This window comes from Pogoniulus pusillus, chromosome 30, assembly GCF_015220805.1.
Source record: "Pogoniulus pusillus isolate bPogPus1 chromosome 30, bPogPus1.pri, whole genome shotgun sequence".
Lineage (NCBI taxonomy): Eukaryota > Metazoa > Chordata > Aves > Piciformes > Lybiidae > Pogoniulus > Pogoniulus pusillus.
Window position 1 is genome coordinate 17526351 of NC_087293.1, and position 70755 is coordinate 17597105.

A 70755-nucleotide genomic window follows, 5' to 3' on the forward strand; every position below is an offset into this window, starting at 1 on the left:
GGAGACACAGCTGCTGGCTTTGCAGCTGTCTCAGCACCAAACATTCTCAGAACCACAGAGTTAACCAAGTTGGAAAAGCAAAAATCAAAGGACTAAGGAGCAGGGAAGGAACTGACACAATGCTAGCAGGGAGTGCCATGGCCCTCTACAGCTACCTTCTCACTTTGGAATGAGAGACAGTGGTCCCTAATTTGTAAGGCTGGGCAATTAATTAGCACTCTAGGTGTCAGCAAAGCAATTACTGGGTCAAAGCAACATAGCTGATGCCTGAGCTTTCAGTCTATACTCCATAACAAAGCTGCCACAAACTCGGTCACAAGAGTGCTGAAGATCCTCTTGCATGGCTTTGCTCCCTTGATAAAGAGAAATTGGCACTTAGGGGCTGGCAGAGTTATCCTTCAGCTCCTGTTCTCAGAAGTGCTTATGGCAAGGGTTTGTGTTTGGTGCTGCATGCCCCACAGTGCCCTACACCAGTGCCTAGCCAGACTTCTAACATCAATGAAAAATGATTTGTCTCTTTAGCTTGAAGCCAACAATGATTGGGGCCAAGATATAATTAGTGTGGTCCTGGGTCAATACTGGAATTAATTCGGTTACACTCCACACAGACCAAGTTTGCAAAGCAGCTGCTGACACCTCCCAGTGGCACCAGGAGGACACAGGACAAGCTAAACCTTCTTGTGTAAGCCTCAGGTCCCTCCCAGGCAGTGCTCATTTCACAAAGGTTTATATTATCTTTTTTTCTATCAGTTTCTTTGTTCTTCAGGCTCTTTGTTCTCACAACTACGGAGTCATTTCCCTGTCCCCATTTGCTTTCAGATGTCCAGGAGTTGGGCACCATTCTGCCCTTCCTTGGAAACGGCAGCTTCTAAATCCATGTTCCAAAGCAGGGAGTATTTTTGCTTTCCACCACTAGATTTTCCATTAAAAAACCTGTCAAAGTCACATTAAAAATGCACAGAAGCAAGAGAATTGTCTAAAGGACAAACTGGAGCCTGGGAAAGGCAGATTCAGCTAATGACATTGAAGCAGATGGGCAGAGTGTCTGTTCTGTGGCTGAAAAGTTCAAGCCCAGAATCTACCTTTAGCAAGACAAACTTTGCCATTTGAAGGAATTCCACTGCCACCAGTGGAGAGCGTGCAGACACAAGGTGAGTTCTAGGCTCTGGTACTGTGAACAGAAATGGTGCAGTGAGGAAGGATGAGCTCACGCTTACTCCAGCTTGCTGTTCTCCCAGGTACTTTAAGGTATGTGGGTGCAGCACAGACACAGCTACTCAAGCCTTAGCGTGGGCACTAGAGCTCCAGGGGAATTCCTCACAGCTTCCCTTGGCAGGTGGCAGGAGGCAGAGTGCTTCAGGAGGTACACAGGTGCACAGCCTGTTGTGTTAATAGTGATAAGCTCAGGTGCTGATGCTGGCTGACAACTTGCAGTTTATTCCATCCTCCAAGCTTCCAGCGCAGGCCTGCCACACACATTCCATGAGAAAATGCCAGGAATGGCCAAGCAAAAGCTGGGGCTGCCTTGCATTCTCCTCTCTCCCAGTGAAGCATTGCCCTCTGTTGTTAAATCTCTGATACTGTGTTTTAAGTGCAACAGCTCTGATCACTGCTCTCTTCCTACCATGTAATAACCCTGCGGATGCAGGACAGAGACCTGCAGCTAGGACACGAGATCACCACACAAATGTAAGTGAACTTAGCAGCCCTCCTCAGCACAGCCCTTCCCTGGGCAGTATCTGGCCCCAGGAACACCAGCTTTAAACTCTTCTCCAGCCCAGTGCTTTGAACCAAGGAGCCCAAGATCAACGGCCGAGGCCCTGCAGCTTTCCTCCCAAGTGCCAGTCAGCCCCAGTGACTCAGATATGTATCATTACTTTGATCCTCATTTTTGCAGCTAATTTTTTTTGCTGTCATCCTTAATTTTGCCAATTAAGAAAGTGGCCTGGGTAGGAGCTGAGCCACTTCACAATGGCAGCTGCTGATGAGCACAGTGATCAATTGCACCTGAAGAGCTCAGCCTGATGCTGTGCCCTCATTCACCCCAGACATTCTGGTGAAAACCAACCATGTCATTGCAGATGTAGTCCAAGTTAAGCTGCAGCCCTTCTCCCCCCTGCCCAGCATGCCAGGGCATGAGCTTTTTCAGTTACAGATTAGGAGTAAAACTAGACTCTGAGTTCAAAGCACAGTGTTCTCCTGGCCATCAGTGATGATCATCTGTGGTTCTGGGTGCTACAGAGCAGTCCAAAGTGGTTAACCTGCAGGGCTTGGTCTGAAAATGTTGTGGCAGCTCTTGGCTGGAAGCTCTTACTTGTTTAAAGTCTGTGACTGGCTTACAGCTACTTGGGCAACTTTACATTTTAGTTTGTGCAGTTCATTTGAAAGAATTTTGCAAATCTAACTCAAGCCCCCTAAAAGCAGCTGTGCCCCTCTGTCTGACCTGCCAGGATAAGCTGGGAACCACCTGAGCTGGACCTGTATTGTGCTGTGCAGGGCAAGCCTGGCATATGGAGGCTCTCCACTACCCACAGCCAAAGGTGGGGAAGCAGCAGGTGCTCACTGCTGACCCTGCCAAAGCATGAGGATGCCCAGGACAGGAATCTCCTGGGTTTTGTCTGAGAGCCTTTCACAGCACAGCTGTGACAGGGACAGAGTTCCCTGAGCACTGACAGAGAGTCACTTTGGTCCATCAACCTGCCTTTGAACGTGAAACTGCCAAGCTGAGGTGGCATTTGCCTGTTCATCCAGACATCAGCACTTTGCTCAGTTCTGCACAGCACCAGGCCATGTTCTCTGGCATTCTGCACCAGCAGAGCACTCCTCCAAGCTGCAGGCAAGCTCCAGGTACTCTGCCATCTCCAGCACCCAACTTTCAGGCCAAGACAAGAACTTGTTGCTAGGGACATCCTGTGATGAACATCCCTAGGAAACTGAGAATTAGTTTTTCAAAGTTCCTCAGTCCTGGGGAGGAAAAGAAGTGACAGGGCCTGATTGACCAGGAGGTCATCTGAAGGCTGCTCAGCCTGCCAGGATCTCTCTTGTGTTGTCTGTCTTTAGCCCAACGACTCCACAGTTTCTCCTTATTTTGGCATGGCAAAGAGGGATCTGGGCAATCCTCACTGAAGTCTTTGGTGTTTGTCACCCACCGCTGGCACCCAGACCCCCAGCGAAGCTGCACTCTCTTCCTTCCATCGTATCATGCAGAAATGCCATCACTCTGGGGACACTAATCACTTCAAAATGTACAAATACTTTAATACATACAAGTCTTCATAGTCCATTAAATATATGGATTCCACGGTCTTTAAAACATCACTGGGTGAACTGTCAGGGAAAGCCTTGCCCTGGCAGCTGTGTGGTAGTGGTTTGATCTCTGCAAAACCCTGCACACTGCCAGGATTCTGCGGGAGAGCAGCAGGCCTGCTAGAACCCACAGCACTGTGCATTAGATCCAGATGCAGAAGAGACACAGTCACAAGAGGACGAATTGAGAGTGGTTAGGGCTCAGGAGCCCACAGCGGTGCGGCGCAGCACACAGAGACTACAAAGGCTTCCTGCTTAGGGCACTCGCTGCAGGTCCGGGGTCCTGCTGCAGGCGGCGCCGAGATGCTCCGCGGAGCAGCGCCCCTGGGTGCATCTGCAGCAGGGGCGAGGGCCTGGTGCGGCTTGGCCACAGCGACCAGCGTCTTCTCCTCGCACTTGGCTCCCCAGGCAGCCAGACCAGATGGTAGGAAGATCTATCACTTTTTGCTTGGAAGTGTTTTATCTCTTTGCCGTGTCTCCAGCTGGTAGCAAACTTAGCACATGGAGACAATCAGACTGGTTTAGCTGATAGCCCACACAGCTGTGACTATTCTCCTTCAGGAACTGGCAGCTCACACTCACACAGCATGAATTCTATTCCTCAACGAAATCCTCAGAAGAAAGATTTACAGCACTGCAGAGCCCACAGATGGACTTGAAAGAAAGCTAAATGGCAGCTCAGCTTTCTGATGCTTTGGACTTCCAACCGTGTGCCTGGAGGGTTTCTAGTGCAGCCCACAGCAAGAGACAACACATTAACACCAGCCCCGCAGCAAAGAGCTCCTAATAACTGTGGGCAGAGATTACTCCTGTCCTAGCAAGATGGGAACTGATCAGTAAGAAATACATATATATATATATATATATATACACATGTACAGATGGCTTTTAAATACAGATATGATCTACTCAGTGCAGTAGGGCATGTGTACATATAATAGGTGTGCTTTGTAGAAAACCCTTCTCCTTCGGGCACAAATACACAGTAAAGCACGAAGAGGGCACCTGCTGCAGCTAACCTCAAACAGAGAATCAACTGCAAGCAGAATTCTTACTGAGATCACCCAGCCATGCACTCCCTGACTGCAGAAGGTGAGCAGTGCAGACTGGTGGTGCCCCACCGATCTCTGGCCAACAGAGCACAAGGAAAAGCGAGGAAAGAGGGGACAAAGATCGAATGGAAAGTCAGGTGAAGTGTCACTTGTACCTCTATATACAAAAAATCTTTACTTAAAATCTCATCTTGCAGGGAGCAAACCTGATTTTTTCATTTGAATTGGTGCCTCAGTTGCAGTGTCAAATTATCCTAGCCAAAGGAGAGAGCAATTTGAATTATCAGAAGAAGAAGGGTTGAAAAATCAACCCTAAAAGGCAGTTCACAAACTCTGGTATGAAATGTGGCTCATTCAGCCTTGTTCTGCACCCAGAATATGAAGTGTATCACCAGCAGAGAGAAAGCTGAGTGGAGATTCTGAACCTCTGCCAGCCCTTGGCTGATTCCAAGTCTAAACGGAAATTCTCTCTTGAAATCTCAGTGGCCTGCATCTTTGGGTTGTTGAAAGCATGATCACAAAGTCACCAAGTGAATCATCTTGATTTTTAACAAAGGTAGCAATGGAGACACCAGATGGCCTAACGCTGTAAATCTACCAGGCACTGGCTTTGCTTGACAGAGCAGCAGGCAGGGGCTATGCAAAGTAGGCATGGCAGAACACTGCCACGGTCAGCAGGATGATGCCATTGATGTTCACAACGTTTCTCCAAAGTGGCACTTCACTTGTGTCAGTCAGTTTCCTCTTCAGTGCTTCCTCTTCCTCCTTGCTCAGTTTGGGCCCTTTTTGCTGCTCCAAGCCACAGAACCAGTTGTAGGCTTTCCTGCAGCAGCCTGGTTTCTCCTCGCTTTCCTCATTAACTGGAAGGAATAACAGACTGGTCATGGAGTGCCAGCAGAGAGCTGCACCTGCACCAGGAGGCCTTGGTGACTGAGGGCATTCCTCTACTTCACACAGCACCTCTGACGTGTGTGCTACAGTATGAGGCAGGACAAAGCTCAAGGTTGCATTGTGCTTGCACAGCTCAGCTGGAAAGGAAGGCATTTTCTACAGGTGGGAGAAGACATTTGGGCCTCTTGTGGCCTAGAGAGTGGGGTGGCACTGCAGAAGCAAGCCATGCTTCAAAGCTCAGTCCCCACTTCTGCAGTACTTTCTACACTTGCAGTTGGAAGACAAACAAACGAATCTGAGGATCCTTATGGAAAGGAACTTGACAGCAGAACCAGAAACCCAGCAAAGAGAGCAGGTGGCTTTGCCCAGTGGGTGTCTGGCAATGCAGTGTCACAGTGCCTTGCTCCTTCAGTCCTGGCTATGGCCCACTCTTTCCAAGGGAGCCCTCCTCTTTCTGTCCAAACACTAGAGTCCTGTGCAGGTCTGCCACTGCACACCACCCTAACCCAAAGCATCCCCAGGGCTTTTCTCCTAGAACTGGCACTAGCTGCCTGGAGAACAAGATCTTCTCCCTTCACATCCACTTCCCTTCTGGTTTACACTGAGCTGGATGGAATGAAACAGTCACTCAAACACGCTGATGGCATTTACAGAGAGTACAACAGGAGCTGTTGAGCAGATACCTGATTCCTCATCCTTCTCAGCAGCTGGCTCTGGCTCCTCCCCTGCATCGAGGTCAATGCGTTCCTCCTGGCTGTTCCGCAGAGACCAGCACAGGCGATAGAGCTGCCGAGAAACAGAGGGGCTATAACTGCACAGCTCTGCTTACAGGCAAGCCACTGCTCACAGGCAAAAAGCTCTGCTCACAGGCAAACAGCTCTGCTCACAGACAAGCCACTGCTCACAGGCAAAAAGCTCTGCTCACAGGCAAACAGCTCTGCTCACAGGCAAGCAGCTCTGCTCATAGGCAAACAGCTCTACTACCAGGCAAACAGCTCTGCTCAGTGGGTACAGTTAGGAAGAGTCACTGAAGGCTGTGGGTAGACAGGAGACTATTTCCTCTGCTTCATTGCAAGCACTGTGTGGTAGGTGAAGTGTCAGGAAGCAGTACACACCAAGGAGCAGTGGTTAAAAACAGTGGTTTCTTTGAGTTCCTTTCTTGAGGACAGGGCTGCAATAATACTCACATGTATGTCAGGAATGGGCTCAGTCATGAAGGAGACTGCAAGGATGACAATGATGGAGACCCCAAAAAGAATCAGTGCAAAGTAGAGGTAGTGAATCCCACAGATGATGAAGGGGCATTTGGAAGGGAGCACACAACTGCCAGTTCCATAGGCAAACTCTGCAATCATTCTAGAGAGTCCACACAGCAGCCCCACCATCAGGCCCCAGAAGGCACCCTGCAGACAAGGACAGAAATTATCCAAATTAGTGATTTCAGGTGTGGAAATAAGTTTTGAGCCCTGAGTAGCTTCTGAAGGAAACGTGGAGGAGTTCTGTGTTATATTGCTTTGGCACATGGGTTTTAGCCCAGATACTTTGAGTGACTGAAAGTGGCAGCAATCAGCAGCTCAGAGACAGAATACAAGCACCTGATCCAGCTCATTTCTGAGTCCATCCTTCTCCACACAAGGGCCTCCTGATACAGGGCACAGAGATTTCATCCACTCGTGAGGCTTCGCCATATTAAGATAGGATTTGGAGCCCCCCATGTATGTCAAACAGGCTTCCCTTGGGTATGCAAACAAATAACCACTCACAGGTCTCCAGAGAAAGCAGTGAGAAGCAATCTGAGCTCTATTCAAAGCCCTTCTCTCTCCAGGCCTTCTCACTGAACTCGTTCTTCTTGGAGCAGTGCCAAGCAACAGGCCAATAGGATTTATTCCTAATATTACAGGAACTGCATTCCTTCAGAATGTCTGAGACCCCAGTTGCCAGGGCTGGCCTATGGCCTCATCACAGCACGTGACAGGCAGCATGTCACCGACAAAGCTTTCAGTTCACAACATCAGCGATTCCCAGAGCGTGCCCTGAAAGCAGCAGGGACCCAGTGTGAAACAGCAGCATGTTTGCCTCAGAGACTTGGACAAAAACCTGCAGTAGCCAGGAGGAAGGTGAATGTTTGGTAAAGCAGTTTGGTGACCAATATCCTAAAAGATTGCTCTCAGACATGCCTCCATAAGTTGTCCAGTTTGACACACCTGTTGGCACAGCAGCAGAAATGCCAAGTTCCAGAGCTGCCTAGGAATTCTGAGGTCATTGGTTAAGCATCAGATTAGCAAAGAACTTCTGCAAACTCATCCCTGAAACCTCAGGCCCTGGGGCACAGGAACAGTCTGTAGCAGAATTAAACTGGGTGAAGTTGCTCAAGTAAGACTCCAGGACAAAAAGCAGCTGCCCCAGTGCCTGAAGGACCCCTGCTCTCCACCCTGTACCTACCTGCTCATTGACCCTCTTGCAGAAGATACCAAGCAGGAAGACAGCACCAATGGGAGGGCCCAGGTAGCTTGTAACTGACTGGATGTAATCGAAAAGCTGCCCACTTTGGGCTGACTGCACCACAGGAACCCAGGCAATGCTGATGCCAATTAAAGCTACCATAAATGCCCTGTAAACATAGCCAGAAATTCAATTAACCACCTGCTTAGAAGCATCAATCACTAAAAAGAAAAAAGCAATTCATCAATAATTTAAATGTTCATTTTGTATCTCAACCAGCAGAATCAATGATAATGGCCAATTACCAGTGAGCAAACACAAGAAATGCAGGTTGGGCACGGTGTCTGTCCAATACTGGTCAACACACAGCTAAATAGGCCACCAAGACATTGCAAAGCACTTCTCCCCTCTATGTCTACAGACACACAAGTGCCAGTGGCCCAGGGAACCAGCTCCCTGCTGCTGCAGCTGCCCCCCACCCAAGCCCATGAAGATATTTGACAACAGCTCTCTTTGGACAGCAGTGGGAAGTGCTGAGAGTTAGCTCAGCTGCTCCATGCAGCCCTGTGCATCAAACTAGAAGACAGGCTGCCAGGTTTTCCCACGGGCAAGAGTGCCCTGGGCATCCTGGCTGGCCACAGGAGGCCACTGCCATCCTGCCCACACAGCTTCTACCCGGGCCCTTGGTGCAGCCTATGGAGCCGCCCCGTGGCGGCGCTCACCTGCCAGCCAACATCAGCTCTTTCTCGGATGGCTGTGATCGAATCTTGGTGTAGATGTCCATAGTGAACAAAGTGCTGGCACTGTTGAAAATGGAGGTCAGGGAGCTCATGAGGGAGGCCAGCATGACAGACAGCATCAGCCCCCGCAGACCTGGAACACAGAGACAGGTGAGCTGGGACCAGCCTCCAGTGAAGGCCTCGGTATGTGGCACAGCCTTTGTCTGACCCAGCCTAGTCAGCCAGCCCCGTGTGTGACTGGCACATTGATGTGCTGCTGCCTGCCTGCCCTTCTCCTGCAAACAACCTGGGATGCCTGCTGGGCTCTGGAAAAGCTGCTTGCAGCAGAGGTGAGGCCACTCCTGAGTGTTCAGGACAGAGCTGCTGCTTTTGTGAGTGTTCCCTGATTCAGTGCTGCAATCAAATCAGACTTCTCACTCCTGTTTGCAGCTGAGTGCTTGCTGCCTTGTGGTGTACCTGTGAGCCAGCTGTTCTGCCAAAGACTTTTCTTTTGGTGCTTGAAAATCAGAGCAAGCCTCTTTTGCAGACAGGACCTGGTCGGTGCAGCACAGGGCAGTGCTGTAGCACTTTGCTACGGCTGTGTATGACAGGTAGAATACAATGGGCAAGTGCTACAGGTGTTAGGCAAGGGGCATGGCCTGGGTCACAATCTGCCTTTCTAGCCTTAGGAAACAGCTCCATGGCTTCCTGCGGGAGCTGATCTGCTCTGTGTGCAGCACCCTCCCCAGAGCAGTGTCCAATTCTCTCATGGAACAGGTGTCCCAAGGGACAATGTGGGCACAGATCTCCTCCCTCCTGCCTCAGTGCTTTAGCAGGACTCAGGCATGTGCCTGCCCTCAGAAATCCTGGCAGACAGGCTTCTGTGTCCCTGGCAAAGCGGATTCTTTGTGCCTTCACAGGAGGGCAGCTCAGTCACCATTTCACCCCAGTATGTGCCAGCTGAGTGCCAGCATTGGCAGCCTGTAGCTGTTGTGCACCCACAGGTACTGCACCTATGGCTACACAGAGCACAGAGCTCCTCTCTGTTTAGCACTGCATAGCCCTAGCAAGAATGTTCAAACTCACACTGGGACTTGGGCTCTTTTTTCACCCGTTTTTGCAGTCTGGCAGCCTCACCTCTCTCAGAACAACCAAGCCAACGAGCAGACACACACAGCCAGGCTCTTACCGTTTGGCATCAACTCCACCACCATTTTGGGGTAAGCAATGTTTGTACAGCCAACGGCAGCGCCGCAGTGCTGCTCGCAGATCTCAGGCACAACACAGGCCACCACATCTGAGGAGAGGATAATGAGACTGGGTTAGATGAACAACAGGTTGCTCCCAAATGAGTAGGGCTTCTGAAGTTTATCTCTGTGTCAAAGCACTGGACCAACAGGCTTGCTATCAGCCTTGGTCTGCTGGCAGGCAGGAAGGTGCCTCTAAGCCTCTACCCTTCCTTTCCTCTCCAAAAGAATGCAGAAAAGTGCTGCAGGTCCAAGAAACAGAACGAAACAAATAGCACTAATTTGTCCGACCAGGACTGAGCAGCACAAGGAGAGCAAGCAGAAGAGCAAGCAGAGGAATACAAAGACCCCTCCCTCCAACCTGACCACCTCTCCTCTGCCTGCTGTTAAAGACAGTGATGGGCAGAGGAGGAACATTGACGTTGCCCCTGCACTGTACTCAGGACCATCCACGACCCAGAATACTGCTGCCTGTGGCTGGGCACCGTCTGCCCCCCTTACAGCAGAGTACCAGCCCCAGGCAGCATTTTCCACTCATTCAGCCAGAGTGGGGCTGGGAAAACAGACAGCAAGGGAGGGACTCTGTGGAATTTCTTTCCCTTAAAGTGGACAGCAAGAGCATTAGCAGAAACCTGGGATCCAGGAAAAGAGGGAGGCACAGAGAACAGGAACTGGAGGGAGCCTGGCAGTGCAGGAAGACGTTTGCAGCTCTGCCTGCATGTGCATACCTGGGTACAAAATCCTGCTGATCATTCCAGGCATCACTATAATAAACATGGGCAGAAGCTTCAGGTACCCACAGAGGACACAACCAGCCTTCACATGGGACATGTTCTTGCCAGATAGACACCTCTGGACAATAACCTGTCAATGAGAGGTGGCAAGCAAGGTGACTGAACTGAGAACAGCATTGCCAGGAACACCATACACAGGGTACCCCTTCACTCCTGTGAGAGTGGAAGAGCCTGATTCCCACTTCTGACCCTAGCAAGAACGAAAGCTACATGGACAGCAAAAGAAAGGAAAATATTCTTCAGCCAATGTATGTTTAAGAGCTGGGACTATTCATCATAAGGTGTTCCTAAAGCAGACGGACAAGCCCCAAAGGAATGAAGTATTGACATAAGCAATGGTTAGAGGGACACTGAGGGGGGGTCACTGTTTACAAGCTGTGAAGATGGTCCCGCACCTCATAATGTAGATGGAGCACTTGATGGATACTTTCTCCTGTTGCAGGAGCACACTTTTCTCTGCCTGTGTCACTATGACCTCTTGGGGAAACTGGGCAGGGCATTTTAGGGAGAAGGGAGGAGGCAAGAGTCTTCAGACTGGAAGACCCAATATATAAAAACATCCACCCAAAACTGTGCCTGCAGTGCTGAAAGGCACACAAGGAGGAAGCAGGCTCAGCTTACTGGGTGGGGCACCCAGTCTAGACACAGTCAACCAAGGCTCATCTGATACACAGTTTCCTAGTGTCCACACTGCGACCTGTCTGTGCTAGACTTGGTCACACACAAAGCATGAGAGCAGTTATCCAGTGGCTGCTGGGCACGGCCTCTAAGGAGAACTGAACACCCCTGCCATTGCTCAACGGTCACCCCAGTCCTAAAGCAGCTGCCATTTCTGTCAGCCAGCATGGCAACAACACCCCTGGGTCACACCAGGCTGTGGAGGTTTGTCTTTGGCACTGCCAAGGCATATGGCTCCTACATTACCTGGTCTGTGCACCAGTACCACAGGGCAAGGATGCTCAAACCAAGGACGAGCCCTGGCCACGGCAGGTCCCCGGTGACAGGGTCCCGGAAGATGTGGAAGGAGTCCTCCCGCGGGGCGTAGCACTCGGGGCTGATGGTGCTGTTGCCGTAGGTGATGTTGGATGGGATTGCCTCCATGTACTTCCTCATGAATGCTTCATACCCTCCCACTTCAGCAAAGGCTGGGGAAGAGAAAGCAAAAACAGTGATTGAGCCTTTGATGGTGACACCTCCAACAGGGCCAGAGAAGTGAGGAGAAAAACCTCCTCAAGATGGATGCCAACCAAGGCCAGCCAGGGCATGCTTTCAGCAGCCAGCACACAGTGTTTGAGGGCTTCACACCACCTAGGAACCAGAAGGACCTTTCTTTGTAGGTTCCTGCATTGCTGGCAAACATTGGGTTAGGCTCCACTGTCTCAAGACCTCTTCCACACCCCTTGCAGAGCAGCAGCAGGCAGCCCACTCTTAGGCAGGACCTGTGGCAGGGTATCATCACTTCAGGCAGCCTGAAGGTATTTCTGTGCACCAAAGAGTGCAATCATTTCACTTCCATGGAAGACCTATCCAGAGGAGCAGCAAGTGCTGACTAGCTAGGACAGAGAAAGCACACCACGAGTTCATGGAATCTTAGCACTGCTCGACTGCTTTTCTCCTTATGATGCCTTCCTATGAATTCTCTCAGAGGGTGATTTCTGTTTTGAATGCAGACAAATTTCTGCACCACACTATCCTGCTCATAAACCTCCAGCCCATATCTGCTGTCCAGCTGGCATTCAGAGACCATCTACAAGGATTACTTAAAATGTTCTTGTCTTTGGGGTGTCTTCACATAAACTAGCAGCTAGAGTCAGAGTGAAATCATGCAACATGATCATCAGCTCTGCACCCTGAAGCAGCCTTAGCATCTGAGTATCTCTGAAATGAATCACCTTAAAACAAGGCACTCGCTGAACAGCTCTAGAGGATCAGCACCACCTGCAAACAGCTCTGCTGTCACCTATGAGCCATCAGAAGCTCTGTTCTGTGGTACTGGCTCTCACATTCACCTTGCTTTGGAGATGCAGTGCTCCCCGGGGCTTGGCAGAATTCCTGTTTTCTTCCTTGACAGATAGGTAAATGAGCCAAAATCTGCTGCTCAAGAGAACAGGGCTCCAGATTGAGGACCTATTTCTGTAGCCACCCTGGGATTTGTGGCTGAGCACTCCAGGTGAATTAATCTGATTTACTTACCAAATCCCATGAGAACAAAGGATCCCACTACCATGATCAGCGTTTGCAAGGTGTCCGTGTAAATCACAGCTGCAAGGCCACCTAATGTCAAAGCCAGCAAGACAAACAGGTTACCCCCTGGGCAGTGCCTCAGTGGAGATCCTGCTCTTTTACTTTCTTCACCACCCCTCTCTTTCACACAAAATCTGTTCAGGTTTGCATTTCTCCCTTATTGTCCACCAAGCCTTTTTTCTGGCTTCTCTGACTTCTGTTTGATGAGGCAGATTGCTTTGCAAGCTCACCTGTGATGGTGTAAAGAGCAGTAATGGCAAGCAGGATAATTATGGCCACATAAAGATTCAGCCCTATGGCCAGCTGTATAAACACAGCCCCAGAGAAGATGTCTGCCTAGAAAAGGAAAAAGGGCAGATTAAGCAGTGCTTCAATTCCTGACGATGGCAGATTGCAAGTGATGATGAGGGTGCCACATACACAACTGCCCCTCACAGCACTGCACACAAAACCCAAGGTCTAGGGGTCTGGGCTGATGCAAAGGTCCACATGAGCCTGCAGTGTAAGTGCATCCCAGACAGCAACCCTGTGCTGGGCTGCAGCAAGAGCAGTGTGGGCAGCAGGGCAAGGGAGGGGATTCTGCCCCTTGGCTCTGCTCTCCTCAGACCCCACCTGCAGTCCTGGGGGCAGTTCTGGAGCCCCCAGCACAAGCAGCACATGGAAGTGTTTGAGCCAGTCCAGAGGAGGCCACAAAGGTGCTGAGAGGGCTGCAGCAGCTCTGCTCTGAGGACAGGCTAAGAGTTGGGGCTCTGCAGCCTGAAGAAGAGAAGGCTTGGAGGAGACCTTGGAGTGGCCTTCCAGAATCTGAAGGGGGCTACAGGAGGGCCAGGGAGGGACTATTGACAAGGCCTTGTAATGCCAGGACAAGGAAGAATGAGTTTAAACTGGCAGAGGGGAGATTGAAACTGGATGTTAGGAAAGGGTGGTGAGACACTGGCACAGGTTGCCCAGGGAGGTTGTGGCTGCTCCCTCCCTGGAGCTGTTCAAGGGCAGGTTGGATGAGGCCCTGAGTGACCTGCTTTAGTGGGAGATGTCCCTGCCTTTGGCAGGGGTTGGAACTGGATGACCCTTGAGGTCCCTTCCAACCTAACCCATTCTGTGATTCTGTGAATAGAAAGGAAGATAGAGGCCATTTCAGCACAAGCTGCCAGGCCCCTCTGTGCCAGGCCTGAGCTGGAGTATTCAGGACTTTTTCAAAGGATGACTTCAGTTGGACACAGTCAGCTCACTGCTCTGCCCTTACAGACTGAAACAGATTAGCAGCCGGAGTCTCTGCCACCTCCCAGACATGGCAGGGCTCAGGGCTGCCCTGCAGATCTCTTCATTTTTCATGCCAGATTGCACACCTGTGGCACTGCCAGTCCTGCTGATGAGGAACAAGAGGTGGCTGAAGGCACACATCTATTGTCTCCAGTTTTCAGTTCCTGTCAGAACAGCTGCCGCGGGTTGGCTAACAGAACAGAGCTCCAGCTCTTGCACAAGAAGGGCAGTGCTCAGGTTTCACAGCAGCACCCTGGCTTTAGTCCCCTTCAGTCAGTTCTTGAGTTGGAGTCCTCTCCACTGGTGCTGTTTATCCAGGTAACCAGGACAACCCACCCCAGTGCACTTGTAAAGTGTCACTGTAAATTCTGCTTTCACTGGAGGTTTGCATCTCTGCCTGCCCTTGCTCCTGCCCATGCAGGCCGTGGGCTCTTCCCAGCTGTGTGTCTCCTTTCTGGATCCCACTCTGCCACAGCAGGGAGTGCTCCCTCGCTGGACAGCACAAATGCTTAGTGGCATTCACAGGCTCAGGAACTGTAAAATGCTGCAGGAACTGCCCATATGCAGGGTCTGAGAGACAAAGAGAACCTGGCTTGTGCCCTGGGGTAAAGCCTGTACACACCACTACTGCCAGGCAGCTGCAGGACAGCCAGAGCCTGTGACCCCAGACCAGGCATTTGCACTTGGCCCCAGCAAGGCCAAGGCGAGGCAGGGCAGCCGCACTAACAAGCTGCCATGCATTCTGGCTGGCTGGGAGATGCTGGGTGAGGAAACCTTCTTCATTCCAGAGACACTCAAACCAAGACTGCAGGGGCTAACCTCACCCTTAGTTCACTCTGGAGAATGAGGAAGAGTATGGACTTCTGCAGCAGGAGCAACCTCAGTGCCCACACACACAAGAGAATAGCTGTAACACAGAGTGGGAACCACAACAGATCCCACTCCCAAAGCTCTGCCTCGGGAGCAGCTTGGGGCGGTTTGATTCCTGGTGGGCTTTAGTCTGGAACTGAGAAGCAGGCCTACCAGCTCTTACTGCCAGCAGATGCTAGCCCACATCCTTCATGTCCTCTCTCCAGGGGAGCACTTTTTCCCTACCTTTGCACATGACTGCTCAGCTTGCTTCCCAGATCTTTCCCTCTTCTTGGCTTCCATTTACCCGACCCATCATTAAATATGAATGGCTCTAAAGTGACCCCCAGAAGGAGAGGTGCAGTTAATTATTTAGCATCCTGAGTAACAGATCAGCTCCTTCAGATTGCTGAGTTACCTTCCAGCTTCACTGCTCCTTCCCTCCCCCCCCGCCCCCACCTAGTTAGATTATTGCCTTCCAGTACTTCCTTGTTTCTTCTTTTATGGTCTTTTATGGACACTGTTTGATCTTTATCTTAATGCTGAACAGATGAAATCCTTTCATTACATTCCAAGCTGTCTCTCCCAGTCCACTCACAGATCACAAGAGAACGACTGGCAAAGCACACAGCAGTGGAGTGACTCCATCAGCAGCGTGGGGGCCAGGGCAGTGCCAGACCTTTACCCTGACACCATGGGGTGTGCTGCTCCCTGCTTCTCCCCTGGCTAAGCCTGTGGCCACATCACTAAGCTGTGCACAATGGGCACAAAGGGAACACTGCCACGTGTAGAAATTCCACCCTGGAGTTCCTGATTTCTTCGAAAGCCTTTGAGTCTTTGATCCCTTTTGTCATGGCTTAGTCACTCTCAACCCAGATTTTTACTAGGCCATTTTCCTCTGGCCAGTGACCAGCAGCAGCAGTAGTGTAGGGCTGCAAGCACTGCTCACAGTGCACTGCATGCTTAGAAAGCACATGAGGCACCTGTGTGGCAGAAACCCTTTGGGCCCCAGGATCAGCTGTGTTCTGATGCCAGAGAGCAACACCTGGCAGCATGGCTTGGCTGACAAGTGTCTGATTACCACAAAACAAGGTAAGAACTCAGCAGCAAATGCACAGAAAAGGTGCAGGAGAAGGGAAATAGCAGTGAGAGAAACAGCAATGACCTTGCACAGAGGTGTGCCAGGAGGAGCATGCCAGCAGTTACAGGGGCTGACATAGTCCATGCTGGAGAATACCACAATCATTATCTCATTAAGAACAGTAGATAACATTTTAACACACCAAGGAAGCAGCACATGGAATAACTACCCCAGAAACATGATGCCACTCTTCTCCCTCCGCAAGTGGCAGCATCAGTGCCAGTCAGACTGCAAGGTGTGTCTGGCCAGTAAGGGCAGGGCACGAACCCATCCTTCTCTATGGAATCTCAGTAAGCCCTGAGGTTCACAGGGGAGTGTTTGCAAAGCAGCAGTCAAGGAAGTAAAATGCAAATCTCCGAGCCAGCTAAGGCCTGGCCTGTCAACACAGAGACTGTTTGTACAACCTGCTTCTGGGAAGAGAGACCCATGCTGGCTGCACGCAGCACATGTGTCTCTCTGGAGAATTTAGCTATGGGCCAGGACACAACTGCTCCTCCCCTTCTGCTTCTGGAGCTGGTTCATCTGGAGAACATTTGGGCATGGGGCAGAAAAATATCTTGTGACAGTACCTGAAACAGGACTTTGACTGTTGTGCCTCTTTTGAATAGGAAAGGGCAAGAATCAGGGCTGGGCAGGGACAAGAGAGAAAGGCAAGGGGCACAGCCAGGACCAGAGGTGTGCTGGTCAGAAGGGGAAACCAGAAACGGGGAGAGAAATGTGGGCACCCCTGTGTGCCACGGAGACTCAGCACCATGGCAACTCCCCCTACGCCTGTGGAGCAGCTGGGATGGGCTGCTGCTGCTGGAGCGAGGCCCAGCTAATCTGCTGCTGCATGCATCTCTTGGCTATTTGCTTTGCTCCTTGGTAAGACAGCACCACAAGAGCAAGAGGAGAGCTTCTCCTGCCTGGAAGCAAGACACTCTAGCTTTGACAGGGTGGAATCCCATGCCCAGATCCATGACAGAGGCTGGAAATAAAGTAGAGGTAGTAAATTCAGAACCTAGGTAACACCTTGATGGGCTCATTACAGACATGTGTTGCAGAACAGGACTGAGTCATCTGACTGGAGGAGATTTTCAGCTGCTAGAGCTGCCAGAGCTCTGTGTCACACCTGGGATTTCTGATGAGAGTAAAGCACAACGGCAGCAAATTAACTAATCCTTTTGGACGCATGGAAAGCAGCTCTGAGGCCAGCTCCACACTGCCAAGCTGTTTAATTTATAACCTTTCAAGGATCAGTTATTGTGAAGATGTGAGAAGGAGGGCAAAAGGTCAATCTTTTAGCTTAAATTGCACTATTATCACTCAGCTCCCATTCAGAGGGCAAAGAGTAATCTGCCATGGCAACTTCTGCAAAACAACAGATTGAGGCATGCCTGAACTGTGGACTTCTCTGGAGGCCTGGGGGTTTAGAGATCTATGGAAAATACCAAGCCCATTCATTACTTCACAGCAACATAACCACTCACTTCATAAACATTTGCTTATCTAGGCCATGCTTTTCCCAAGAAAGTTTGGACCAGATGATCCTTGAGGTCCCTTCCAACCTGGTACTCTGCAACTCTATGATTCATTAACTTCATGGCACCTTCAGCTTTATACTTCCCACTAAAGGAATCTCTCCTTTTCCCTCCTTTCACCTCAGCTGATACAATTTCCCTCCTTTGCATCTCCCCACTCCCATACTTTCTAATCCCCATTACCCTCTTTCTCCATGGCCCTCTGGCCCTCTTCCCTCAGCTGTATTGCTGATGGCATGTTGACCAGAGGATGCTAAACAGAAAAGTAACAAATGTAGGGACAAAAACTCTGCCACGTGTTTCGTGGATCCCTGGGACAATAGCCTCTACTGCAATACAAGTTTCCTTCCACTCTGACTGGATCCAGAGGAGAGAGTTTGAGGAGAAGTAAACCTTACAACCTGGAAAAGAAAGCACAACATACATCCAGAGGCATAGCCAGGAAGGCAAATGCTTGGCTTGCAGAACAGATGTGGATACACAGCCTCACTAGACAGAAAACAGCAAATCATGGTTTTACAGCCCTTAATCCAGCCAAGGGCTCCAAATCCAAACCAACTGAGCAGGTGTGAGCAGTATTGTCAATGAGAGTTGCTTTACTGTGGGGCATTGTAGGGTGGCAGAACTGCTGTAAAGGTTTCACTTACTGAGATCTTTGTGAAAATGTAGATCAGGACAGAAAGGACTGACAGGTAGATCTGAATCCGCTTCCCCCCAAAACGCTTCCTCAGGTACTCTGGCATTGTCACCACCTGCAGGGGGGAGAGAAGCTTTCAGACCATGGGGAACAGATGCGAGCAAATCAGAGGAAAATTTTTGCTACTCAGATACTGTAAGAGTGGAGCACAAAGGGAGGAGAGCTACAAATAGAGTTGGCAAGGAAAAGCAGCTCCAGGAATGGAAGGACAAGGGGAGAGTAGCAAGTCCTTCTCAGCTCAGAGAATGCTGCCTTTGCAGAGACAGCCAGACACAGTGTGGTGTAGCTCCTGCACCTCCAGATCTCCTGCCATTCGCTTGGGCTTTGCAGCACTCAAGTCCTGGTTCACAAAATGAGCAGCAAGGAAAAGCATAAGATGCTGTATGGACTTACCCCAGCTTTGATATAGATGGGCACAAACAGCCATCCCAGCACAACCACGAATATCAGAGCCTGCAGCCAAGGCAAGAACAGCTGAGTTAGCCTGCTCTCTCTAGAGGGCACATCCAAAGAGCAGTTAGCAGCAGCAGCCACAGACCTCTCTCTCGGAGCTCACTGCAGCCTCTAACCTTCTCCTTAGTATTTCTATCAGGAGTAGGACATTTGCAGCAACCATCTGCTTGCTAAGGGAAAAAGCCACATCCCTCAAGGTGGTTTGAGTCCTTCACTGCACACAACTGAATTCAAGGGAAGTATTGACCTGTGTACCCTCATGAAGTCCTCTGTGCTGCAGTGTAACCCCATCCAGGGAAGCAAGCAAACCCAGGGCATTATTATCCATACCCACAGAGCTCGGGAAAGCAAGGAGATGGACTGAGCCAGCTCACGTGAATCTCTGTGCTGCTGCAGTTAGTACTGCTCCTGGTACCCCAAGCAGATAGTTCAGGCACAGTTTGCACATTTCTACCCTACACATATACACACACACGAAGGAGAAAGTGAAGAGCAAAAGATTTTTCAAATGCAGCTGGTTCTGAAGAATGCCCAAAATTTCTTATAGCCTGTGAAGAAATCAAAGCCCCTGTACAGGAGGAGGCTGTGAAACACCACTGTGGATTACAGAAGTGATAAATTCTTCCCAACAGCCCACAGTCTCGAAGTGCTCTTTAGGAACACTTCCCAAGAAACCAAAAGCTGTTTACAGAGAAGGGAGTGCAGTGAATTCTGTGGCTCGGTGCTCGCTACCAGGCCTCCATTCAACAGAAGAGGGTCCTCTCCGCGGGGCTTGGGCAAGGCCCCAGCACACCGCGCTCTGCACAGAGGCAGCACTGCCGAGTCACCTGGCGTGACCACTGCAGAGCAGGCTGCTGCCGCCCGGCGGCTGCCTGCAGCGCGCAGCTCTTACGTTCCATTCGTAGCCTCCGATGGCAATCCCGCCAGCCGCTGCTGTTCCTGCTATGCCCACAAAGTGCCCACTGCCGATGTTACTGGCGAACAGCGACGCGCCAATCTGCAACAGAGAGAACAGTGTTTGGCTCTTAACTCTGGTCCCCTCGGCCTGGTGAACTCAGCCCATCCGTCGGCAGCTGGTGAGAAAAGAATGAGTGGCACCCAGCTTCGTCAGCACTTTCAAGCCTGCCTCTCATTGTTCACCCTCAAACCTAAGACTCCAGCGTCGTGTGGATGGCAATGAGAGCAAACAGGGAGATACACAGAAGATCTTCTTCCCCTTGAGGCAGTTTATGACACCAATAGAGTCTTAAAAGCTTTGCAGAGTGACTGACATTTGGGTGACAGCCAGCACCTTAGGGAAGAAGACTGCAATCCTGCAATCTGTCTTGCTTAAGGAGGAAAGAGTGAGTGCACAGGCACTTGTTAAACTGGTGCTTACCAAGTGCACACCCATGCCCTGTCTCGTGCTCCAGTCTGTGGCACTAACTGTATCATCCATCAGAGCTGCACAGACCTTGGACTTGCTTCACTTTTAGTCAAAGGATCTCAATTACTGCCTTAAATGCTGAAAGGCATATGGCAGGAAGCGCTGCTGAGAAAATGCTTCTGGAGGATACAAACAAGAGCAAGTCAAGGAGTTATATTTAATGAGTACTGGACCTCTAAGACCCCTAAGTGTTGCACTGATCAAACAAACAGATCACAGGAGGGTAGGCCATAGGAGCTGATGAACAGGGAGGGATTGAAAAAGGCAAGGTTAACATTGGATTATAGGCAGGCAGGAGCTGCTCAGACTGTGCCAAAAGATCCAATTCTTTATCAGGTAGCTCAGATAACAGAAAAGGTTAAGAGACAAGGTAACAGCTTCATTCCCTCAGAGTGAAGCCACTACAAGCAGCAGAAGTGCCTGACGATCATTTACAAGGGTCAGGCACTGAAGGACGCAGGATGAGAACTCGATCATGAAGGAGAGGTTGGGTATTGCAGCAGAAGACACACATGAGCTGGAGTAGCTATGAGCTGGAGAGAGGAGAGTGAGCTCCCTTCTGTTTTCATTTTATGTCCTCTGAAAGCTACAAAGATAAGAGGGAAACAGGGTTAAAAGGAGAAGTGGAATTGAGGCAAAAGAACTTCTGACCAGCTCTGAATGCCTTCATCTGGGGCAGATCTCTGACAGGTTACAAACGGTTTATCAGTTGGGAACACAAGACCTGCACCCAGCACATTCCCCTGATGGAGCTCCTGAGCACAGTGGTTGGAATGTCTTCAGAGGCACCTCACAAAGGGGAAGAGTGTTCCTGTCTGCAACTCGCTGGGAGCATTTGAGAGACCTGAAATGCATCTAGAGGGAATAGTTGCACATTTCCAGGCACTGCAGTGGATCTTTGAAAAGCAGCAAAACTGAAGTCAGTCTTCCTGAGAGCAGAGAGATGATTGCCTGAGGTTCAGGAGGATGAAGAGCAGATCTATTCTATGGAGCTGTGCCCTGGCTCTTCTATTCACAGCCCTGGTCTCTAAGCACACAATAGGTTTTCTTCCCCCATTTTTCACATGCAGTGTTCAAATAAATCCATCAGAGGATTCTACTCTTTCTTTTCCCCATTGCTCAGTTTGATCCCCTGATTTCTTCTGGTCTTTCTGCAGTCAAAGTGTTCTTTTCCTGTGATGGGAAGTTGGCTCAGCCTCAAGGCTTTTATTTTTACACATTTCTGGAAGTCAGCTGTGCCCATTTTGTCACAAGGCAGATACTTCTAGAGCAAGGCCAAGGCTTGCAACAAGCGTTAGACATCCTGCTCCTAACCCCTTTGTGACAGCAGCAGTTTTCCCAGCAGTGATGGTAGGAAGCAAGCACAATGGAGAGCAGGAACCAGCACTGCTGGCCAGCGTTTTCCCTGCAGATGAATAATTAAACTTAAATCTAGGTTACCAGAAATGCAATCACCAGAAAAGATTAACCACATTAATCTCTGATTTTATTTAATGTGTTCCCTCTCCTGCTTTAAAAGCCTAAAATGTGCTTTCAGGAGACTCAGGCAACTAAAGTGGCTAAGGACGAGGTTAGGAGCTGACAGCTGCAGTGAGCCTTGGCTTGGTGCTGGAGCCCAGGACATGCTGCAGCACTCCAGGGCAATGCTGTGTCCTCAGCCTTACCCAGAGGAAAACTGCACTGAAAGTCAAACACCAACCCAAAGTCATGCAGAGGTCCCAGTGCAATCAGGGCCAGCAGGAGGACAAAGCAACACCACCCTCACCTCCTAAACGTTCCTCTCCCAGCTGGGGCTGCCCCCGGGCAGCAGACCTGCAAGATCCCCACTGCTACTGAGGGATCTCGTTCCTTGTCATGCACACACGGAGAGGCAGAGCCTGACTGCGCAGCTGGGGGAGCGCACACTGCCCTCAGCACTGCAGCCTCTGAGGCAAGGCCTTGCTGAGCTTGCTCACACCCGGGAGCTCTGATGCCACAGCAGTCTGCCAGGGCAGGACTTTAAGGATGAGCTCGGCCCAAGCTGTCTTGCTGAAAACTCTCTGCTGCAGTAGTCTGCAGTGAAAAGGCTGATTTCTGGGACTGCCATGGGTAGATGCTGCAGCACAGCTCCCCGTGCCCTAAGGAACACTGGGCTGAAGCTGAGGGGTGCCAGAGGGAAACCATTCCTGCAGGAGTATTCCTAGGGAGTCTCAGTGACTCGACTTTAAAAACGGCTCTAGGGGGAAATGCAAAGAGGAAAGTTGACTGAAAGGACCAAAAGCTGCCAAGAGGGAAAGAGAGGACACAAAGCTAAGCTAACCTGAGGCAAAGGTGGAACATTAACTCTTTTAAACCCTTCAGGTTTTAACAGGAGAAGTCTGTTCAGGAAATGTACCACCACACTCAGAGAGACAATGATCAGTGCTTCTTCCACATTACTCATTAACAGCTTCACCTTGCTTTTCTCATTGACTGGAGGAGGCACTGCCCTCCTGGCTCCTGCTGCGCCAAGGCCCACGCAGGGTCCTTTGCAAACCAGTGACTGCAGCAGGAGCAGCAAGCAGAGCTTACAGGTGATGGCTGCTACTCCTCCCAGCCCCTGCTGTCCCTGATGGCCACTCTCCTGTTGGAAACCGTTAGCCTGGGATCAAACCCTCTGCCCTGATCCCAAGCACACCTTGCCTGTGGACTTTAGCCCCTTTACACAGAGCAGCAGAAGCTTCCTCATGTCAGCATGAGGTCTTGAGCCTTGTCCTGAGGTACCACCTCTCCCATGGGTCACCTGCAGAAACTGCTTTTCAGACCCCCACTCTCCAGCCAAGTTTCCCATTCTCTGAGAACTACTCCTTTACATGGTCCATGCTCTGCTTGAACTCACAACTCTCCCCTGCAACGTATGATGGGGACCACGTTGGCCAAGCCGCTCTCCATCATTTTCCAGCAGTCCTGGCTCACCGGAGAGGTCCCAGAAGACTGGAAAATGGCCAACGTGGTCCCCATCCACAAGAAGGGTCGGATGGAGGAACCTGGGAACTACAGACCTGTCAGCCTGACCTCAGTGCCAGGGAAACTGATGGAACAGGTTATCTTGGGGGTGATAAGAGCGCACCTAAGGCATGGCAAAGGGCTCAGGTCCAGCCAGCATGGGTTTAGGAAGGGCAGATCCTGCCTTTCTAACCTGATCTCCTTCTATGATCAGGTGACCCACTTGGTGGATGTGGGGAGGCCTGTGGATGTGGTCTATCTGGACTTCAGCAAGGCCTTTGACACTGTCCCCCACAGCAAACTGCTGGCTAAGCTGTCAGCCCATGGCTTGGAGGGCAACACTCTGTGCTGGGTTAGGAACTGGCTGGAGGGCCGGACCCAGAGAGTGGTGGTGAATGGTGCCACATCCAGCTGGCGGCCAGTCACTAGTGGTGTCCCTCAGGGATCAGTGCTGGGCCCCATACTCTTTAACATCTTCATAGATGATCTGGATGAGGGCATCGAGTCAGTCATCAGCAAGTTTACAGATGACACCAAGCTGGGGGCAGATGTGACTGAGTTAGAAGGCAGAAGGGCTCTGCAGCGGGACCTTGACTGCCTGGACAGATGGGCAGAGTCCAAGGGGATGGGGTTCAATAGCTCCAAGTGCAGGGTGCTGCACTTTGGCCACAACAACCCCATGCAGAGATACAGGCTGGGGTCGGAGTGGCTGGAGAGCAGCCAGACAGAGAGGGATCTGGGGGTGCTGATTGATACCCACCTGAACATGAGCCAGCAGTGTGCCCAGGTGGCCAAGAGAGCCAGTGGCATCCTGGCCTGCATCAGGAATGGTGTGGCCAGCAGGAGCAGGGAGGTCATTCTGCCCCTGTACTCTGCACTGGTTAGACCACACCTTGAGTATTGTGTTCAGTTCTGGGCTCCCCAGTTTAAAAGGGACGTTGAGATGCTTGAGTGTGTCCAGAGAAGGGCGACGAGGCTGGTGAGAGGCCTTGAGCACAGCCCTACGAGGAGAGGCTGAGGGAGCTGGGATTGGTTAGCCTGGAGAAGAGGAGGCTCAGGGGTGACCTTATTGCTGTCTACAACTACCTGAGGGGTGGTTGTGGCCAGGAGGAGGTTGCTCTCTTCTCTCAGGTGGCCAGCACCAGAACAAGAGGACACAGCCTCAAGCTGTGCCAGGGGAGATTTAGGCTTGAGGTGAGGAGGAAGTTCTTCACTGAGAGAGTCATTGGACACTGGAATGGGCTGCCCGGGGAGGTGGTGGAGTTGCCGTCTCTGGGGCACTTCAAGGCAAGGTTGGACGTGGCACTTGGTGCCATGGTCTAGCCTTGAGCTCTGTGGTAAAGGGTTGGACTTGATGATCTGTGAGGTCTCTTCCAACCCTAATGGTACTAATGATACTGTGATGATTCTAACCTGGTGGAAGGGCATCACTTTTCCTACCTGGATTTCTTGGCATCACAGAGAAATCAGTGCACTGCTTACCATGGACTGCTGCTGCCACCCTTCCAAGGCTCTGAGGCCCAAAGCATTAAGTGTAGAAGGCTTTCTTCTGCTTTCCCAACTGCTTTGCAAACTTGTGCATTGCACTGATGCCAGACTAAAGACACTCACACCTCTGCAGCTCACCCAGGGGCAGAGACGGGCACAGTGCACAGCCGAAAATGTGCCTCTGTCTGCCACAAGCCCGTGGCTGCTGGAACAGCACAGGCCAGGCAGGCTGCTCTGATTCCTTTCCACCTCTGTCCTCTGAGACAGACACACCTCCTGCCTGGCTGGAAAGATTCATACCTGCCGCATGAAGGTCAGCACTTCAGTGACAACAGCTGAGCTAAGCTACATTTCTGTCTGGAGTATGCCCTTGACCCTGCATGCTAACCATAGCTGGACTTCAGATGCCCAGCAGATACTCTCTGTCTTGCTGGCATTCATGCCTCAGGGCATGGGGTGTATGAGGTAACCCATAATTTGTGCAGGCAGCTCTGTCTGCAAAGCTGCAGAATCTGGAGAATGAACTCCAAAGGCTTCCTGACCATTTCAGCCCAGTTTGCACTAGGTGCTGGACATCCTATCTACCTGCTGAGCTCTGGCAATAGGTGTTTGGGAATCTCTTTTGATCTAAGGCAAACTTTTCAAGCTGCTGCTGCTGACATAGCATTTAGTTTGTGGTTTGAGTGCTCCTTGTTTGTTTGTTTTGAGTGATACCAGGAAGAACAGCAAGAAGGGTTCATTTTTATGGTGTAGAAAGACACCCCTGGCATTCCAAAGGGAAGGAAGAAGGCATGCTCTGGGACTCCACTAAGCAGTAGCACTTCAGAATTTGGGAAGGAGAAGTCCTAGAGCAGCAACCATGCACTGTGGGATCATCCCTTTGGCTTTGCCACTGGATTCAGCTTGCTGAATCTGCTGGGTTTGTGCTGGCAGAGCTCTCAGAGTGAGATAATCTGCCCTGGCTCTTAGGTGACTCCAGCAGTGTGCAGTGCCAGTGCAGCAAGACACCAGCTTTTTATGGTGAGTTTTTCCTGTCTTGCTTCTCCCACCTTCATTTCCATCAGCACAAAAGGGCGTTCACATTCACCCTTGACAGGCATAGGGAATTGACTGCACAAGGTTGAAGCCAGTCCGCTGCTTAACCTGGCAGTCAAGCAGAGGAATCTGTCTGGGATCTCTGCCTACAATCACTTGGAAATATTTCTTCCCTCGGTCTTCCAGTGGAACCTGGAATTTTCTTAGGTCTACTATCCCAAAGGAGAAAAGTTCTTACTGTCATCAGCCTCAGATCTGTCTGCAGTCCCCAGCCCTTCTAAAGGCAGGCAGCAGCTCCCTAAAGCTGTGGGGATGTCTGCAGTGTGCTTGCAGAAAATTCCTACTTTTTAGACTCTCTCCTTGACCTTGTAACTGAATCCATAGAGGTGAATCAATGGAGCTGCACAAACCTCTTTGGAGACAATGCAAGATAGGAATGTTGAGGATTTCCATTCAGGTACACGGAAGCAGAGACAACACAGAGAAGAGACAAATGCAGCTTCCTCTCAGTTCCCTGCTTTTCAAGAGATCACACTAAGCAGCTGCATGGTCCAGAAGAAACAGACCATCGTTTCTAGGATACTTTCTGCCACAGTCCTGACTGTGACTCCTTTTCTCCACTTTGGAAGAGGATAGGAATGCAGAGAAGACAAACAACGTGAGCTACAAATAACCTTAACTATATTTTGGCAATAACTGACTGTGATATCTGCAGGATTTTCTCCTTGTACAGGTCGCAACTTGTTACCAAAAGAGGAAACAGCAGAGCAGAAAGAGGAAATATTTCAGCAATTCTTCTCTGTGATAACCTCCAAGTGACAGCTTCTCTGTGTACAGTGAAGGCAAATCATAGAAAATGTGTGAAGGTTTCAGAGCGTGCTGAAGGCAAAGCACTGCATCTGTCCACACAGACAAGCTGGTGACATCCTGGAGACAGCTCAGAGCTCAGCACAGACAACTTCCCCACCACACTTTCCTTGCCTATCAGGTGGCTTCTGTTGTGCAGTTTGTCCTGGGCCAGCATGGCTAGAGAGAGAGTTTGAGGTGTATGCATCACACCACTGCTGAGCCCCTGATGGCTGTGGTGAGACACTGGCCACAGCCAGAGGGAAGCAAATGCCTAGACACCGGGAAGCTGTGGAGGCTCCAACCCTGGAGGCATTCCAGGCCAGGCTGGATGCAGCCTTGAGCAGCCTGGTGTGGCGGAAGGTGTCCCTGCCCACAGCAGGTGGCTGGAACTGGGGGATCTTCAAGGCACCTTCCAAGCCAAGCCATCCTGTGAGCTGTTTGACACACACAACACAGAGCACTCACCGGCCACCAAACCATGCTTCGGCCAGCCAGGAAGAAGCCTCCCACTGTCCCACGGTTGGTCGAGTACATGGCCTGGGGAGAAAAGACAGAAAGGGTGAATCATGCTGCAGGGTGACAGGCAAGCTGCACGCACAGCCAGAGCAAACTGCTAGAATGAGAGGATAAAATCTACAGAGAAAGCTTCGGGAGAAGGTTGAGTGTTCTCTGCCAAAGGGAAAGGGGCTGACAAGAGTAAACTATGAGGAAGGAAATGATACCATTAGTATCTTGGGTCTGCATTAACCATTCCAGTTTCTTTGCTTCACCTTTCACTGTAGTGCAAACCATTGAAATCAAATTGAATTTAAACAATACAATGCTCACTCAGATAAGAGCTTGTCTGGACACTTCTTCAGGGATGCAATGCCTTTGTTTTCAGGCTTCAAAAGCTGCAAGATCATGAACAGAAACTATGTGGCTTTATCACTCGACACTGCCTAGCCCCAGCAGATAGCTACCAAAATGGGTTCTCTTCTTGTGGTGCCAGCATTGTGCCCACTTTTCTCTGAAGTCCAAAATACCAAAGAAGCCAGTCCAAATTTCCTCTTTACAGACTCGTTTTGTGTTTGTCAAGGGCTGAGCTTTAGAGGGAAGCTTCAGCCCATTTTTGCTGATGAGCCTGATCCGCACATTGGATTCCCATTGTCTCGCCTGATGGACTTTGACTAGGCAAAGAAAGAAAGACAAGTTGTGAAAATGAGCCAGATTTCAACTTCTAATGCCAAAGAGAGGAAGTAAAAACAATACATTCACACCTGACTGCACACAGCACTGAGTGAGTATTCTTCCAGAGAAGAGAACATTGTTGCTGAGAAGAAAGGGTTCCGGGACCTGCTCAGCACACAATTGCCTGACAGTCCACAGATGAGCCCTTCTTTGTGCCAGACCTTTGGGAGCAGCCCTACTTCCTGGAGAAGAGCCAGGTCCTCCCCAGCAGAGAGGTGCTCTACTAGAGGCTCCCCATTCATGACAAAGAGGCAAGGAAAACGCTGTGCCCATTTGACATAGACTCGAAATTTTTGGTGCTAGGCTCCTTGAGCAGCTGACATCTGCACTGTGAAATGTGCCCTGTGGTGCTCCTGGCAGACAGGATTACCAAAGCCTCCTCTCCACTTGTTAATGGGCAGATGTTCAGGTGCCCCAAGGACGCAGAAGTGCGCTGGCATTCTCCCATTTACAGCTCTGTAGCTCTCAGTGTTGGCCTCTTATCTTCAGACGCCTCAGTCCTGAGGTGACACAGGGACAGGCTCTGCCTTTCTCTGCCAGCTGTGCTACTTCCCCTTCAGATTCAGCACAGGGCTTTCCCTTGCGGTCCTCAGACAGCAGCACTATCAGGCTGGGCAGAAGGCACCAGCAGAAAGTCACTGCCAGCCCTTGCTGCCCAGGAACTGCTCCTGCCCTTGTGGTTTCAGGGGCACTGTGCCCCATTCTCAAGGCAGAAGGAAGTCACCATGATGCTGCTTCAGATGGCACCTACGGTCCTGAGCCACCTCACTGCTTTGCTGAGAGGGATCTGCAGCCCCCAGTCTGTCACACAGCCACAGCTGGAGCTTTACTGCCTCACCACCACCTCCCCGCACACTGAGTTCACCTCTGTCCCCCCTGCAGCTCCCTCTTCTCACCGGTCCCTGTGGCATCACCTCACGCCGCCAGTTCTCACTCCAGCCCCTCTGTTCCGTGGTGCTGAGCCCCATCTCTCCTAGCCTGCTTTCTGTCAGGGTCCTTCACTGGCCTCACCCTTCCTGACCAGGTCTCTCCACTCCTACCTCACACAAAGCTCATCACTACACCTCCTTCATTACCTCCATTCATCCAGCCCAAAGCTGCCTCCCCAGCCACCATCCACTCCCCACTCAATTCCCACATTTTCCCTACCCTGCACTTAGCAACTACCTCACTTCAGCACCAAAACCTTAGCACTTTTTTACATTTCCATTTACTGAGCCATTTTCCCAAGCCCCAGTAAACTATTTTCTCAACAAGTCAAAATGAAACAAGATTCAATCAAAGCCCAACCTACCCAGAGTCCCACCAGCAGGACTACCAAAAAATAGGCGACGATAACAGAGATGTCTGTAGCATTGTTGATCTTTATGTTGGACTCCATCCTGGCTGCTTCCCCGTCCTCTTCTTTCTCTCCTTATGTGCTTCTTGCAGAGTGCAGGTTAATGACAAACCTCTGTCACCTCCTGTGTTTTATATAATATATAACTTCAGATTCACTTGTCTCCCATGGGACACAAGTTGAAGCTGCTGCTTTCCTCGGACAGTTCCTTCCTCAAGACTGTTCCTCTGTCACAGGTGCTGCAGACTCCAGAGTTCAGCTGCCCTGCCAGAGGTGCTCAGGGTTTTAACATCCACGAGCAGATGTCTGGGAAGGAATGAGCAGGGAAAGGAGTGGCCTGGCTGCAATAAACCTGCATATTTACCTGCTCTGAGTGAATGTTTTTTTTTCTGAAGTGGCTGTACCTGTCTATCTAGTCATGGAAGATGCACTTCTTTCAGATGATGATAGTGAGGAAAGCAATAATCTGTGAGGAGGAGTGACCTGCACCCGGGGAAAACCCAGGGGTCCAGCACCTGTGACACCCTCTGTGTCATCTCAGCAGCATTACTCACCAGAGAAGCACCACTCTGTTTCTGGGAAGGAGATAACCTGAAGCTGTTTACATCCCTCACCTGGATACAGGTAAAGATGCAGATGAGCCATGAGGCTTAGAAGCAGGAGCTTACTGTTGTGAATTTCAGGGGGTTCAGTCTGTGGTGTTAGCTCTATAAGAGCCAAGGAGCTTCACATCCAAATAGTTCAAAGTTCCCCAGAGCCTGAGTCTGCTCTCCCTTTATTTGCTCTGCTCTTTTGACTTCAAAATCAAGCTAAGGCCAGGAAGATGTGGAACACACTGACTCCAGATGGGGCTTCATAGCCCTGTGTAAGGCAGCTGCCACAAACAATGCCTGTGAGCCTCTGTTGGAGCTAGAAAAGGTCAAAAAATCCACTGGTTTAGACCAGAGGACAGGTGCCAGGCACATTTCTGAGCTCTCGAGATGTCTGCAAGTCCTATTGTCTGCTTGATCCCAGGGAATCATTACTCATTTCCAGCTGAGCAGGCAGCCTTTGGGCAGTGAAAGGTTCCCCTGCAGTTAGAGTGAGCAGCACAGGCAGTGCAGCACACGGAGAGCACCCCGGGGCCGGCTGGTCTGGGCAGTCTCATTTCCTCACAAGGTGAAATTGAGGTCTGGTGCTCTCTTCATTGGAAAAGGATTTTCCTTAGGTAAATTTCCCTTTAGTAATTGTGGTCGACGAGAAGCATCAAGCCTAAGAAGCCGTAATCTAGTGTGATTGCTTGTAAGAACAAAAATCTCACTGTCATTTGAGTGCCTCTGGTCTTACAAACCAGACCTGATGCTGAGGCATCTCTCCCAAAACATGTTCTTCAGTTTGTCCTGCAGGACTGTGAAATGTTAGCTTTAAATCTAACAGGGAAAAAAATTAACCCTGGAAGCTGCTGAGCATCCAAAATTTCCATCAGCTGCAACCTTCCCTGCTGTGTATTTCAGGGGAAAAGAGACTTATTTACTAACCTTCAGCATCAGGACAGAGTTTGCCTAAGACAGGTTGGAGAGGGCACTTCTTTGAGGAGACTGCAAGACTCCCAGGTGTCCTCCCCACTAACAAAAAAAGTTTAGCTGTTATTAATTCAATTTCTTAGTCAGGCCACAGAGGCAAAGCAAAGAAAATATTAGACAGGAACTTATCTACCATAAGATGTCTTGTGTTCTTGTCTGGACCTCTGCAGAACAGAGCTCAGAGGCAAAAACCCATCACAGCCTCCTGACCACAGCTGCTCGGGGGTCACAGCAACAAGACTCAGAGGTTTAGAACAGCCATGGAGAAGCAGTGTCTAAAAAGCAATGACCTTGGAATTTCTATCTTCATATACAGTGGAAACAAATGCAGTCCTGGTTTGTTTCTGAAGGCCACAAACCCAGACTACTCTGCCAGACTGTCTAAGAGAGGAAGCAGCTTACTCAAAGCTCTTACTATCTCATGTCTCCATCCTTATATCTGCAGTCCAAAGAGAAACCTGGAAGCATTATACTCAGCAGTTGGTGTACTAAATGAATCACTTAATTGCCTGAATGCATAGGAATTGTCTCTGAAAGGTCAGCCAAATCTACAGATTGGAAAAAGGCTGAAGCTGCCTTTGTATTAGAGCTTCTGGAGATAAACATGAGTAAACTTCCCAAGAAGAAGACTGAACTTTGCACCAGGAACCACTGCTAATCTCTTTTCCCACAGCTTTCTCTTAGCTGGCACTGTGCTTTGCTGGGTGGTCTCATCCTCAGGTTTCTGCACAGCAAGAATGGGGCTCAAATACTAGAGAAAATGACAAATAACTTCATATATTGAGGCTCTCTCTCTTCTCTTTCCTGTGAGCCAGCCTAATTCCTTGAAGTAAGGCAGACTTTAACAGGAGTGATCAAAATACTTAGCCTAAATACCATAACGGGAGGGCTGTGATCATTGCTGCTCTCTGCATCAAGTCCGGTGGCATTTGGCTTATCGAGAACAGACAAAACAGACAATGGGTGAGAGCACAAACAGCTGCAGGACAGGGTAGTAACTTGTCCAAAGTCACACACCAGATAACTGACAGAGACCCAACAGAACTCTGCCATGGGTTTGCATCCCCCAGCCATAGAAGTGCAAGGGCTGACTGTGGGGCAAGGGCAGAGAAGCTGCCCTGGCTCTGCTATCATCAGAAAACGTGAGAATTCTATGCCTTGCTGCCACTTAGCCTTCTCTCCTAACTCGTAAGTGACTGCCCCTGAAGATAGCCAATGATAAAACAAACAATAAACCAAAGCAACTACAAACAAAGACAAAGTTGCATTACTATGCAAACCACCTCCTACAGAGGAGCTCCTCTGACATTCCTCATCAAGCAGATTCGGGTTTGAGATGCTCTGCACAAATGCAAACTTACACATGGGATCCTCTGTGCAACTAATAAAGGACAAAATCAGACAAAAAGGAGCAGTTCCTTAGCTTGCAGAAGGCTGTACACTAACTACCTTAGTAGAGTCTCTCCCTTCCTCTGCTGGTTTCCTAGCTGCAGAGTATGAGCTTACTGAGAAAAGAGATCCTGTTTGCAAGGGGATAAAACATAAACTCAGAGCCTCTCAGCAAAGCCTTCCTGAGGGGTCCCAACAAAAACTGATGGCAGTTAGAGTAGGACACAGGGGGTCATTTAGCATCAAACCTTCTGTGTGATGCCACAAGTCTTTTCTCTTTGTACAGTCTTGCTTACCTGAGTAAACTTGGATCTAGTTAGAAGAATTAGTCACAGAAGAATGATAAAACTGTTGGAAACTAAAAAGTGAAATTCATAGGAGAGGGATCACTGAAAAGGAAAAAAGATCTAAACTCTGTGATGTAGATAGAAGGAAAATCAGCAGATCTCTGCTGTCCCGGTCTGTGGCACACGTGAGGGGAGGATTTGCGTGGGGATTTCCCCGCACCTCAGAAGGTCAGCGGGAGTCGGGAGGATCACACGGGGAGAGGTGTGAGTGTTTCTGGGATTTGCACTGGGGATAAGCTGGTGGCTTCCCTGGTTTGGTGAGCGCTTGATGACAGCAGCAAGTCGAAAACCCCTGCTGGTCTCTGCAGGTGTTCTGGAATTTGTTTTCCTCATGCGGTGAGGCAAGGAGCCAAACTAGTAACTAAACACGATGGGCCAGGAAGCTACTCCGAACGTATGACTCCTGCTAGAAACGGATCGCTCCTCCCAGGACCGGGACTGCTAAGCCCCACGGCAGGCAGGCTGCTGATGTTTTGCACGGCACGTTCCAAAGGGTGCTGAGTGCTGCGGGTTGGAAAGGGTGCTCAAAGCGGGGCAGTAGTCAAGCGGACATTAGCTGCTGAATTTTATCGCGCCGGTGCTTGCTTTGTTCGAGGGAACACCGAGGCCCACTACCATCTGAGAATGCAACCGCTCAAGGAATGGCTTCTAAAAGCCACACGGTTTGTTATCTGCTAACTCCAGCCCAGCAGCAAGCCTGCCTGACTGGACCAGCAGGTATTCCCCAAACGGCTCTAGAATGCAGCGACCAGGGAGGTTGGAGGCGATAGCACTCCGGGATGCTCTCCAGCAGGAGAAAGTTCTTTCAGTAGAGAAAACTCCTGGAGCAACCCTCTGTATTCCAAAACCCTGCTGTCCCAGGGTTGGCATACTGGCACTGAAAAGCCAGCATTGTACCCTTCCTTCTTTCTCTTTAGTGCTGCCAGGCTCTCGCTCCAAGGTTTGCTTTACAAATGAGGCCTCTACCAAACCCTGTCACTGCAGGAATATTCTGCATTTAGCAATTCACTGCACCACCTGTAGCTGAAGTCCAGAAGACACCTTTGTATCACCACCAAAACACTTGGCTAGCAGTGTGAAAATGGAAACAGAACCCATCTACATACAGGATATCACTGCAATGCTTCTCCCTTCCCTGCCAGCCCTCTCCAAAGAAACTCCTCTAAGTCGTCATGTTGGTTCCATGGGGGATTTCAGCATCTTCAGTCTTTAGAGCCAGAGCAAGGACTTTGCTAGCAATTAGGAGCAGGAAACAATAACAGCCTAACAAAGAATGCTGTTAGCAGCAAGATAAAGCCTCACTGTTTTTCAAGTAACATCAATGAAAGAAGAGTGTCCTTCAGGCTGTAACTATCAGAAAGCTCAGCCTCAGCACAACCTGCACAGGATGCTCAGAGAGTGACTGATGATGACCTTATAGGTATTTGCCAACCAAAATGATTCTATGAGTGGGTCAGAACTAAATCCAGCTTATTCAGCAGCTCTGCTTCTTCCATCACATATCTTTGCTTTTCCCCCACAGCCTTGCTGCACTAATGCAGGATGTTAGACCCACATATGCTAACTATCAGAAACAGGGAGCACTGGGTAAGGCTTTTGGCAGCCTAGGACACAGGAAGGATGGCCAGTGTGAGCCGGGTGGCAAGAGCCAGGAGAGCTATGCACTGATGACAGGTTCCCTGCACCTGCTTACAGCAAGAGACAATTCTTAGCTTTCAATTACCCTTTACTTTCACAATACTTCAGGAGGGCATGATTCAGGTGCAGCTGCACAGTGTAGCAGACTATGTTTAAGAAGGGTGTGTGAAATTTGGGGCATATTTTTCAGTGCTGGTTCCTATCATCAGGCCATTGCTCACTGGCACTGTACCAAGTGCTAGAGGACTTGCCTATGCAGATCACGGAGCACTGAAGTCATCCCAGATAAGCAGGTAGCTTCCATTGCCATCCAAACAGATCACATCCAGAGGGACTGCATAACACTGGCATACAAACTCACAATCTGCTCCTAGAGATTAGTCCCAGAATAGCAGAAATCTCTTCCAGCTCCTCAAACATCGACAATCCTCCCTTAAACTCATGCAAAAGAAGTGCAAATGTTTTGGGAACATCATGCAAAGATCACTGATAGGATGGGAGATTCACATTCCAGGACACTCTGGGTGTAGCCCAGAGGGACAATTACAGTCTGTTCCCATTTGTGCTCACAGATACAATTTGATCTGAATGCTTCGGAGAGCAAGCAACCCATGCACCCACCAAACCAGAGAGATGACATGGCTACACAGCTGTGGCCGTTTGGTAGTCAGGAGGCAGAGAACCTGTGTGAACAAACAGGAGTTCTTGCTGGAAAACTCCAACTCCTTGGAATTCTTTCCACATCTAGAAACTTTCCTTTCTTACACTACATTGCCACTTGGGAAACCCTCAGAGGTTTCCTGCAGATCAGCATCAGGTGTTCCTACAAGAGAGCACACACAGAGCCATTCTGCCCTACTAACTCACTAGAGATGACCTTGCTTGCCTGATAGAGGACCCAAAATGTGCCCTTCTGCCAGATCACCAGGGGTAGGGAGCACTGATTGTTCTCGTGCCATCACAGGACAAGTGATTACGTGTGGCTATTATTTTACCACTTGTTAATGATTCCTTAAGAGACTGATGATAACAGACAGAAGACTCATTTCACCACTCAGGCCCATGGATCTGAACACAAGGTGCCTCAGACCATGTCAGAACTGAGGTGACCCTTAAGAGCAAATCATTGTTAAATAAAACCCATCAAGGCACACTGGTTCAACAGGCTGGGGACAACTTTCACTGTCACAGATGACAAGAGTAAAGCAACTCCCTACAGCTACACAAAGGTAGACACTTGTGCAGTCACATGGCTGCTGTCACCTCCCAAACTGTGTCAGCAGGTTTAAAGTCTCAAACTGCCTGGAAATATAGCAGTGGCAGTGCCAGGTCCCAAGGCTTCACTTCTCACTGCTCAGTGCCTGCTCCCACCTGGAGTACTGTGTCCAGTTCTGGAGCCCCCATTACAAGAAGGATATGGAGATGCTGGAGTGTGTCCAGAGAAGGGCCACTGGAATGCTCAGAGGGCTGCAGCAGCTCTGCTATGAGGACAGACTGAAAGAGTTGAGGCTCTGCAGTCTGGAGCAGAGGAGGCTCCCAGGTGACCTTCTTGTAGCCTTCCAGTATCTGAAGGAGCCTACAAAAAAGCTGGGGAGGGACTTTTCAGGATATCAAGGAGTGACAGGACTGGGGGGAATGGAGCAAAGTTGGAGGTGGGGAGATTCAGGCTGGAGGTGAGGAGGAAGTTGTTGAGCATGAGAGTGGTGAGACCTCAGAATGGGTTGCCCAGGGAGGTGGTTGAGGCCTTGTCCCTGGAGGTATTTAAGGCCAGGCTGGATGGGGCTCTGGCCAGCCTGCTCTAGTGTAGGGTGTCCCTACCCATGGCAGGGGGGGTGGATTCTTGTGGTCCCTTCCAACCCTGACTGATTCTATGATTCTATGCTCCATGCTGGCTGCTGCTTTGCCAAGTAAGCACTGAGCTACTCACTCAGTGACATAACCCCAAAACCCTGCTGCCACTGTAGTGTCTGTACACTTCTTCTCGATGCCACTATTAGACCGACAAACTAAAGCCCTTCAATGCCTCAGGTCCTGTTAGCACCTGAAGAAACGTCCAGCAGTGCTGCCTTCTGCACCTGGACTACGTCCCCTCAAACTTGTGTTCTCAGCCCAGGGAGGCTGCCTGCAGCTCTGTGCTAGATGCTCAGCACTCTCAGGCTGCTGTTTGCTGCAGGAATGCAGCAAATGTTTGCTTGCAGCTGCAAGCTGTTGGAATGGAAGGTGACAAAAGGCAGAGTATTCTGGCACTCATGAAGCACAAGTGTCCTCACAGCAGCCTCATCACTGAGCCTGGTGTCTTCCTTTCTAGAGGAAAACTGGTCAATATCAGGGCATGGCAGACTCAAGGACACCCCCCTGAAGCCTGTGCTAAGAGCTAGCACCAATACTACCTCTGATGTGCAGAACTGTGAGAGCCTGTGCAGCTGCCTGCGCCACAGCAGGTACCCAGCCACATCACAGGTCGCACTTAGACCAGGGGGTCCCATCTTAGGACACCAAGGCAGACATTCTACAGTGCTTGGCCAATGTGCTGCTGCAGTTTTGGTTCCTGCTCCTGTAAAGCACAGGCATTTTCCTTATTTGAAGAGGAACAAAGCCTTCCAGAAGCCATTTCCAGGCATGCAAGTGACAAAAAAGGTGACTGGGAACAGCTGTTGCAGATTCACCAAGGGCAAATTTTGCCTGGAAAACCTGGATTCTACAGTGAGACACCTGAGTGTGGGCTTTGGACATCACCTCCCACTGCACCGCCACAGCCACGCTGGTGAGGTGTGGACTGGGTGAGCGAGCCTAAAAGGTGGGTAAAAAACCAGCTGCACCATCAGGCACAAAGGTCGGTGCCCGAAGTCAGAATGAAAGCTGACTACAAGTTCTGTCAGGTTCAGTACTCTTTAATATCTTCATCTGTGTCGTGGACCTTGATAACAGATCAGATCTGCAGAGCTGTGAGATGGTATTCACGCTGCTCAGCCTTGGCAGGCTGCAGCCGCTGCTGGCCTAGCATTTAATATCTTCACTAAGGACCTGACCTTGGCAATAGTTCAGAAAGAAAATACTTCATGGAGTGCAGAGATGGTATCAAATGCACTGAAGATCAGGGATCTCAGAGATCATCTACTCCAACCTCCTGCCATGGGCAGGCATGCCTCTCAGCTAGACTTGGTTGCCCAAGGCCTCATCCAGCCTGACCCTGGACACCTCCATGGAGGGGGCATCCACAACAGGACTGGGCCAACAAGATCCTTGTGAACTTCAACACAGTGGCTTCTCTGAACAGAAAGTGCATCAGGGCTATGGGGGGAAAGCCTGGAAGCTCCCGAGCACCATTTGCTCTGCTCTTATAGAGACCTTCTTTGGAGCTGCAGATACAGGGTCTGAATAAGTCTGAGCAGAGCTGACAATGCACCTCACCAATTAACCACCACTGATTTACTACACTGAAGTGTTGGTGGATAACTTGGAGCCTGGAGCTACCTATCCCAGTATTTCATCAGCCTTAACTCACCCTACTGAAGCCAGCCCTTTTTCTTCCAGGCAGCAGCATTCATGCTCTTAACACAGCAAGGATGGTTTAGAGCCAGTGAGATAGCTGAGAACTAAGGGCAGCAAGGACTTGGAGTTCCCTTTGACTTCTCGATCAAAGATGAACAAGGGTGGCCATAAAGCACTTACAATGACACCCCCACCCTTGGGATCCTTCCTGGATAGTGCTCAGGAGAGGCAGCTGTTCAGACCAGTCACAAACTGAGCCAGGCTCACTGCCTCCTCGGGTTCTGCTGGAAATACCTCCCAGAATACAAGCACAGTGCAAACCTATCAGGCAGTGGCTGTGTAGCTGCAGTGGATTCCCCACAAGACGTTTCCAGAGGCTTTGCAATGTTAGGATGAAAAAAGTAATGAGCCCAATGTAATTACCAGAAAGAGAAGGATGAAAAGGAAGAAAACAGCTGTTAAGAGGAAACTGAGACTACCCAAAAGACAAAAATAACCCCCTGCTCTCTGTAACTACATCTTGTGTTAGACTCACTGTGACCTAACCAGCTGTAATGGCATACACATCCAAACCAGAAAAGTCCACTTCAAAATTAGTGCAGTATTAGAACTTGCACCCCCAGAAAATACTTGCCCGTTCCCTTTCTCCACTCCTAATTTTCGTTGTCCTATTCCTCTTGGCAAACCCAGGCCTGATCACTGCCTGGCAAAGGCTTGCCTTTAAAGCAGCCCACAGCACACAGTAACAGGAGGAGGGTAAACAGGAGGATTATCAACACCAGAGAAGGAAACATACCCAGTCCTGCAGGCTGGTTGCTCTGGCCACACTGAGAGCTCAGAATCGCAGCTCCCTGCTTCACCTCTCCATTCCCCAGTTGCACCATCTCCATTAGCCAGGAGATTGCAAGGCTTCTGTGTGTAGGCTTCATGGCACTAATGAAGAGAGTAGATGTTAATGGCTAGCATTTGGTTCTCCTGAATGATGCTTCTAGGGCTTAATGGCTTATGTCTCCTTGGCAACAACACATCAGGGACCTTTTAACGAGGTTTGCATATGAGCTGTGTACAGCACCACACCAGAGACCCCAGCTGACAAGGTTTCCAAAACATGATGTCTTCAGGAGAGGGTAGCTAACCTTTGACAAAGCAAAGACCACACGGGTGAGCTGGCAGAGAAGCAAGAGCTTTCCCTAGTCCTGCTCAAACCTGTAGCACCTGTAAGGCTCCAAGTGACCGAGTCAGCGATCAGCTCTTATTCAAAGCAGACTATCCTCACGTCTTTGACTTCAGTATAATTGCACTAACTTCCTGGTTATCCACTCTAAAAAAGGGATGATATTGCAGGAATTAAACTCAGCAGTAAGGCTGACTGTGGTTTATCCTGCAGAAACCTTGCATTACTTTGGTACTTTTCTGCAGAACCACTTGTTAGAAGGGAGAGGCTGCAGCCTTTCCCACAACTTCAGCTTGCTCTGTGAAGCCTTCTGAAGAACACAGGAGGTTTTCATACCTCCACAGGAAACAAACCTTGAGCTGCAGAAACCTCTCTGCTGGAAAAACAGACTTCTGATGAACATGCACAGACACAACTCAGGACTGAAGCCAGCAGAGATCATTCAAGCGCCACTCTTAAGTCCCTCTAACATTTCTGTTGCATAGATTCACAGAATGGTTTGGGTTGGAAGGGACCTCAAAGATCATCCAATTCCACCCTCTGCCACACCTCCCACTAGCCCAGATTGCTCAAGGCCTCATCTAGGCTGACCTTGAACACTTTCAGGGAGGGGACATCCACAACCTCTCTGGACAACCTGTACCAGTGCCTCTCCACCCTCATTGTAAAGAATTTCTTCCTAATCTCCAGTCTAAATCTGCCCTCCTCAGGGTTCAATCCATTGCCCCTTGTCCTGTCACTCCAAACTCCGGTCAAAGTCCCTCCCCACCTCTCCTGTAGCCCCCTTCAGGTACTGGAAGGCTGCTCTAAGGTCACCTTGGAGCCTTCTCCAGGCTGAACAGCCCCAGCTCTCTCAGTCTGTCCCCATAAGGGACACAAAGCCATATTTGGGTTTATTTTTTTCCCATCACATCCGTGAAAATAATTGAAGTCATTAACTTCACATAAATCTTAACTGACTCCAGTCATTGTAACACCACAAACACAGTGACAGGCCAGAAGGAGTGGAACATGAAGCTACATCACAGAGTGCCAGGTACTTAACTTGTTTATACACTTCCCCATAGTTCCCAATGTGGTCGGTAAAGAGCTCAGCCATGCGGTCGCTGAGCACCTCACGGCACTGCTGCAGGAGCTCAGGCAAGTCAGGCACCAGCACTGAAACTAAGGGCAGAGAGCGCTGCAGAGTTAAGAGCTAGGGTCTGCATTCTGCACCACCACTGGTAGCTTCAGACACACACTAACAAGACCTACTGACTGAGGGGAAGTTAAGGGTGGTTTAACACTCATCTTACACAGACTGCTGTGCTGCTGAGTCTGCTTGTGAGGGACAGCAGAGAGAAACCGAAGGTGCTAATGAGCTGCTGCACGGTGATCTGAGAGACAGGATCATTCTGCAGGTGTTCTCTAGACTGCTGTGGAAAGCAAACAAACGAAATTTCCAGTGCTAAGGGGAGCTCCACAATCGACAGCATGAGGAAGGAAACACTGATGCAGTCCTGGAGACTTGCACTCACACAAAATGCAGGGACTTTATCCAATGAAAAATCTGTGATCAGCTTTATGAATCTGGTCACAGACAACTGTGGGGCAACAATTTTGTATTTCTGTTCCTCATCTGTTAGGAAATTGGTTCTAAAATCTGGTGTCAATTTACAATCAACACATCCCAACATGTTTGCAGTTCTAGAAGGTGAAGGACACACAAAAACATAATTTCCCTGGAATATGCCATTGTCCAAAGTCACAGCAACACCATATGTGAGGCAGCTGAGGCTGTTTGAAGTAGATTCCTACTGAGATTTCAAAGTTGGCATCTGATTAAGTGCTGACTTGCTAACAACTTACTGAGAAAGCTATCAGCAAGAACGTGTGCCCCATGAGCAGTGATAGGAAGCAGCTCTAGGCTCGGTTCAACGGTGCAGAGACCTGCACGTGTGAGCTGCAGCCTGACCAGGCTCTGCTCGGTATGGAAGTCATGAAGACAGCCTGGATGAAAGTAGGCAGTCAGCAGTGGAATGTGCTCCTGCACTGCCAGAGAGCAGCACTCCTTCCGCCTTCATTTGCACACATAAGGCGATGGCCTCTGGGGTTTCTTTAAACCCAAGCAAAGAATTTTTATTAAATTACTTGGGCAGTGCAGCTTCAGATGCTGCTGCTCCTGCAAATGAAGGCGGGGGGGGAGAGAACCCCACAAGAAAAGGAGGAATGCCTAAGGTTTGCCTCCAGGCTTCACATATTTGCCGTAAACGGCAGCTCAGCTAATCGACTTAAAGGTAGCTTCTGGATGGCTGCTGAGTAAGCCAGAGTTACCAGTCAGTTAATCTGGCCGTGGGCTGCAGGGCTCCTACCCCCGCACTCTGCATTCTTAACATCCTCCCATCTCCCTACCTCAAACCAGAGGAGACACTTGGCGTGGCCACTGTGTAATTCAGCAAAAGCCTCGACGAGGCAGCACCTTATCGAGCACAGGTATCTTAACAGTGACAGAAAATCCGAGAAGGATGACACATCCTGCAGATACCTACTGAAGGCCAGCAAGCAGAGCAGGTCAAGCGTCCGTGTGCACAGCTGAAGATATTCATCTCAGGTGCATAAGATCCCAAAGGGGCACAGATCTGCAGAGACTGCAGTAGGCAGGGGCAAGGGTGCGTCCAAGCTGATGGGCCGTTTTTATAAAGGCACTGGGGTGCTGAAGCATTGCTTAGTTGATACTAATATACATAAACGTCTCTCAAACCAGATTGAAATTAAAGAAATACAGGCCAGGTAGGTGATCTCATCAGGTTATACCAACATGAAGTACATACAGTTTGATTAAATTCCGCTACAATTAGTTCCAGTAGTACCTCTAGTCTTAAATACAAGCTTATAAGTGTCAATGTGATTTGGTCATTTGCTGCACACACAATACTTACAGTGGTCATCTAATATAAATACCTTGAGCTTTATTTCAGTGCCACTGCATCAAGTCCCACAGTGCTCTGATATATGTGCTTGTGGCAGCCCTGTCATAAATTACAGAAACACAAACAAATATCATTTGGTGCTCTGCAGATTTTAGGGGGTTTTCATTTGTACACTTTCCTTTCATGTCCAAAGCACCCCAAATCAGAAGTGGATTACAGTAGTGTTTCCCTCCAGGGATGCGTACAAGCAAGAGCAGACCCTGCTGTGCCACGAGCACAGAGTGAACTTTGCCAGCCCAACTCTGAACCAGCTTACTATGTCCCACAGACCTCTGCTCCATGCACTTTTGGATGCAAGGTGAAAGAAACAGGTTCCACAGCCGTCTGAAGTCTCTCTTGCTGAAAACACAGCTGTGGTGACTAGTCACAGAATTTCCCCTAGGAAGCGTATCTGTAGGTGGCTGTCCTGTTTTAGGATAAAACACAGGCAATCACAAACCTCTCAGGTGTAAAGGTATAGAGCAGGTACAAAGCACTTTGTGTTAGCTCTTAACATCTCAGAGAGGTGCAATGCATAACCATGACATTATTGGAGGTTTCAATTAACAAGACTGGGATCTCTGAGCACAGGCGATCGCTACACTGCAAGAACAGCGGTCCCCAGCAGATGGGAAGCATCAGGCAAGCAAAAAGTTGAGCTCCCGTAGCGCTGCCTGTACTGCAGCACTGCCTCCCTGCCACACAGCAGCGTGCACGCTGCAAATACCCCCAGTGGTTGAGGGGCTGGTGGAAAACAAATCTATGATTACGATCGGTATGGCGGACCTCCAGTATTGCCCTTTAAGTGTGGCACAACAATCTGCAGTGGCGAAGAATCAAGGGCAGGTAGCTAGGAGTATGAATCAAGAGCCTGATTGGCAGGACCCCATAAGCGCCCCCACACCTCCCTGACAGCTGGAATCACAGAATGCCTCTGGTTGGAAGGGACCCTTGAAGCAGTGAGCAGGGACTTCTTTAATTAGACTCGATGCTCAGGGTCTCCGTCAAGTCTGACTTTGATGTTTTTAAACAAACACAGTCCAGCTTCTTTTCTCGCTCATCATTTACCAACAGAGGTGATCCAAATGCAAAGGTTTGAAATACACCTAAAAACAACAAGCACAGGCTGCAGTCCTGGGGCTGAAAGAAAGCAACCCCAAACTCAGGGGGCGAGTCTGCAGCGGCGTTAACAGAAAAGCAGCAGCAGTGGTCACTAAGGAGCAGGATCCAGTATCCCTTCAAGCAGAGCTTCAGCAGATCCCACACTGCTAACTGGGATCGTTGCAGGCCAGTGAGAGCCCAGGGCAATCTGCGTGGTTACTGGACACCTGTTCTGCAGTGATGCAAGTGCCTCATCTGGAGGTGAAGTAAGCTGCCTGGGCTGACAAACAGCACTGCTGCATCTAGATCAACCACAAGTGCAAGGACTTCACACACAGCCCAGTGACACTCACACCTCGCACTGACTGTCAGGAACCCCTCAACACTGGACTGGCTGCTGCTGTCCACCTCCACTAGCTGTCTGTTTTCCTTGCCAGCTGATCTCGTTTCACTGCTGTTGCCAGCACCCTCACCTAGGTACAGGATGCAGAACACAAATTCCTTTCACAGCTACTGTGCACAGAGGCTGAGAACTACTTTGTGCAGTTACACTGAACATATAAAGTCATACAAATCATGTTTGAAAAGCGGTGAGAAGGGAATCCAAACTAAAACTCTGAGGTAGGGTTTCATCCCTCCACCCCATACACAAAAGAAACCATCCCCTACCCCACAAAGGTTCAGTCTGGGAAATGCTCGTCCCCCCTAAGTGAAGCTGCCCTCTCTCTTCTCAAATCTCCACCCAGTTCTGCAAACCTGAGATGCTACCCCCCTGTCACCCTACCCCAAACCTCTCAAGAGCCCTGGATTTCAATGTTTGTATAGACACACAAGTTGCCAGAGCTACTCATCTGCACATCACACACAGACTGCTTAGACACAGTTTCTGACCCTCTGTTTCCACTCCAGATCCTCACACCAATCATAACCAGCTGCACACACAGGCTTACACCTGGGTCCCATGCCGGAAAAGCTAACACACGTCTGCTTGCCCACCCGTCGTGGTCTTTAATAGCTGTGCCGTTATTTAACCTCTGCTTCACCTTTCACGTTGGACATTCTTGGAAGTCCTACAAGTACTAAAACAAAACAGGGTCTATTTCAGCAAGGATGAAGCTGAGACTGAGAAAGGCAACGAAGAGAGTGGAAAACAAGTTACAGACCACAGAGCCTGCTGCAGCTGAAGCAAGCTCAGGCATGTGGCATTCACTCTTCTGCATCTCTGACGACCTGCTGATAGCAGGCTGGCTTGGCTATTCAGCACGCAACAACAGGAACCTAACAGGAAAAATTAAAACGACTTCAGAAGGTGGGAGCCATTTACCAGGAACCACAGCACAGGGCAGCTCTTCCCCACTTCACTGTGGTCCGATTTCACCATTAGCCGGTCAACAGCAGAAACAGGTGGGCAAGACCACAGAGACCAATGGAATGCAGTCCCGGGTGGAGCACATTCTAGCAGAGAAAGATACAGGGTCTTTGAATCACAGGCAGCCCTCCCTGGAACATCAAAATAAATAAAAGTCCTTTCTTCATTGCCATGTAATGGGGAACATTTCCTGCCCTCGTTGGGGAGGTCAGATGACAACCTCTTTTTTCCCAGTTACCTCAGCCAACTCAGTAACCACGGCAACTGTCTCCAGTGCAATGACATCAATGTGTTTTCCTGGGCAACTGTTCTCAGTGCAATGACATCATGTGGTCACCATGGTGATGCTCCATGAGGCCAGGAGAAAAAAGTATTTTTGTGGGAAGATAGGTCAAGGAGGGACAAAAGAGAACTATGGGAAGCACAGGATAGAAGAAAATGGAGTTAAAAGGATCAGCCTTCTGAGAAGGATGAAGGTGAACCAAAGGAATAGATGGACAGGCAGGAGACTGGAGAAGTGGGAGAAAGGATAAGAAAGATTCTGAGACATTTCAAGTATGACTTGTTTATCTAGAGATCTCATTGTATGAAAGTTCCATGCTCTACTTTGATGACACATCATTTAGGGCAGAGTTGCTAACTGCAGCATGCGGTGGTCACGTGAAGCTTAGGCATGGCTTAAATGCTGATTTAGGGCTGAGACTTCTGACTACCCATGAGAAAATGTCCGAAATCTCCAGAGACAGCAAGTGAAGTCACACTGTACAGACCAGGTGCTTTGTGCAACATTTCCAGTCTCTGACTGCCCAGCTGCTCAGGGGCTGTCACAGCAATGCCAACAACCAGATGTGACAGTCACAGCTGGACAAGGCTTGTGCAGGAGATTCCTTCAGCCTTTCCATTCTGATCTGGAAGGATAGCAAGAACTTACCATGATGGGAAATGAAAATGTGTTTCCATTGACTGAAAGCTCTTTCAGACCGCCATGAAGAGGGAAGCAGAGTGTCCCTTCTGTTTAATTTTCAAGATCTTCTTCCAATTGCGTTATACTTTCAAACATTTGGATTTGCTGAGATTAGTATCTTTTGTGAATTCAATTGTCTTTTAATTCCAGATAGTTTTCAGGCCAGTGGACAGTCACTATCAGCTTTATGCTAATGGCTCCAAAGCTCCTGGATGAAAGCTTCCTGGCAAGGCAAGGCAAGGCTGTCACTACCGATACATGGAGCTTACCATTGCACACAGCCCTGTGAAAGCCACCGAAAGCAGAGCCTTCTGAGGACAGCTGGCAGCCTAAAAAGCTTAGCACAAGCTTTCAAGTCTAACATATTGGTTTTTCTTTCCCAAGTAAAACCATAATTTATTTAAGTAGCACAATAATTGCCCTGCACCATCCATTTCAGAAGGAGTATAATGTAGAAACAGGTGTGGCAGCTCTGGTTGTAGCACAGCAGTGAAGCAATGTACTGTTGTAGCTGTGGACACCTTACCAAAGTGACTCCTTTGGTACAGCTGAAGGGAAGCTGAACATTGGTGGCCTATTTCAACACAATTGCAAGCCATATGAAGTTTGTAGAAGCCTTGGCTAGTTTTGAGAACAGCAGTAGATGCAACTTTTGTTTTGGGCTAAGCCACAAGGAAGCAGGCTGTCAGAGGTTTGGTCCCGTTCAGCAGTCTGTACCTTCTGCAGACAGGCAGATCCTCATTTTCTGAACAGAGATCTCACACAGTTCATGGCACTGCCATTTCCACTACAAGACTTAGTGCTGACTGTTGCTGTTGCTCAGTCAGCGAGACTGCATTTCACAACCAGCACCAAGGACCTTCACAATCTACAGGCACTAGGGTACCTAAGGCCTGACTCCTTTGCAGGGTATTGCAAGTGGCAGCCTTACTGCAGAAAACACCACAGGAGTCTTAGTGCAAAACTCTGCAGCCTTCGGGCTGGACACATTCCAGGTGCTTAATCATACACAGCAGTGAGCATGGAGAGAGACAGCAGAAAAATCTCCATGATAGGCAGTGCTAGGGAAGGATGTGGTGTGAGGGAGACAAACAGGAAAAGGGGAGGAGGAGAGGAAAGGAGAAAAAAAAACATCTCCTGGTGTTGATGAGCAGAAAGACAAACACCAGAGAGAGACATAAAGCAAGGCCAGCATCAGGCTGCCAGTTCAGTCCTCATGCCCTTCCTCTCTAACCACAACGGCTCTCACAGCACAGCTGCTGTGCACATGTCCCCACGGAACCCAGGCTGAGCTGGGCATGCCTCACAGTACTGAGGGCCTACCCACCAGCTACCCCACATGGCACCAACTTCTGCAGGGAGAGTGGGGAAAGAAACCTCGGCAGGGTCAGCACAAAATGACAGAAAAAGAGTTGCAGAGAAGAAAACGAGCGTGAAGTAGGTGGTGGGGAGAAATGCTTTGGTTTGTAGGGTTTTTACAGGCTGAGCTGTGAGGATGAAACTTCTGCATTCATGAAGCTGTCGCTCAGGTTGCATTCTTACTTTTTTAAACCCCAGGAATTTCTAAGAAATGGTGGCAAAATACAAGATGAGGGTGATAATGGCCCTCAGTCTGACTTCTAGCAAATCCATGTGATGAACAATGCTACGTGCCAACGTTAAGGGAAGAAAATGAGAGAAAGGGGGTGACAGTGAATAATAGACAAGTTATAAATGGAAAACATGAGCTGCTTGAAACTGTGTTCCAGTAAGCACAGAGAATATGCACAAACTACCACAGGCAGTGCCATACTTCGCAACTGCATACCCAGTTGCACTCAGTAAAAATGAGACAGACGCAGCTCTGACTGTTACAAGACAATAAAACCCAGAGGTAAAATACAACTCACCAGTGTGGACAGACTAACACAGAAAGACATAACAACACCTTGCAGACTGCTTTCCCAAAAGCTACCAAATGCTTCAGCTCTCAGGCCAGCTGAAACCAAAAAAAGTAACTGACTTTTAAAATTATGACCATTAGAGTAAGGGAGAGGATGGACCCCAAAGGAAGGCTTGTTTCTATTGAATAAGAAATAAATCACAGGAGCAGAAAAGAAATCATCAGCAAGAATTAGAAGATCTGCTAAATGAGCATCTCCTGGGTATTCTTGACTTTGTATCAGCCCATCCACCTGCTCATTAGCACCAAGCTATTCTTGTGATTTCACTAGGGTGAATTATTCATACCTTACCCAGAGATCTGGTCCATTAGTGGTTCTGAAGGAGCTCCTGGCCTCTAGAAGCAGCAGAATTCCTGGCAGAATTACCACAGTACCTTGCACACACACACCCCCCCATTATTTGCTAAGCACAGTAAGCAATTGTTTTAAACTCAACTAACTGCCCTACCAAGCTCAGCCAATGCTAGGCTCTCTGAGCTCCAAGTAAGTTAGTTCTGTCCACTCTTGACTAGTGGAAAGTCACTTACTGCGGCACTAACACTGGCTGCTTCCAGCTGCTGAGTTCTGCACTCCCAGGAAAGTGTCAGGGGAAAAATTTAATCTAACTTCTGAAATTCCCACACCTCTTCTGAGGCCCCCAGAGTGGCCTCGAAGCTTACAGGGCCAATCACTGAATGACAGAGTATTGCAGATCAAATGGTGACTTTACTCACAACATGGCAGAGTTTATCTACAATGACACTTGTATCACCATGACTGCTTGAGAACAATTGCTCTGCCAAGCATGGGTCAGCTCTGCTGCACTGTTTATTTCAACATTTTTCATCACTGAAATAAAATGAAGGCCCCAGGCAGGGACAAGCAAGCACCCAACAGATGGCAGGAAGGATGGAAACATTTAATGGAAAGAACTACTCCCACCATTGGGATTTCAGCTTTCCTCTTCAGTGAAATGAAAGTCAGCTGTCAAACAAGACAAACAGAACCTTCAAGATGAAATTATATGAGCAGTTTATGGAACTTGCACCTTTTTCCTTAGCAATATCAAATACTACATCAAAATGCAGCTGGTGCTGCAGCAGGCAGCAATGCTATTCTTACAACTTCTGATAAAATGTTTTCTCGGTGACATTTCCCAAATCTGCCTTAACACAAATTACTGCAATTCAGAAGTGAGCTGCCAGAGGTTGCCTCTGGCCCAGTGACTCAAAACAACTTGCTGCATGAGGCATTTGTTTGGTACTAAACGATTCCCACTGTCTGTAGTTGCTGATGCTCATTGCAATTGCTGCACACAAGCCTGACCATGATTAACACACAAAAAGAAAGTGCAGGGCCAGTCCAATGCAAGGACGACTCAGCTCTGCAAGCCAGGAGAGTGAATCAGGAGTACCACAGCACTCTCATCTCTTAACAATGTTGGGACTCTGCTGATACTGATGACAGGCCAATGTCTCAGCTCCTCAATCTGTCCCTACCATTTTACAGCCAGAGAAGCTAAACAGGGCTTGTTTAGAGTGGCATAATAGCAGTCCTTAAAAGTCCTGAGGTGGCCCAAGGAACAAGAGATGTTCCTGCCCTTTAAGACATGCACACTGACCCAAGGCAGTGGTCAGCAACAAAACACTTGGGGGAGTAAGTGCCATTCCCTGCCAAAATGCCAGCTTTGGCCTTCTGCTCCCTTCTCTGGATCTGGATGCAGAGACAGGAACAGAGAAAGCTCCAGCAGGGGCTCCAGTTGCCATGGAAACAGAAGCCACTGCAGATGGTGCCCAACCACAACGGGAACATCCCAGCATGGGCACACACCTCCGCAAAACACACACACACATCTTGCTCAGTGATGTCTGCAAGTCCTAACAGATGAACCCTCAGGCTCTCCTAGGCCAGGTATCTCACCAAAGGAACCAGGACTGATTCCCACACACATACCCACCTGGTGTCTGGGGGGTTCTGAGATTTCTCACCAAGACTGAGGCCAAGTACGAGTTTCTCACTGCAGGGAGAACATTCCTCCACTTCACTCAGCAAGGAAAGCAGTGTGCTCAATTCCTGTGTTACTACACACATTGGCTGGTCTCTGCCCCCTGCAAGAGTCAGATGTTCTTTTGTGATGCTGAGGACACAGCAACAGTCAGAAGTCCTGTTAACAAAATGCTTTTCTTGCCCCTACCCCCTACACTTCCTGCTTCCTTCCAATGTGTGTGTTATGTGCTTGGCAAAAGAAATCAATGCTTGACTGCTAATTCCTTCTTTCTGCTTTGAGAGAGCTGGAATAAAGGGCTTGCTCCTCAGATGTTCAAGTTAGGATGCAGCTCTCCCAAGATTCCATAGATAGTATATTGCCCTTACTGCAGTAGGTAACGTAGGTTTTCAGGGAGGTCAAGTGGACAATGTGCCTTGACCGTGATTTCTTTCCTTAGACTTGCTAAACAGATGAGTCCTCAAGCTGGGAAAAGGTCAGCTACTACTAGATTAAATCCTGAAGCTGAATCAATCACATTATCTAATTATCTGCAAATGGGCTCATCTAATTGAAACACCTAATTGTGCATGAATGGTTTCTTCAGGATCACCTCCATAAACACATACGCACTACTGGAACACTCACAGTGCCTGCCCTGATGATCCCTGGGGATTACAGGCAAGCATCTAACCAAATGACAATGTTTCATCTGGCTAAATTGTTCAACACCAAGCTGCCCTCATGCCAGCTTCACAAGGCAAGTGCTGGGCTAGAGGAGAGCCACACAGTCTGCAGTTCAGATGGTGACTGAGAGGCTTCCTGAGCCACTTGCTGCTTCTGCTTTCTGATCTCATGTTGGGCCACAGGTGGGGGAGGTCACTGGCTTTGCTGCTCTCACTGCACACGGGCTCAGGTTATTGTGCATTGCAGCACTGCCCAGCAAACTCTTTATCTCAACCCAGCCTTGGGTTGCCTGCTACTTTCCCTCCCATCTGTGGGGGACAGGGGCCTGTCAGAGCAGGCTGGGTTAAGCCAGGACAGTCCATATCAGACATTCCCTGAGCAGACGAGCTTGTGAGAACAGGCTGGTTTAACCCAGGACAAAAAATAAGGACACACCCAAGTATGGTCACCAGTCTTTCCACAGTTTTTATGAACCCAAAACTCCTTCTGGGACTGTGACCCTGTGCAGAGTTACCTGAATACCAGCAGCAATTTCACTTACCTGCCATTAGCCTTATTGTCCTCCAAAGAACTTGATCATCACTTAGGTACACTGAGACTGTAGCTGGAATGATCTTGAATCCACAGGTGGTCCAGCACTACACCTGGTGCTACATGTAGGAAAACAACTTGCCAGCTGCTCCTCGTGAATTTTGACTCTTGCATATTCCAGACTGAGCTAAGTCCAGGAACTTGAGAGAACCTTTGCCTGTTGACTGAAGGAGCACCTACCAATAAGTTGTCTACATCTGACAGTTTACTGTCACATTTGATGGCATTTTCCTGAGCTTCACGTCAGGACATGCAATTAGGAAGCTGTCACTAGTCCCACCTTTTTGAAACAGTTTCTCTAAAGATACTAGCACAAGGTGTAAAACCCTTGGAGGGCAGCTGCTACATTCCAGCCACCGCTACTTAGGCTATTAGCTGCTGGCAGCTGGCACAAAGCTTGGCTGGGTCTGAAGTACTGCTCACCTTCAGACACCCCACAGTTAGCACTCCTCCCTTTCCATCACCTCACAAATGGAATGCCATCACTCAAGCAGAGGATGCGTGACACAACAGGGATTCCTCAAGAGGCAATGAAGGAGCTGGAACTATTCACAGAGCTTCCTAATAGGCAACTGTCTTCCAATCTGTTGATACTTAAGGCTATTATACCGAGGGCAAAGGGAGCATGCCCTGCCGGCAACCGAGTCTGTAAGCCATTTCAAGAGGGCCCTAATGATAACCAGCAGAGGCACCAATGTGAAAGGCAGTACAGATAATCACCACCACACGATTGGGGTACTTAGAAACTTTACCTCCAGGAATTACGAAAGTACTCAGGAACTGCAGCATTCTACATAATCCCTTTGCTCTCCACTTTGGAGCTTATGCACTGGGTCAGTAACTGATCTTCCACTGCCTACACCAGAGATGTCAGAGACCTGCTGGCTCCCTCGCAGACTACATGATGCTGGTGATTCTGTGGCAAAGGATCTGCACAAGACAGAACTCAAATGAGAAAGGATTCTTAGCTTTTGAATTAAGAATGTGGTACTTCTATGAACAGGAAGAAAACAAATCTAGTGATTACCAGAATGTTTCAACAGATGCATCCGCAGTGCCAAGTTTTACCTTGCTTCCATGGGGTAGGTAAGCGGATCTGAGAGGAACGAATGCAAACTCGTTAACAGAGTCTGGAGACAGGTAAAACCCAAATGGCTTTTAGTGACCTAAAGATTCCTGCAAGGTTTACTTGCAAAAAAGGAACTGAACACAGGGACTTGTAGACTTAGTGAGACAGGAGCCAGTAAGAAAAGTGGTCTTGCAGAATAGGCGCCAGCAGCCAGTAATGTAATGTTATGTGAAGCACATGCTTTAATCTACTTCGGGTGAAGCACCTCAAGATTATACAACACACAAGATCAAGGATCTGTATTTTCATCCTTTTCAGATGTTGCATTAAGTCTCTCAATTGTCAACAACTTTACTGGGTCCAGATGATAAACATTTAAATTCATACAAATCTACTACTAAAAAAATCTCACTCTCCAATATTTAACAAGAACCAGGCTGCTGCTATTAAAATGTGCACACAGGGTCCGGCTATTCAGATCAGTAATACTGTATTGCACAAATCAAATACAGATTTAGAGAAACGAGAACTTACATGACCTTTGAGCTAGCTCAGTTGCCAGTAGCAGTCTGGATACAGCAACACATAACAGCTAACTTTTCCTGCTTGTGTAACAGCACTACAGAAATGTGCACGGAACCAGTATGCACACACGTGGCACTAACTCTAGGGAGAAAAGAAGAACAAAACCAATCAGCTTTGGAACTACATTTCAGATGGCTAAAATAAAGAGGCACCCCTTAAGAACAAAGGCTGCTTCTGTTGTAAGCAGGTAAATATGAAACTCCTACAGATGAGAGGCATCACTTTCTAGATGGCTGTTAGCACTCTAGGGTTTGGGCTTGTTTTCCTCTGGGTCTGTTTAGCATGTGACACAACTCATTAAACTCTTAAGCCATCTCTGAGGTGTTAGGTGCAGACTCGGTGTCTGCTCTGAACAAAAGACAGGACAGCTTATGTAGAGATAACACCCTCGAAGCAGCAGTTTATTTTATTTGTTTAATTCAAAAACATTTAATTCCGAAGTCTGGCATCTCAGTCATCCATCTTATCATGGGCTAATATTGGACATAGTGTTGTCAGAATACACATACAACAAAACAGCCAAAGATTTACAAAAAATAATTCCATGGATCTTCAAAACAACTTGCAAAAGGTTACAAGTATCAAAACTCGTTATGTAGATGCACTGCATTGAAAGAATACTGTGGCACATAAGTTAAGGCAAAAAACCCAAATTGGCTACTGAAACCTCACATTTCGGAACAGTGTTATTGCGTAATCTGATGAAGAGGAGCTGTCTTTTCACATCAGCTGGACTGTGTCCATTGACTGAAAGAAAATTGGGGTGGCTACTTTGCATGCACATAATGTACTGGCTTAACAGAACTGTCAGCTCCTTTCAAACGGGAGAAAAAAAATTCAAGGGCTGGAATCTCTCTTCAATTGCTTGCCACTATTCTTCCCAAATTTTCCAACTAACAGGCAAACTAAAAATGGCTCATTTACTATGCATCTTTCTGCACTGCTCAAGTGCAACTAAGATAAATAGGCCCAAGTAAGACCAATCAATCGAGCCACCAATGCCCACGAAGACTGATTTGAAACTGCTTCTCGATAAAGTGGACAGCAGATCTCAACAGCTGTACAATACAGATACGCTTAGCACTAGATATTTAGTGTGACTGTGGCAAGGAAATATTGGTGATGATGGGGATGGTGAGTGGATGAAAGAGGGAACGGAGGAAAGCTTTTTAATTATTGCCCTCTCCTGCTTCTTCATCTTGCTGATCACTCGTCCACAGAGTGAGGTTATCTCGAAGTAACTGCATGATGAGAGTGGAGTCCTTGTAGGAATCCTCGTTTAGTGTGTCCAGCTCTGCTATGGCATCGTCGAAGGCTTGTTTGGCTAAAAGGCAGGCCTGCTCAGGAGCATTCTGGATTTCATAGTAGAACACAGAGAAATTGAGTGCCAGCCCAAGCCTAATTGGGTGAGTGGGCTGCATGTGCTCTTTGCTGATTTCAAAAGCCTCCTTATAGGCAGCTTCTGAGGCTTCCACAACACTGTTCTTCTCTCTCCAGCAGCAACTTCTGCAAATAGCGGTAGTAATCCCCCTTCATTTTCAGATAAAAGACTTTGCTCTCATACTGGAAGTCATTGCAGTTCTTGATCAAGTATTTATCTAGGAGAGCCAAAACATCATTGCAGACTGTCTCGAGCTCCTTTTCTATCTTCTCCCTATAGGCTTTAACCTTCTCCAGCTTCTTCTCATTCCCATCTGCCATAGTCTTCTGCTCTATGCTGCTGATGACACGCCAGGAAGATCGTCTTGCTCCTACTACATTCTTGTAGGCTACAGACAGCAGGTTTCTATCCTCATTTGAGAGAGGCTCATTCAGTTCAGTTACCTGAAAATACAGAGATCAAATTTAAAGTGTGCGAACTTCCCTCAATACCTCCATCATTAAGTGCAAAATTCAAAGGTCCTTCTACATCCCCCAGTTATTTCTAGACAGGAGCCAATTTGCAGTGCTTGAAGTTTGAAACTGTTTCTGCAGGCAATGCTTGGAAAGCACAAGAGCCTTACAGTTCTGCTGCAGTACAACAGGTATTGGGAAGCCCAACAGAAGTGAGTCATGAAGAAGCACTGATATATGGAAAGCTTGGTCTTTTAGGAACTAAGGCTGCTATAAATATTCAGACTACACACTTAGTGATGAATTTAATGTACCCAGAATACCAGTTCTGTGCTTCTGGAACACAGCAGACACTGGTAACAGATGCAGCTCTTGTATTTCCTTCCCCTGCTACTTTGTTTTATCTTTAGGATTAAGCTCTGCATAGTACAAATGGAATTAGTGTTTTCACAGTACCTATCAGTCAGGCAGTGAGTACTTACGCAACGTAGTAATACAAGTTACTCTGATTCCTCTACCTGTGGGCAAATTTCAATGACAAAACTTGAAAGAAACTACACAGAAATAGAAAAAAAAAAAAATCCATGATCAACTCCAAACTCCTAGTACAAAGAGATGAGACAGAGACAGTGCTGCTAACAGTACTATGGACTATTTCACTTCTCTCTTAATTTAGGGAACAAAAACTATCAGACTTGCAGCCAATTTAAATTGTTCTACTTTTGCAAAACTCACAGGAATTGGGATGGAAAATGTTACTCTAACCATACTGTGTTAGAATGCACTACAGTTCTAAGCATGTGCACTTGGGGGTGAATGTGAACTTGTCCTTACATTACCATTTCTTTATAAATCTGTGTACTCACTCTGCTTGACAGGCATCAGAATGTTTGCAAACAAATACTATCTTACAATTAATTTACACCAGTCTGCTGGTGTAGGCCAATAAATGCACATTTTTCCAAATCTAAAAAAGATTTCACGTGAATTCTAACTGCTAGAGTAGAAAAGAACTTACTTTCAAATGCAGGTTTCTTAAAATAGTCTAAGCCAATTAGTTTTATCTCCAAAATTCCTTTCCCCTACAGCTCAGGAATGCAAATTCCCAGAAGACACTGCTCTGTCTGATCTAATAGAACTAGAGACAATCTACAGAAGGAAAATGCACAGGAATCAGCTCCAATGACATCCTCACAACATTCCTCTCCACAATCTCTGCTATGACCCACCTCTAACATCATCTTTAGTAAAGATGTCAACTCCCTCAAGATGGAAAAGCTCCACTAAGAGCTTTTTATTCCCCAGAGTCTATTAGGGCAGCACTTGCTTCTAAAAAAACACAGAAATCCAAAGATTAATAACCACTTGGTCATTCCTGCAGCTTCTTGCATCACACAGCTTCAGTGTGTTATACCAAGCATGGATTTATGGTATAAAAATCAGAGTAAGGAAGCAATATTACAGCAGGGGAGGGGATTGCTTGCATTAAAGACACCTCGCCTCCCCTCCTTCACACACATACTTCATTAACCCCAAATCAGACACCAACATCAAGGAGAACTCAGTGATATCATATTAAAAATATGGAATGTCCCAAGCTTCTAAGTACATTTATACACACCGATAAAGCCTACAAACTGAACTGGAACCTCAAACTGGTTTGATTTAAAAACAAACAAACAGACTTATTCCAAGGCTTTAATTAACACAAAGTAGTACTTCACAGGCAAGCGATTTAAACATTCCACATCTCGGGTAGCTCAGATCTTGCCAGCTTTAGAGTGTAAATGACACTCTACCAGGTAGCAACATACAGTAACTGAGCTACTGAGTACTACGTAATAGGATGAGTACCATCTGAAATACTACAGGTTTCTACAGCTAAAGCAATGGTTTCTGGATGATCTAAACCCAAAGCCACTCTGTGCTGTGTTCTCAAGATGCTCGAGTATTTGTACCACCAGGTCAGAACCTGTAACACTTAGACCAGCAGCACATCTTTCTCCGGAGTGTGGAGAGGTAACTTTTTACCTGCCATGCAGAGTCACTGCAAACAGCTGGAGTCCTGCAGCAGCATTTAATGCAAAGAGAATGCCACACCCCTTGGAAGAATGCCATTTAGTAACAGCACGTTGGCAAATTGTCTAATTCCTATTAAAATTGTTTTGGCTGGGGAAAAAGAAAACTAAACTCATTAACTTAGAACAGCAAACAAAGTTAAAGTTTCATTTTCCTCTCCTGCCTACACATTAGAAACCAAAATACTAGAATTCCCCCCAAGAAAAGTTTAACCAACAAAAAATGGTATTATTCAGCAGTAGTTTCCTTATGTAAACTACAAAATCTTGTTTCAAAGGAGGGGCTGGTGAGACTCTTTCCAGCTTTACAGTGACAGATAAAATGGCAGTCTTGTCACACTCTTTTCTACCTTCAGGGGCAGACTCAGAACCCACGGAACTATGCTTTCACTGAAACAGCTGCTGTTACTAACTGCCAGGCTGTTAGATACACTGTGTATTGCAAGCCTGTGGGGACAGCGACAACCAAAATCATTCCCATTTCTCTTTACAGCAGAAGCACACGACGCTCATACAGCCCCTTTAACAAGTCACTAGACACCTTACATTCAGAGATCACATTGTGGCATTTCAGAACCCTGAGATAGCCTGACTTCCTGTTGAAGGAAGTTGGTGTTTCTGGAGCACAGATTACATGAGTATCGTTCTGCATGGATAAGAAGTTACCTTGGCATTTATTTACAGTCAGGTACCGATCGGTAATGCTCAAGACACAGCTCACTTAAAAGCGTTCTCAAGCTCCCAATTACAGAAGCTCACCATGACACGACTTACCTGAGAGCAAAAGCAGCATTACATGAGAGTACTGTGACTCAAAATGAATGAAAACTGCACAGCCATTAGTTAACTGGGCATGCACACTGGTTATATGCAATTTATTTACACATTTCCTGAAGCACAGCAGCTGTATCTCGTTCCACACTTGTTCAGAGCCAAGCATACACTACGGTTCAGTGATACTTGGAAAAATAAAAAGATACCTACTAGCTACAGCTAACAACAGTCTCCTACAGCAGCAGTGGAATTTAGTAGTTACTCTGTTGCATCTTAAAAGTTGTAACTGACAGACTCTAAAGAAGCAGCTGATAATGCTACATTATATGTATTAAGAATTCTAGCACTATCATTAAAATACAGTTTATGTTACCATCTAGTGCCTCTGCCATTGAGATAATGAAGTACTGCTGCTTAGGACTAGATTGATCATTGCATTAGCATAGTGAACAAGAGCAGCAAAGTAAGTGTCTTTTTGCTGCCCTTATCTGAGTGTGACATACATCACTGCCTCTGAACACTAAACAGGTTGATTCTTACAAAATGTGAACTCCATTTGAAGCTGCTTTTTCAAACTAAATTAATCTTGAGTTTTTGCAGCAGCAGTACACTCAAGGGAAACTTGATTCCTCTTGGGGCCTCTGGGAGTTCACAAAAGAAAAATCAGCAAGAACAAACCAAATGTAATGAGATACAGCCAAGACACTGCTAAGCATATACTGTCATTAATGCTGCCCTTCAAATAAGATTATATAAATACCTTTTAAAAAATAAGGACTAGACATAATAAAAGTTTGATCATCCTGTAATTTTATTATGCATCGGTACAGACAGGTCAGTACAAGCAATTTTCACTGCGTGGCCTGAAAGGAGCCCAGTTGCAATTGTAACTTACTGTTTAAACACACAAGTATTCAGCTGTGTATGGAATGCACTGGGAATTCGTTACCTTACACAGAGGAGGCAAAGTGGGAACGTTAAAGCATGCGAAACGCTCTGAGCACTGGAGAGCTGCTATACCCACATGCTACTATCTTCGAGTCGCAGCACCGATGTTCGTGGGTGGGATCTCTATTAGTGCCTTTATCACGAGGCAAAGGAAGCATCCAGAGAAGGGACTCCTCTTGCCCAGACACCCACCGCGCAGCAGCCACCGCCCTCAGCGCTTCGTGCCCCAGACTCCCCGAGCAGGGCAGCCGCAGCTCAAGGTCAAACCTGTCATCCCCATCACGCGAAGACGACAGGGGCGAGTGCGTGAGTTGGGACCTCATCGTGAGCAGGGGCAGATAAAGAAGGCGCCGCGTTCCCGCCACGGGGAGCGAGGGCGGGCAGCATTCGAACCGCTGCCCTGAGCGCCGGATTGGCGGGGTGCGGGAGAGGGCATGGGGACAGCCACACCCCCAGGGCAGGGACAGCCGAGAGGGCGGGAGGGCTGCGGGACAGTCCTCACCGAGAATTAGAGAGAAGAAAAAAAATGTAAAGAGAAGAGACATTTAGGTGCAGTTGGGGCCGGTTCGCCTCGTCTCTCCCCAAGGCAGATAGTAGCGGGCACCGCCCCACACGCCGGCGCTGTGCCGGCGGGGTGGTCTGGCTCCTGCTACCGCCCTCTCCTTTCTTCACCGCGACGGGTGGGACCTGGAGCCTCGCATCCTCCCCAGGACCCAGCTCCGCCTCGGACTATCCCGGACTTCCTTTCCCTCCCCCGCCACTACCCACCCTACATACTCCTCCCCGGGTACGACCCAGAGCCGCCACGCTACCAGCCCTACTCACCGACTTCATGGCCGAAGCCATGTCGTCGTATCTCTCCGCCTGCTCGGCCAGGCGGGCTCGCTGAAGCAGCTGCTCCCGGTCCCCCATAGCCGCTTCCGTGGTGGCCGCTGGGCTTCGGCACTCTAAGCGCCTGGGAGAGAGCCTAAACAGGGGGCGGGGATCCGCTCCACGAAACGCGCGGGCGACGCGAGAAGGGAAGCCGGGGGAGCCGCCTCGCCTCAGCCGCTGCTCGCCCGCCGACGGTGGGCGCCTCGCTGAGGGACCGCGGCAAGGCGGCAGCCGCGCGCTCGCTGCGTGCCCTCCGCCGCGGGAGCAGCTCGCGCCTCTGCGCCCGGCTCGGAGCCTCGCGCTGCTGCCGCCGCCTGCGCCTGCGCGCGGGGAAGGCAACGGGGGGGCGGAGCCGCGGGGACCGCAGGGGAGGGGCGGGGGCGCCGCGCCCCCGCGCGCTATTTGTAGGTGACGTCAGTTGCTATAAATAGCCCCGGCGGGGCCCCGGCGGGCGCCTGCGCGCTGCCGCTGCTGCATTTTACTGCTGCAAAGGTGGAGGTGGGCGGTGGGCGCTGGGCGCGGGCACTGCAGAGACCGGCCGGGACGGGGCCGCCTCTCCGGACGGCGCCGGCGGCGACACGCCTCAGGAGGGGCGCTCGGCGACCGGCCTCCGCCTCGCATCTCCTGCCTGCGGCCACAGACGCGGCACGAGGCTGCCACCGGGGAGCCCCGGCCGCGCCTCGCCCGGGAAGGCGGCAGAGCGTGGCTGCCGCTCGGGATGCGCGCTGTGCGGGGCGGCGCGATGCGCCGCTTTCACGTGTCCGGCCGCGATCTCTGCGCCATGGCGGCGGGGTGCTGCCACGGCCCTCGGCCCGGCTGCAGCCTGTGCGCCCATCTGTCGCAGCCGAGGGCAACACGCACGTCACATGTCCCAGCGGTTCCGAGGCGACTCTGCTGCCTTGCCTAAGCGAGGCACCTAAATTCAACCCTACTGCTTCAACTTGTGACAGTCGAGCTCCTCTTGGTTAATAGAGCGAGTACCTGCCTTACCTACAAACCACCTCACAGGAGACACTGCATAAGTGACAGAGCTGCTGCTAGTGGCAGCAGAAGCTCCAGCAGCCATCGTGCTCCTCTGGTACCACAGGTTAACTTCCTCTTTCCATCCCACAACCAGCACACAAACCTCACTGCACCACTGTGTACCCGGAGCTGCTCTGTACCCGAGTGAAAGCTGTGCTCACCCTCAGACAAGTCAGCATCGCTGCCACTGGCAACAGCACCTACACCATCCTGAGCTCACTACTGTCCTTCCCATTAAGGGAGACGACAGAAAACACGTTAGCCACAGGGATCACACAGGTCTCCCTCATGACACTCTTCTTCAGTCCAGCCTGCTGTGTCAGCCAGAAGTGTTTAGCCTCGACTCTTAATGTTGTTGGTGTTTGTGTGTTAAGCACTGATGTCGTTTGAAATAAACACAGCTGTTATTTTCAAAAGGGAATAGATGAGTACTGCTGTTTTGTTAACAGGACACAGAGATGACAAAGATGACAAATAAGAACAGTTATATGCCATAAAGTGTGACAGATAAAAATGTGACATAGCAAATTACAAAGGGATTGCTGGAACTTTCAGGAAAGCTCTGTACAGCACTGTGAAGCACGCAGATGTATGTACACACTGCAAGTGGAGCTCTGCCTCTCTCTCCTCGCTGGGTTTTGTTTTCCCTGTTGCCAAGGGAAGGCAGTGACATGTAAAGCCTTAACAGCACAGATTCTAACCACTCTAATTCATCATCATCATCACTAGTGCAAAGCTTGCACTGACATTAGCCAAAGATGAATCTTCCTCTATGGACAGCAAGACTGTGTTCTGGAAAAGGGATGAGTATAGACTTTAATGTATCTAGCACTTAAGCAAGAACAGTGAGAGAAGGACTAATCCAGAATTCCCAGGACACTTCTCCAGTCTGGAAACCCTGCAGCTGTAGTAACTTCTTAGTAGAAATTAGCCAGTCTGCAGTGTTCCAGGTAGGTCTAGCAAAAACTTTCTGGTGTCATAAAGCAGTTTCAGAGTTCCAAGGAAAAGAGATTACAAAGTACTTTTAAAACCAGTTATTCACTCACTGAACCAGACAATCTACACTGATCTGCCACACACATGTGGATAAGTCTATACATGCACAAAACCCACTCCTATTAAATGCTTCTGTGTAATGGAGGCTTCAATTTCTCACTCTAAAGCATCTCAAAAATTCTTAACCCTGAATGCAGGAGGTGATAGTAACCTCACTGCTCCCGAAAACTGATATCCAAGGGTTCTAAGGAAGAGGGCGAAAATCAAGCAACCATGAATGCAGCATTTCTGCAGTCTGCCTGGAACCTGAAGTGAAGCAACTGCTTCACACACACAAGGTCTAGGGAGTATCAGTGCTCTCCTGCCTAGCACTCTGGATTTGCAGCCTTGGCAGTGGCTCTGCGGACCTGGAAAAGTACAAATGAAAACAGAGCAGAGCTCACAGAAGGAGTTTTAATTTGCTGCAAGATTGAAAAGCCAAGTGTAAAAGTTTTTAAAATAAGGACCTGTAGATGCCAGCAGCGCTTTCACCAGAGTGCGGCACGGGGTGCAAAGCGCTGCTGCCTGGGGCTCCCCTGCGGCGCAGGGCTGCCAGGCACCGAACCTGCCGTTAAGAGAGCTCCGCGATTCTCAGCACAGCTCCGGCAGGAGCCCGGACCGGCCGCTCGCATGAGGCAGGACTGAGAGCCTCTGGCAAAGCGACCACACCCAGCAAGAATCCGTAGCCGGAGAAACGCTCCGCACTGAAAATTGCACCATGACCTAAGGCAGTGGCTCTGCTCCACAGGCCCATCTGATCGTTGGACAGCACCGATGTTCCACAAATAGCTCCCTGCAGAAATGCCATTCGAGTTCACTGCTCGGCTCCGCGCCGGGACACTGGGGACACCAAAGCAGCCTCACTGGGTGTCTCCTGGTGCTAGTGCTTAGCTAAGGGGACAGAGAGAGAAAAAGAAACACGGCAGGAAACTACCCCATGCCATTCCCGGCCCTTCTCCCTGGCAGAAAGTTTCCTCCTTTGTCTGCCCAGGTGCTGATGGAGGATGTACTTTTTTTGCAGCACTCTTCCCGAGATTCAGAACTAAAGCAGTGGTGCTACAAAGCCCCTGACAGTAACGTCTCATCCCTGCAGCCAACGATCTGTCCTCTCTTTCATGTAGCAAATGAATGTTTTATTTAGGTAACTGCTGAATGGTAAAAGTCCTGGGAACAAGACAGAAAAACTGAGAGAAGAGAAGCAACTACCAGTTGATGGGGGAGGTTAACCAGCTTCCACTTCCCAGCAGAGGAAGTAGAGATGAGTAAGGCGGAGAAAGAGAGACGGAGAGTCTGTGGACAGCTTCTGATCTTGGAAACACTGTGACTGGCACTCACATGAGGCATGATGCTCAGAGCAGAGATTCTTTCACAGACTTAGGGTGGCCTGTAAGTTTTATTGTTAGAATCCTGGCAGCACATGCCCCCAGCAAAGTGAGGTAAGTGACCATCAGGGAGGAAAGGTGTAACCAATGACAGGCTCAGAGCACGAGCTGGGAGTGGGTGTGGCTGAAGTGTGATGACTTTTCCCCAAACCACACAGGACTGTAATTCTAATGATAGCTTTCTAGCCAAACCATACACCACAATTTAATGAGCAATGGAACCCTCCAGGCTGTCACGGTGTGTGTGAAAATACTCCACTATCTGTCATGTTTCAATGAATCTTGAATCATGCTCACAGAACCTCCCTCACAACTGGGAGGTAAACCTAGAACAAAGGGTGAAAGCCTGCAGGGCTGAGTGCTGCTCAGCAGCAGGCTTCAGGCTGTGGGTATCTGAGCGCCAGCATGGGAGGATGTCTGAACCAAACAGGCAGCCATGTGTGCCAGCCCTGCAGAGCTCCTGCTGGGAAAGATTAGCTCTGCACACCGACACCCACCTGGGATCCCCGCAGAATGCACCACAGCATTCACACACAGCCTTTGCATGCCCCAAACCCTGTGCAGACTTCAGCTGACAGATCCTCAGGAATTGCTCTGGCAAAACGTGAAGTCTCCAAGCACTTGCTCATTTCAGAGGTCCATTGAAGAACAAGCAGAGTGTCTGAATAAAAGAAGATGGCAGAGTCTGCAACTGTCAGAATGATTCAGGGATGTGCATAGGGGCTGTGAAGCACACTCAGGTTGTGGGTGGTTTCTTTATGGCAGGGAACCGGAGTAGCGAACGGAAAACAGCTTAACTCTTTACAAGCGGCTGCAGACCACAGTGCCTACTGGTACTGTCCAGGAAAGTGGTCTTATTCTTTATGTAATCAAAGGAAAGTAACCGAAACTCAGAGCATAAACAGGGAAAACATGAAAAGCCTGCTTATCACCAGCTGCCACCCACAGCACCATACTGAAAAAAGGCCTCCACTGCAAGAGGAGAATAAAAAAACCCAAACACAAATTTATCCTCTTTTCAGTAAATACTTAAAGTCAAAAAAACCCAACCAACCACCACCTCTCTTCTACTAAATCCCTGGGTTTCCAGAGGCGCTGAGCCTACAGAAAAGATCAGAATTTAGATGTCCAGCATTTCTGGAACCACCTGAAGACACCTTGTGCTGAGCATGCACAATTAAGGCCTCAGAATCAGCAGTCATATTTGAAAAGTAAGCCTTAACACGATTGTTTGCTGCTCTTCAAATTTTACCAAAGGGGATTAGTTTGCCTTACAGTGGAAAATGACTGACCAGAAGAAATGCCCTTCCACTGTAGAGCATATCATGAAAGACTGGGGATAAAATTAATGAAGTGCAGAAATAAAACCAAGTGCCTTTGCCAGCACTTCCAGAAGTGGCCACTTACACTGGGTACCTTACCCAAGTTGCTGTGTAAAAGCTCATTTCCTCTGAGCATGAGGCTCCAAGCAAGCTGAGCCAGGCATCCGGAACAAAGACTGCCTGAAAATACCAGCCTGGAAGATGTGTCCCCTGGCATTCGTCTGGGTGTCGCCTAAGATGTGCACCTTTCAGTAACTGTCTTGGCAAGTGGAACTGCCGTTGAGGACTGAGAGCAGGGGAAAGCTGCTTCTCATGTCATGAATCCTCTCCTGCACTGCAGCAGATTCGTTCAAGCAGTTTTCACCAAGCAGCAGCATGCACATTTCTATGCCACACTTAGAAACCTAGGCATACGCAACAGCTCAGTCTCTGACCCCTGTGGTCTTAGGCCTGTCTGCTGAACTGCCAAGAGGATAAGCTGCCTCTAAGCAGCAGTGCTGTTAAACACAGGATGCTTGCCTAATGGGAAAGTGACTTCTTTCTCACTGCAGGGACAGCCAACAACTTGTGAATGTGCTTCTCAATTTCTGTCCCTTTCCTGTGATCAACTGACACACCTAAGCACCGGGGTTTGGGATCCCATATGAATTTTCAGATTAAAATGGCTTTGTTCTTTTCTATCTAGACAAGCTCCTTCCTTTGACAGCCATGCCACACTGAGGAGGGGAATGACAACAGCAGGTACAGCACATTCAGCTCAGGGCAGGTCAGCCACGTGCTCAAAGTGCTCCTAATCACAGCTCCAAAGAAGAACAACATAAACACATCCGGAGCTTGCTACGTATGGCAGGACAGGGAAACCAGAACACCATGGAGATGCAAATCACATCTAAGAAATGAGAACAAAGTATCACACAAACTTAACAACTCAAATGCTAGCCCAATGTGAATACAATGTAAAGAACTACACTATGCTGTCAAAACTCCATCTAGCAGAGAAGGCCAAGTGCTCAGCATCCCTGGCATTCAGCAGAGATTCACTTGATCTCTTCCTCTGCTGCATGGCTGTACACCCTGTCTGCTCCAGCTCTCGGATGGAGAAGCAGCAGCTCTGAACTCTCTCAGCTGCATGTAACTCAGTGCGGTTGAGTCCCATGAGACCACCTGCAGGCATGGATCACAAATTCTTGTCCAAACGCAACCATCTCTCCAAGTGTTTTGTGCAGATTCTGTACCCAGGTGACACAGGGTAAAGATCCTAGTGGGCCAGAACATACTGTACTTAACCACTTGACTTTACATCTCCCCAGGAGAAATACTTCTGATTTGCTGGACTTCATGTATCAAGCTTCCAATCATCTAGTAAAAGTTTCCAGAAAGTGGTAAGATATTTCATCTGGGAAATGACCTAGAAAATTCCATTGTCCTCCAGAGAACAACTGTGCCAAATTCGGAAATTAAATTCATCAAGTGAAGTATAAGACAGAAAGCTTTAATTCTGCTTTAACTGCAAAGCCCTTTTCACATGTAGGTTTGGAAAAAAGAGCCTTGTTGTCCTAGCACTCCTTAGGAATTCTGGTGAACTCAGCCTCTTCTTTCTACTTGAAGAGTCAAAACAACTGTGTTCTTCAGCTATTTAAAACACTTGCAAGGCTCGGGACACTGGAGCTGAAGCCAGCTGTAAAGGGAAGGTCAGCATCTCCCAGATCGAGACCCCTGCATTCCCCAGCACAGGCTGTCTGCTTAGCACACAACCTGCTTCCCTTTGAATGGCACACACCCACCATTTCTGTCATCCAGACTAGTGTCTATCCCATCTTTATCATCGTCCCTGCCAGAAACAGTCCTAAATATGTGAAAGGAACTGAAATACGTCTTCCTGGGAGGACATCCTCATTCCTGTTCACTCCAATACATCCATCCCCAACAGCAGGGAAATGGAATCCCCCTGGCTTTCCTCCACATGTATTTACACACCCTTGAGTAGTTACATCACAGCACCAGTGGTGATGTGATGGATCATTAGGAGTGAGAACTGAAGTACCTCAATTGGCATCTCACACAGTAATCCACCAGCGTGGACTTCGCCGCACGGACGCGACGCACTTCTGCTGCACTAGCGTCTTGCTCCCTTTTCACCACAGGCCGCTCTGAAGCCGCAGCTCCCGGCCGCCACAGCGCACACGCCTAGCAAACAGCTTCAGGCAGCGCTGCAGGGCTGGCGGCAGCGCTGCGGGGCTGGCGGCAGCGCTGCGGGGGCTGGCGGCAGCGCTTGCGGGGCTGGCGGCAGCGCTGCGGGGCTGGCGGCAGCGCTGCGGGGCTGGCGGCAGCGCTGCGGGGCTGGCGGCAGCGCTGCGGGGCTGGCGGCAGCGCTGCGGGGCTCGGGCCGTGCCCGCTCCCGCCGCGCCCACGCCCGGCCCGCAGCACCGGCGGCGCGCGGGATGCCGGGGGTCGCCGCGCGCCCGCCGCCGCGGCCGGCCGCAGCCAATCAGCGGCCGCAGGATATCTTTGGCGCTGTTGCTACCCGCGCGGCTGGCGCCGGACCAACGGCGGGGAGCAGCAGCGCGGCGGGAAGGGACTGCGCTGCGGCGGAACGAGAGCCCGGGCGCGGCCGCGGCCGCCCGGCACCGCTCCTCAGATGCACCCGAGGGCACACTGCTGAAGGGGGAAAGAGCGTGAACACAGCATATAACCGCTCCGAGCCCCGCTGCTGTGAACCCTGAGCCCAAGCCTTCGGGCGAGAGCCGCCAAATGCGCACCGAGCAACGGGGACCCAGGTGCACAGGTGGCCCCTGCAATGCCTAATTCGTTCCCACGTCTGCATTACCACTTCACACCATGCCCTGAAAAATCAACCCTAGAGAAAGAGTCGTTCGTAACCTTTATTTGCTAACTTGATGGAGTTTAGGCCCAGATGACTCCTTTGGCATAGCAGCAGTAATACTCGGAGAAAATGCCCAAAACGCTGCCTTGCAGCACAAGCTTCAAACCTTCATCAAGGGTCTGCTCTGTCACTTCATGCTCTAATGCTCTCATACATGCTTCTGCTCTTTAGTCTCCAAGTGAAAGAAAGGCACAGGGCTCCTGATCTGCGAGCAGCGTGAGATGGAGGAGTACCACAGGCAGCCTCGAGGCTGGGCTAAGTAAGGTAAAGTAGTGGGCAAAGGGAACAGGGCTGTGCATACTCCCCAAGAGAGCTGCCACCACGCGGCTTACATCTGCAGAGCACACAGCCTCCAGCCAAAACCAGCATCAGCCCCACACTTGTTACAGTGTGTAGGAAAACAATCTGCTCAACTCATGCTGCTTTGCAGGGCACTTGCCTGAATAAGATGTGCTCACCCACCACTGCCTGGTGCCAGCCTGCTGCAGACCACCTGAAGGGTGACACAATTGCCTCAGCAGTTTCAGTTCATCCAGATTGGGGGACTGAAAATGGATCAAGAGGGTTCAGCAGCCCCCATCCTCCACTCTCCCTCCTTTCCTGGGCAATGTGAGCATTAAAACCTGACACCATTGGTATGCCCTCCCTTGACCTTGCAAGAACACTGACTTTACCACTGGAACCTCTGCCATACTCCAGCTTGTGTCATCTGTGGTGCTACAGAGTCCAGAACACTGGAAGCTACACTCAGCAGGACTTCAGCAATACAGAGATGACAACCAGCAGTATTTCACCAGCACTTAGCTGAGACCTCATTTGCCAGGCCTAAGAAAAAATTACTCACTATCTAGTGCTCGGGTGCTGCAGCTGAATTCTGCTCTACATACCAGAGCTTCATGATGTAAGGTAGGGACTCAGAGCTGAGCTCTGGGCAGGAACTGCCACAGAACCAGGGACCTGATATTTTTCTTTGCATTTACAGAGCAGCTTCAGACTGCTCCAGTACAAACCTGCAGTACATAATGCACAACTTGAAACCAAACGTTGTAACCATTAGAAAAAAACCCTCATCCTTCTACCTCTCCATTTCTATGGCCACCCCAACATTCAACAAGAAGAACAGAGCAGGTAGAGGTTGGGCTGTGTCCTGGGGAAGTGCAGACCATACCGAGCTTCTCTGCAGGCAAGTCACATTTGTCTGCTGGCTGAGAATTCAAAGAGCAGCCATGCTGCCCAGAACGTGTCGCTGGTTAAGGGCTCACCAGCTGGATCCTCCAGGACCTGAAAGACAGAGGAAGGAGTCAAAGCTTCATCACACAGGATCCGAATGACACTATGCTCACGGTGGGAAGAGCTCCTGTGGCAGACATACAGTAAAGCAAGACTGTAGTGGGTAGGAATGGCAGTGTCGGGGACTGTGTGCATGAAGTGACAAAGTCACTTGCTCCCCTCTAAGTTCAGACAGAGTGATCCATCTGCACAGACGTGGGTGTAGAAATGACTGCATGATTCAACTCAGTAATTCAGAGAAGAGCAATTTCCCATCCCTTTGCTCAAGGCATTGCCTCCTATAAAGCACATAAATGACAGAGGGTAAGACCAGATGAAATAACTAAGGGAGCGATCACCTGAACAAAGGAGTTCTGTTCAGGGAGGGAAAGGAATAGCTCAACAATTAACTAACTTTTGTTTCTTTGTTCTGTTTTATTCTCGTTCTGGCTTTGATGGGATGTACAACTTACGAAAAAGCAAGTTGAAGCCGTGTGGACAAATGTCCATCTGCACCTCGTGGTTCAGACCCAGGTGGGGGGGCACAGTGCTGCAGCCAGCCTAAGGCACGTCAATTCAGCAGAGCACTCAGGAAGTCCACAGAAGGCTGCAAAATCATTTACCTATTCAAGCTCTTCCTTTTCCTATAGCACACATTAAAATAGGCAAAAAATGCTTTTCTCAATTCCTGAACAGAGTTAATCGTGACAGAAATGTGACGATGTCCCCTTCTGACACCTGCAGGTATCACACAGTGTCTTGGCCCCAGCCCACTCTGCACTCAGGTCCTGTTTCTGTACCACTGCAAAATCCGTGTGGGAATGCAGACAGGAGAAGGCTCCTGCATTATTAATGCCTGAGGCTTTGCCACTGCCTGGCTTGCATTATGGCTGCTGAAAAGGCCTCTGTCCAAGATACAGATCTTTATATCGATGCTTTCAGAGGCTCAAAGAGGCTCTCTTACTGCCCGCAGCCACTTCCTATCCTGAAGCCAGCAGATGTGGTCTCCTGCTTTTCCAGACCTCTTTCAAAGAGGTTTTCTCTGTCAGCTCCCACTACAAGAGAGAGAAATGGATGCTAACTGCTTGATAGACCAGCATGTGAGAGGCCAAAAAACAGCTCCAGAACCAAGAGACTTTCTGCTTTCCCTGGGTCCTGTTTCAAGTCACATTTAATTCCCAGCTGTGCTCCCATTCCCTTGAGCAGCAGACTTCTAACTGCTGTTCCCTACTGCCTTAGAACAACCGTCAGAGTGCAGGCAGGCTGGCGGAATTATTTTCTCCCTGTGGCTTCCTACAGCAACGCTGCTCGGGCACTGCTCTCTGCCGTCTCAGAGCAGTGCAGAACCCACCTGCACACTTGGAAATGAAAATTACATGGGAGAGTGAAGAGTTCAGCTCCACAGAATCCCTCAGAGGAGAGACCCTCAAGCAGCTGCCTTCCTGTCACCTGCTTCCCGCAGCACCGAGGCCTCCAGCGCTCACAGCGTACCCAGAACTCTGGATCTACACAGGTTGCCTTGGCCATCAGCTCAGGGACACAGTTAGCAAAAACAGGGTGTGACAAGCAATCCTAGGGCAAAAACAACTAATCACCCTCTTGTGGCATCTGCTGGAGTGTTTCATGCAGTGAGCCTTTCCACGTCCCCTGCAAGAGTTGCAGCTGGGCACCATGTGCAGAGCTCGGAGCCTCGCTCCAGCACGGGCTGTCTTCTCTTACCTGACCTCGGCCCAGGGCTTGGCTTTCTCCACACAGGGCACAGGAACGGGTGGGCACTGAGGCTTCGCCAAGCACAGCATGACAGGAACTGGAAGCAAACACCAAGTACAAAATGCAGGTGTGTTTCTGCTGCACGCACAAACATTCTGCAGCAGCCCAAGCTGGCAGCTGGCAAGACTCCATCCAGCAGAGTTCTGTCACCCACAGACCTGCCCGCTCCTCTGCCACTGCCACAGCCTGAAAGGGCAGACCGTGCCCTGTCAGGACTGGCCTGACCAGGAGCAGCACCCAGCAATGACAGCTCCATCCACAACTTTCCTGTATGCCCCCAGGACAACCCAAAACCAGAGATGCCCACCAAAATGTCTCTTTCCTGGAACATGTTTAAAAAGCACCCACTTTAGGAGTCAAACACACAAACTGTGGCCTGAGGCATGGCCACAGTACTGGCTTGCCCTTCTGCTGTAGCTCTGCAAGGGTGTAGGGTCTGGGGACCTGCTATCCCACTCTGAACTCCTTCAGGGGCTCTGCCAGTCTCTGGAAAGAGGCCACCCATTGCTGGCACAGGGCCCAAGTAGGAGATACTGGGTACTCTTCCTGTCACCAACTCCAACGTATCTGTGCTCCAACAACACTGCCCATACCACCCCCCAGGAACAGCCCGGGGTGTAAATGTCTACACAGGCCCAGAACAAAGGTGCCAGAGGTAAAAGGCAGAAGAAATAGGGCAAGTTGCCCTTTCTTGGAATTCCCCCCAGGCTCCAGCAGTCAGTTCTGGGATTCCTCTGGAGGCTGTACTCAGGCAATTACATGTACTAAAGACAAATGGGCTCAGCCCCAGCCCCACCAAGAATTCCTCTCATCCTTCTCCACAGCTCACACTGACAGCACAATGCCCTCAGCAACAAGTTCCCCGACTTCCATCATGCAACATGCCAAAAAGTAGCCCCTCTTTGTGCCCTGCGCTTGCTGCCTGCCTGCTGTGGCAGCCTGAAGGTGCTGGGTTCCCCCGAGGGGAGAGCCCCACGGCAGGATTCCCAGCACTCCGAGCTGGAACGCCGGCAATGCAGGCAGGAGCAAGGCGGGCAGGAGCGGAGCTGCCCCCAGCTCGGCAGTGCTGAGCTGCGGATCGGTGCTGGCTCCGGGCTGCAGCCTGCCTTGCTCCAGAGTGCAATGCGCTGTTTGCACACGCATGCTGCTCTGCGTGGACCATTAGCTCGGCCGCATTTCAGCTGTCCCACTCCAGGAGGCAGCCCAGGACAGCACCGTTCGAACTGGTGACTCTTTTGAGTCTGACTCCGAGGGGACCCTCATTCACTGCCATTCACCCGGTGGTGATCTTACCCAAGACTTCCCACGGGAGGTCTCCTGGATCTGGAGAGGAGAGTTGCAAAAGGGCCTAGATGAAATTGCAGCCTAAGCACTGCTCATTTCTGGAGAGAGATCCCCTCTTGTGGGGACCTCAGGGGGTTGGGGAAGCTGCAGCAAGCCACTGAATGGGTTAGGAACAGAGTTCACACAGCTACGCCCTCACCGGAAGGTGCCAATGAGGTGACAAGGGCTGCCCCTGCCAGGAACAGGATAGAGGGTGTGTGGGTTCCTGGCACAGCTGGCCTGCCCAGCAAGGAGACATTTCCCACAGAGCTCTTCTGCTGGTGGAAGCTATTTTAAACATAGCCATGAGCTCGCTCTGGAGTCAGAACACACTGTCTGAGGCCCAGCAAGCCTCGCTGATCTTTCGTGGCCTTTAGCCACGTTTAAACTGCAGATCCTCAAACACCCACCAAGGTGGATCTGCAGTGCCCAGACCTGGGCTCTCCCCAGCAGCTCAGAGCAACGAGTCTGGT

General features: G+C 49.4%; 2 protein-coding genes across 5 annotated transcripts; both read right to left on the minus strand.

Moving 5' to 3' along the window:
• Positions 1-4101: 4101 nt before the first annotated feature.
• On the minus strand, positions 4102-38240 carry SLC5A1 (solute carrier family 5 member 1). Of its 4 annotated transcripts, none has more exons than XM_064168241.1 (15): positions 38171-38240; positions 26843-26914; positions 19508-19612; positions 18556-18615; positions 18113-18217; positions 12926-13031; positions 12645-12725; positions 11376-11596; positions 10386-10521; positions 9600-9707; positions 8414-8564; positions 7692-7860; positions 6437-6652; positions 5933-6035; positions 4102-5218 (listed from the first exon to the last, which is right to left on the minus strand). In XM_064168241.1, the coding sequence occupies exons 2-15, from the start codon at positions 26909-26911 to the stop codon at positions 4995-4997; spliced, it is 1854 nt and encodes a 617-aa protein (XP_064024311.1). In that variant the 5' UTR covers positions 26912-26914; positions 38171-38240; the 3' UTR covers positions 4102-4994. The 4 variants fall into 4 exon arrangements, with proteins under 4 accessions (XP_064024311.1, XP_064024314.1, XP_064024312.1 ...); XM_064168244.1 differs by lacking the exon at positions 38171-38240 and adding an exon at positions 28902-29011; XM_064168242.1 differs by lacking the exons at positions 19508-19612; positions 26843-26914; positions 38171-38240 and adding an exon at positions 18863-19179.
• A 14361-nt stretch (positions 38241-52601) lies between these two features.
• Positions 52602-58580, minus strand: YWHAH (tyrosine 3-monooxygenase/tryptophan 5-monooxygenase activation protein eta). Its single transcript, XM_064168345.1, is given in 3 exon segments — positions 52602-53262; positions 53264-53592; positions 58227-58580. Coding segments are annotated over 3 exon segments (741 nt in total). The 5' UTR covers positions 58314-58580; the 3' UTR covers positions 52602-52937.
• Between the last annotated feature and the right edge of the window lie 12175 nt (positions 58581-70755).

Bases quoted from the DNA above. Each gene is read 5' to 3' on its own strand.
- SLC5A1 (XM_064168244.1), bottom strand. From the start codon at position 28,988: ATGGAGTCCAACATAAAGATCAACAATGCTACAGACATCTCTGTTATC. The intron at 7,861-8,413 runs GTGAGCGCCGCC...CTATGTTTACAG, and splicing joins GAGCTGATGTTGGCTGGCAG to GGCATTTATGGTAGCTTTAA. The intron at 5,219-5,932 runs GTATCTGCTCAA...TATTCCTTCCAG, and splicing joins TGAGAAGGATGAGGAATCAG to TTAATGAGGAAAGCGAGGAG.